This window comes from Chiloscyllium plagiosum, unplaced genomic scaffold (genome assembly GCF_037043375.1).
Source record: "Chiloscyllium plagiosum isolate Xiang-an unplaced genomic scaffold, Cpla_swu_hap1 HiC_scaffold_25, whole genome shotgun sequence".
In the NCBI taxonomy this organism is placed as follows: Eukaryota; Metazoa; Chordata; class Chondrichthyes; order Orectolobiformes; family Hemiscylliidae; genus Chiloscyllium; species Chiloscyllium plagiosum.
Genome location: NW_028270163.1, coordinates 194,796 through 266,884, shown reverse-complemented (window position 1 = coordinate 266,884; position 72,089 = coordinate 194,796). Strand labels below are relative to the sequence as shown.

Sequence of the window (72,089 nt, the reverse complement as noted above, 5' to 3'; positions counted from 1 at the left end):
GATATTTTATACAAACAACATAAATGAATATTTACTAGGCTAAACAAATATCTACAATCTCACAATACCATTTAATAAGCTTGTGGAGACCATGAATTTGGTGAGGTCTCTAGGTTCAGTTTTTGTGATAGTTCTCTTTTCAGGCAAATTTGACAGTGAGGTTGGTGAGGTATACCAGAGTAACCAGGATTAACAAAATAGACAGATGTGACACAAGACGGACCTGGGGATGAATTTGTATGTTGGAGCCCCAGTCCCAGAAATCCTCCCACCAAGTCGTATCTTTAACTTGTCTTATTCGTTCTTTTCTATTGTGGGCCTGCTGCACGACCTTGGTGAAGGTTTTATGGGCTATGGCCAACTGGGTTCGAATTTGGTGTAACTGTGCCAGCAGGAGTTTGAGACCAGTGTCATACTTCTCCAGATATTCCCCCAGAGTTTGCCGGAGTTCTTCACTCGCATTAAATTCCACCTTTTCCATTTTACACATTTATCAACAGTGTTGGGCCTAACCTGGCAAGTATGTGTGATCTAATACAGATGGTGGTGTTAGAACATAGAACAATACAGCACAGAACAGGTCCTTCTGCCCTCGGTGTTGCGCCAGCCTGTGAACTATTCTCAGCTCGTCATCATCCACATGCCTATCTAAGGATTGTTTAAATCTCCCTAATGTGGCTGAGTTGACTACATTAGCAGGTAGGGCATTCCACACCCTTGCCACTCTCTGCGTAAAGAACCTGCCTCTGACATCTGTCTTAAATCTATCACGTAATTTGTAGTTACGTTGGTGACATTACGTTGGGCTGCCCCATACTGATATGTGCTAAGTGAGGTTGGGCATTGTGCAGTTCCTGGATGCAGATGGAGAGGTCACAAGGTTACATATTTGGGCGATTGCTTTACCTGAAACACTGCTCGGGTAATGTCTCCCACCTATCCTCCTCCTCTAACCAAAAAAAAGTTCTGTGCGTCGATTGGTAAGGTGACAAGTGTTTTCTTTTCTTTTGTGTTTAATTTTTCTGCAGTCTATTTGGGAATTTAAAATAGTGGGAATGGAGGTTAGGACAGTTGAATGTTCCTCCTGCAGTATATGGGAGGTAAGGGTTACCTGCTGACCTCATTTGTGGGAAGTGCACATAACTCCAGCTCCTCAAGAACAGTGTTAGGGAACTGGAGCTGGAGCTGAATGAACTTTGGATCATTTGGAGGCAGAGGGGGTTATTGAGAGGAGTTCCAGGGAGATACTTAGTCCACAACCATGTGAAGAAGATAGATGGATTAACGTCAGGGGTGGGAAAGGAAACCGGCAGGCAGTGCAGGGATCTCCTGTGGTGGTTCCCCTCAACAACAAGTATATTGTTTTGGATACTGTTGGGGGGAATGACTTACCAGGGGTAAGCAATGGGGCACAGGTCTCTGGCACAGAGTCTGTCCCTGTTGCTCAGAAGAAAAGGGGTAAGAGGAGCAGAGCTTCAGTCACTGAGGACTCCATAGTTAGGGGGTCAGATAGGCAGTTTTGTGGGAACAAGAGATACTCATAGCTGGTGTGTTGCCTCCCAGGTGCCAGGGTTCATGATGTCTCTGATCGTGATTTTGGGATCCTTGAGGGGGAGGGGGAGCAGCCCGAAGTCGTGGTCCATATAGGCACTAACGACATAGGTAGGGAGAAAGGTGGCATTAGATTAGATTACATTACATTACAATGTGGAAACAGGCCCTTCGGCCCAACAAGTCCACACCGACCTGCCGAAGCGCAACCCACCCATGCCCCTACATTTACCCCTTACCTAACACTACGGGCAATTTAGCATGGCCAATTCACCTGACCTGCACATCTTTGGACTGTGGGAGGAAACCGGAGCACGCAGACACGGGGAGAACGTACAAACTCCATACAGTCAGTCGCCTGAGGTGGGAATTGAACCCAGGTCTCTGGCGCTGTGAGGCAGCAGTGCTAACCACTGTGCCCACGGGGATCGAAGGCAGAAATTCAGGGAGCTAGGGTAGAAGCTTAGAGCTAGAAAAAACAGAGTAGTTATTTCCGGTTTGTTGCCCATGCCATGTGCTAGTGAAGTGAGGAACAGGGAGAGCGCGGAGCTGAACACATGGCTGCAGGGATGGTGCAGGAGGGAAGGTTTTGGATTCTTGGATAATTGGAGTTCTTTCTGGAAAAGGTGGGAACTCTACAAACAGGATGGTCTTCACCTGAACCAGAGGGGTACCAATATCCTGGGGGGGAAATTTGCTAATGCTCTTCAGGGTGGGGGGTTGGGGGTGGGGTGGGTGTGGGGGGTGGTTCAAACTAATGCTGCAGGGGGATGAGAACCTGAATTGTAGTTCCAGTGTACAGGACGTTGACGGTAGTGAGGTCAGGGATAGGTTTACAAGGTCACGAGAGGATACCAGCAGTCAGGGGGTTGGTTTGAAATGTGTGTACTTCAATGCCAGGAGCATCTGGAATAAGGTGGGTGAATTTACAGCATGTGTTGGTACTTGGGATTTCGATGTTGTGGCCATTTCAGAGACATGGATAGAGCAGGGACAGGAATAGTTGTTGCAGGTTCCAGGATTTAGATGTTTCAGTAAAAATAGAGAAGATGGTAAAAGAGGCGGGGTGTGGCATTGTTAATCAAGGGTAGTATTTCAGCAGCTGAGATAATATTTGATGAGTCATCCACTGAGGTAGTTTAGGCTGAGGTTAGAATGATGGGAGTTTTCTATAGGCCTCTGAATTGTTCCAGGGATGTAGAGGAAAGGATAGCATAAATGATTACTTTATGCTATCCTATGGAGCGAGAGTAACAGGGTAGTTGTTATGGGGGACTTTAACTTCCCCAACATTGACTGTGAATACTAGATTGATCAGTTTAGATTGATCAGTTTTTGTTCAATGTGTGCAGAAGGGTTTTCTGACACAGTATGTAGACAGACCAACAAGGGACGACAATAGGTGCAGGTGTAGGCCATTCTGCCCTTCGAACCTGCACCACCATTCAATATGATCATGGCTGATCATCCTTAATCAGTATCCTGTTCCTGCCTTATCTCCATAACCCTTCATTCCACTATCCTCGAGAGCTCTATCCAATTCTTTCTTAAATGAATCCAGAGACTGGGCTCCACTGCCCTCTGGGGCAGAGCATTCCACACAGCAACCACTCTCTGGGTGAAGACGTTTCTCCTCATCTCTGTCCTAAATGGTCTACCCCGTATTTTTAAGCTGTGTCTTCTGCTTTGGGACTCACCCATCAGCGGAAACATGTTTCCTGCCTCCAGAGTGTCCAATCCTTTAATAATCTTATATGTCTCAATCAGATCCCCTCTCAGTCTTTTAAGCTCAAGGGTATACAAGCCCAGTCGCTCCAGTCTTTCAGCGTAAGGTAGTCCCGCCATTCCAGGAATTGACCTCGTGAACCTATGCTGCACTCTCTCAATAGCCAGAATGTCTTTCCTCAAATTTGGAGACCAGAACTGCACACAGTACTCGAGGTGTGGTCTCACCAGGGCCCTGTACAGCTGTAGAAGAACCTCTTTGCTTCTATACTCAATCCCTCTTGTTATGAAGGCCAGCATGTTATCAGCCTTCTTCACTACCTGCTATACCTGCATGCTTACCTGTACAAGAACACCCAGATCTCTTTGTACTGCCCATTTACATAAATTGATGCCATATTGGATTGGATACTGGGGAATAAACCCAGCCAGGTGCTAGATTTGGAGGTAGGTGAGCATTTTGGCAATAGGATGGGGAAGGAAACTGCAGGGGATGGACACACTTGGAATGTGGAGTTTATTCAAGGAGCAGCTACTGCGGGTCCTTTGATAAGTATATATCTGTCAGACAGGGAGGTAGTTGTCGAGAGAGGGAGCCATGGTTTACTAAAGAAGTTGAAGCTCTTGTCAAGAGGAAGAAGAAGGCTTATGTGAGGATGAGGCGTGAAGGCTCATTTAGGGGGCTTGAAAGTTATGTTAGCCAGAAAAGATCTAAAGATAGGGCTAAGAAGAGCCAGGAGGGGACATGAGAAGTTGTTGGAGATAGGATCAAGGAAAACCCTAAGGCCTTCTATTGGTTTATCATGAATAAAAGAATGACTAGCATAAGATTCGGGCCAATCAAAGATAGTAGTGGAATGTTGTGTGTGGAATCTGAGAACATAGGGAAGCACTTAAACGAATACTTTTCGTCAGTATTCACTTTGGAAAAGGGCAATGTTAATGAAAATACGGAGATATAGGCTACTAGATTAGATGGGATTGCAGGTGACAACAAGGAGGTTTTAGCAATTTTGGAAGATGTGAAAGTAGATAAGACTCCTGGGTTGGATGGGATCTGTCCTCGGATTCTCTGGGAAGCCAGAGAGGAGGTTGCACAGCCTTTGGCTTTGATCTTTATGTCATCATTGTTGACAGGAGTAGTGCCAGAAGGCTGGAGGATAGCAAATGTTGTTCCCTTGTTTAAGAAATGGTGTTGAAATAACCCTAGTAATTATAGGCCAGTGAGCCTTACTTCAGTTGTGGGTAAGGTGTTGGAAAAGATTATAAGAGATAGGATTTATAATCGCCTGGAAAGGAACAAATCAATCAGAGATAGTCAACACGGTTCTGTGAAGGGTAGGTCATGCCTTACTAACCTTATTGAGTTCTTTGAGACGGTGACAAAACAGGTGGATGAAGGTAAAGTGGTTGATGTGGTACATATGGATTTCAGTAAGGCGTTTGATAAGATTCCACATGGTAGGCTATTGCACAAAATAAGGAGTTTCAGGATTGAAGGTGATTTAGCGAATTGGATCAGAAATTGGCTAGTTGAAAAAAGATAGGGGGTGGTGGTTGATGGGAAATGTTCATCCTGGAGCTCAGTTATCAGTGGTGTGCTACAAGGGTCACTGCTGTTTGTCATTTTTATAAATGATCTGGATGTGGGAGTAGAAGGATGAGTTAGTAAAATTGCAGATGACACTAAGGTAGGCAGAGTTGTGGATTGTGCCGAAGGATGTTGTGGCTTACAGAGTGACATAGAAAAGATGGGCTGAGTACCCATAATACACCATCCTCATATTTGCCTGCATCAGGTGGGCCAAGCCATAAATACCCTGGTCCATTCGGTGTTTCTTGTGTATTGTTTCTGGTAACGATGATCCCAATGAAGTACATCTTGATTATGTTCCTTGTGCTCATAGTTGTCCTGGGGAGATATCAAGGTTGTTTCTGTTGTTTTCCTTGTCTTATGCTTGAATAATTTTGAATAGGTGTAATGCATTTCTCCCAATCCTCCCCCACTTTTTAAAAAAAGGAATAGGAACCCCATGTAGAACGCTAATACGGGTTTAGAAGCCTGGTAGGCTCCAACCTTCATTTCTAGTGGTAGGGGTGTGTAGTTTTAAATGGCCTAACTGTGGAGTCGTCAGAAAAGACTAAAATGAGGCGTTAATTATGACCAATGAATCAAATGTGAAGATGATGTGGTTATTGTGTTCTACGAAGGAAATGTGAAGTCAAAGATGAGACAGTCATTGTCACCATGGATAAAATCTGATATGGAGACTATATCCAATGAATGATGTTAGGGAAAACTGAAGAACTGTAACCTGGTTATTCCTATCAGCACGTGCAGGAATAAGAGTTGGCCCCACTGGGACGAGATGTGTGAAATGTGTCTGAGTTCAGACCATCAGAAACAGTTGCACCTCGCCTTGGCTGGCTGTCAGGAGCTGTTTCATCACCTGGATTAATGAATGAATGCATTCAGGGTGTGCTTCAGTTCTGCCTTTCAAGCGTATCTGTCTGGATTGTATTGGGTACAGTCCAGACAGTTCTCTATGTAGTGTGCTAAATCATTATGTAACTCAGGCCAACAATCGTTCGGTATTGGTCTTTATTCCCTGGTGCTCAATCCCATCATAGCATAGATATCTGATTTGATTCCTGTCTTGAATCAGAATTACATAAATTCCTGCTTTTAAAACTAATCTGTCCCATATCTCGAGGGAATCTTTCCATTTAGCATTTGGCTGGATAAACTCCTTCCAAAATCTGTGTTAAGCAATTATCACGCTGTTGTGTTTGCCTAAGACCCTTCTGTTTGGCTCACAGTGACTGCATTTGCCTGCTGTGCGTGGCTGCCATAATTCTGCTACATGAGCACCTCCCTTAACTAACTCATCCACTTTGTGGTTACCTTCTGGAGATGTTTTGTGGTGGCTTCTAACTTTAATTATGCCATATTTCCTTCCACTGGCAGCCTGCAGTACGTATTTTAATTAGGGGACTGATGGCAGGGGTTTCCTATCAGCAGAAATAAAACCTCTAGCTTCTCATAATGGTAAAAATCAGTGAGGCTGCTGCACACATACATGTTATCATCCAGGGAACAAATCAGGGTGGCTAGTTCTGCAGCTTGAGCACTTAGATGATTTGGTGATTTTAAAGCAAGTTCAACCAGTGGCTGTTCCTGAGTGTCTGTCATATATATCCCAGCTGAAAATGTGTTGCTGGAAAAGCGCAGCAGGTCAGGCAGCATCCAAGGAACAGGAGAATCGACGTTTCGGGCATAAGCCCTTCTTCAGAGTTGGTGATCCGACTGCCATCCTCTATGGTGGAGGATTCATCTGCACAGATTTTGACTGCATTGTCTGCCTGTCTATCTTTTTCTCTGATTCCTCATCCTCTCTCCTGCTGTTTTGGTATAAAAGGGCCAGTGGAGTGTTGAGTAGCTATGAGGAGAAAGTGAGGTCTGCAGATGCTGGAGATCAGAGTTGAAAATGTGTTGCTGGAAAAGCGCAGCAGGTCAGGCAGCATCCAGGGAACAGGAGAATCGACGTTTTGGGCATAAGTCCTTCTTCAGGAAGGGCTGAAGAAGGGCTTGTGCCCGAAACGTCGATTCTCCTGTTCCCTGGATGCTGCCTGACCTGCTGCGCTTTTCCAGCAACACATTTTCAGCTGTTGAGTAGCTATGATGTGGCAATCATATGGGTCTCTCCCATAATTTAGGTTATTGGCTAGGAAGGTGGGCGCCTTGGTACTGATTAGTCATGATGTCCTGATCAGCAGCAGAGTTCACCGTGCAGCTCGAATATGACTTACCCTCTTTTAGTCAGCTGTCCAGCAGGAGCTGGATTGGGGTGTGCTCAATTAACATAGTCAGTGGGTTTAAATCAATAATGTAACTGAAGTACTGGACTGTCCAAAAGACTGTGAGGAGGTGTCGCACGCACATTGAAACCCTTATTACAGGGGCTGTAGGACCCTGGAGGCATAAACCGCTGGGCCTAGTCTCCTGTGTCGCTCTTGCAATAGAACAGCTGCTATTGTCTGGTCCTTGACTGCAATTTCTAGGGCATATGATAAGTTAGAGTTGGGATCTAGTAAGGCTGTTGCAAAGGTGTATTTTAAATCAGTTACTGCCTTTGTATGTTGTGATGTTCAATTCTAGGCAGCATTCTTTTTCAGCAACTCTGAGAGTGGGGCTGCCTTGATAGCAAGCCCATCTATATGGTTCCTGCAGTATACCACTAGACCTAGGAAAGACAAGAGTGCACTAATACGTTGGGGAAGTGGGAGTCAGGCTGTGGAATCTATTCGCTTTTGGTAGAGCGCATGGGCAGAAGGGTCTATTCGCTTAAGGATAGATTTCCTGTTGGTGTCTTGTGAGTTCTTGGTCAGATCCACTACATCGAGCCGATGTTCTTCTCTGATCACTGCCTCCTGCTGGCTGACTGTCACCTACAGGATGACCAGCAGGCCAGCAAGGGAACGTGGAAGCTGAAAGCAAAATTCTTGACCCCAGAAAACGTTGAGGAGCTCAAAAGGAATTACGCAGACTGGAGAACCGTGAAGTTCCTCTTTGAGTCTCCACCAGATAGTGGGAAACAGTCAAAGGGAACATCAAAAGGATCTTTATCCTCAAAGGTGTGCAGAAGGCAAAAGAGAGATGGGGAAAACTGTCCAAACTCCAGAAAAGTATGCAGAACCTACTCCTGCTGCAGATGAAGGGGTTGATGTCACAGAGGACCTCCAAGAGGTGAAGGGCCAGCAATCCTCGCTCTTTGCCTCAGAGGCCTCCAAGATAATCATCCGGTCCAGGGTCTGCTCTGTGAAACAGGATGAGACATGCTCACGTTTCTTTTTCCAGAAGGTGCACAAGGCCAACTTTGTGCTCAGCAAGCCAGATGGAAGAAGATGGCTCAGTAACGTCATTTCAGAATGACATCATGAGGATCAGCAAATCCTTTTATGCCAGTCTCTATGACATGAAGCCCACTGACTGTGTGGTCTCTCAGTCGTTCCTGTTCTCTATCAAGGAGGCTTTAGATGACAGCACGTGGGACAGGCTGGACCAGCGCTATCTCTGGACAAGCTGACCAAGGCCCTCGAGTCCTTTGAAATGAATAAAACTCTGGAAACGACAGCTAACGGGTCAAGTTTTGTTCTGCTCTTTGGGAGTTTATTGGCCAGGACCTGCTGAAGGTGTAGGACAGTATGCTTCTGATAAGTACCATCAGTGAATCCATGAGGAAAGGTACAAGTGGAAGGGGGAGAGGGAGAATATCAGAAATTGGTGACCAATCTCACTGCTAAATGTGAGATTGGAAAGCTTTCTGATTCCCACCCGTTGGGATTACAAAATCTTACCAAAGATCATTGCCAACCGGGTTAGGTCTGCTCTGAAGTTGGCGATTCACCCCAACCAAGCCTGTGTTGTACCTGGCAGGAAAATCACTGAGAGTCTCGTGCTTCTCAATGGTATGTGCAGGACAGGGGGTGGACACCTTCCTCAACAGCCTGGACCAGGAGAAAGCCTTTGACAGGATATCGCACATGCACATGAGAGAAGTTACTTCCAAAATGGATTTTGGGGAGGGAATCTACAATTGGATCCGATTCCTGTACACCAACATTGTCAGTGCAGTCTCGATCAACGGGCGGGAATCAGAAGCTTTCCAATCAGATGTGGAGTCAGGCAAGGCTGCCCACTCTTTCCTGCTTTGTTTGTGAGCTATATAGAGCCATTTACAGAGTCAATATGGAAGGATGTGAGTCTGAGAGGGGTGACTATTCCTGGCAGAAGGGGCCTACAGGTTAAGGCATCCCGTACATGGATGACATCACCATTTTCTGCTGGGATCCACTGTCATTGCACAGATTCATGTGCATCTGTGACCAGTTTGAATAGGCCTCGAGGGCTAAGGTAAATTGAGGCAAGAGCTAGGCTGTGCCATTTGGAAACTGGGCGGACCAATCTTCTAATCCCTTCACCATCAGGAAAGACCACCTGAAGGTGCTGTATATTTGGTTTGGAGGGCATGTGCCAAGTCCTGGGAGGAGCGTCTCACTAAGGTGAGGCAGAAATTGGGCAGATGAGAATACCGGTCACTCTCCACGTAGGTAAAAACCTGGTCATCTGGTATGAGGTACTCTCAGCGTTGTTGTACGTGGTGCAGGTCTGGCCTATTCCCCGACCTGTGCCGCCACAGTCAGCTGGGCCATCTTTCACTTCTTGTGGAGATTGAAGATGGACCACGTCCCAAGGGACACTATGAAAAAACATAGCCATTGCTACCCTCACCCTGATGACAAGCAGGGGACGAGACTGTCACACACCTCCTTCTGCAATGTGCCTATGCAAAGAAAGTCTGGAGAGGAATGCAGTGGTGTTTGTCAAGATTCGTCCTAAGTAGCTCCATGACATGGGACGCCGGTCTGTTCCCTTTGATGCACACCAGACGAACATCAATTGTGCCTGTAGGACCATCAACTCAGTGAAAGACATTCTTTGGTCTGCCCAAAACTTGTTGGTCTTCCAGTTGAAGGAGTTGTTCCTGATCGAGTGTTGCAAACTGTCACATTCCAAGCTCCAGGACTACGTGCTGAGGGACAAGCTGAAGCTTGGGGCAGCTGCTTCAAAGGCACGGTGGGGAAAGAGCACCCTGTAAGGTCCCTCTTCTGAAGAATAACGGCAGTCCAACCCATAATTGGGCCCCACTGACACTCAGCTGAATGGCAAGAGGTTTACGACAAATAAAGACAATGGTGAATATCAAAGATTTAGTTTGTTTTCTGTAAGAGAGTAGAGATATGAACAGCTCCATTAAGTGGGCGGCACGATGGCACAGCAGTTAGCACTGCTGCCTCACAGCACCAGAGACCCGGGTTCAATTCCCGCCTCAGGCGACTGACTGTGTGGAGTTTGCTCGTTCTCCCCGTGTCTGCGTGGGTTTCCTCCGGGTGCTCCGGTTTCCTCCCACAGTCCAAAGATGTGAAGATAAGGTGAATTGGCCATGCTAAATTGCCCGTAGTGTTAGGTAAGGCGTAAATGTAGGGGTATGGGTGGGTTGCGCTTCAGCGGGTCGGTGTGGACTTGTTGGGCTGAAGGGCCTGTTTCCACACTGTAATGTAATCTAATCTAATTAACTGTACAGGTACCAAAGATTTATTTTTATGAATAAAGTATATTTTTGCAATAAATAAATAAAGCAATAGTCCCTGTGGTTTGCCAGGATAGATAATTAAATCTCGAGTTGTTCAAAGTTGTGAGGGAAACTCTACAGGGCAGTCTCCTGCCTTGCCATAGTCTACCGACACTATTCCACTTTGTGTTGCACACGCACACTGGGGAGGCAAAAACCTGACACAGTCATGCTGATGCCTCGAAAGGTTGGGAATGGGGTGTGTATGGGTTGGTTAGTGTCCACAGCATGGACTGAAGCCTGCGAGTTCGGCCTTCTAACAGGATTTGGTGACTTCCTCTATCATCCCTTGTTCCTGCTGCAGTCGGTGGTACTTGTGGTAGCGAGTGTGGCTGCACATTGTCTCTACATTCTTGCATATAGTATCCTGTGCATCCGCAATGGTAGCACTGGGCTGGCTGCCATGTCTTCCCCTGTGGCTGTGTATGATGGAACTGGGTTTCTTTGATAAGAGCTCCCCCCTCTTCCTTTATTCCTCCACACTGGAGCATTTTGCCTCCTTTCTCTGTTTTACTCTTGTTTAGTTCACGGGCTTCTTTCTCCCACACCCAGGACATTCTCCTCAGAACCCATGCTTCATTTTGGCTTGGTTCTGCAGGATTGAAGTTCACACATGCCTTCTTGCTCTCTTTGGTGGCATGTGAAACTAAAGTCCTAGCCCACTTAGCTGAGTCAGCCTCAGATAACTGAGCAGAAGTGAGTACTGCAGATGCTAGATTAGATCAAGATTAGCGTGGTGCTGGAAAAGCACAGGTCAGGCAGCATCCAAGGAGCAGGAAAAACAATGTTTTGGGCAAAAGTCCTTCCTGATAAACGGCTTTTGCCCAAAACCTCGGATAATTGACCCTTGTTTAAGTCTCCATAGACTCCTGTAAAGTGCACCCATAAACGACTGACAGAGGAAGTCGGATGTTACCCCTTCTTCTGCCACACTTGTTTAACCTGTCAATGGGGTCTCCCTTATTGTTCCCAATTGCTGTTAGGATCACATTTTTCATATCAGCTAGGGTTCCTTCCCTACATTTAGCGGGGCTGGGATTGCAGACTGCACTAACTGGCTCAGACACATTATGATAAGTTTGACTTGCACTCTCTCACCTAACCCAGGTAAAATCATTGTTGTCTGACCCTTTCAAAGTATACAAATGGATGATCCAATGGCTCAGCGTCTGGAACCTCTTTAGCGATTTCTGTTAATTGTTCCGCTGTAAATGGGGTGGTGTATGTTTGCTGAGTCATTGGCATCCCTGATCCATCTTTCAGTGGTAATCGGGTTCATTGTGACAGGAGTGTCCCCAGGGGTGTTGAAGGAATTGACTCTTTTGGGAAGGGTGGGGGCAGACCCCATTCCTCCACGCACATGGTGTACTACTGCGCATCTTCCCTGAACTCATCTCAGTCTATCTCCTGTCCTTCTCCTTCCTTTTTAACGTCCTCATATGTGCATATTATTTCATTGCGAATTGAGAGTTGGGCTTTTAACTTCTCAGTCTCCCACAGGCACTTAGTGTAGTCTACAGCTGCCCGTTTCTTCTCCCTATCTGTCAGGAGCATCACCTTTTCTGCTGCTTGTAAATCTGCATATTTATTTCTTAATTGACTTATTTCATTCTCAGCAGCCTCTTTAGCTGACTCTGCACACTGGGTATCCTGATATGCTTTCTCACACTGGGTTTGGAATTGCCCCATTGAGGTAGATTTGCCTGATTTCTCTGGTCCTGAGCTGTGTTTTTCGATTAGATTAGATTACACTACATTACAGTGTGGAAACAGGCCCTTCGGCCCAACAAGTCCACACCGACCCGCCAAAGCGCAACCCACCCATACCCCTACATTTACTCGTTAACTAACACTACGGGCAATTTAGCATGGCCAATTCACCTGACCCGCACATCTTTGGACTGTGGGAGGAAACCGGAGCACCTGGAGGAAACCCATGCAGACACGGGGAGAACGTGCAAACTCCACACAGTCAGTCGCCTGAGGTGGAAATTGAACCTGGGTCTCAGGCACTGTGAGGCAGCAGTGCTAACCACTGTGCCACCATGCCGCCCACTAACAAAGTTTTAACTTTGTTATTTCTTTCTTTATGACTGTTTTAAATTCTTGCTTTGTCCCTAACAATTGTCCCAGACAGCACATCATTGCTATGACCTTTTCAAGTTTGGAAGCCCACTTGTTTTGAATTTTTCTGAAATCCTCCCAATCTTTTATTTCCTAGGGATCCTGTCCCACTTCATCATTACAACAAAATTCTGCCGGGCCACTTTTGCTTACTGGTGTATTGCCTTAGTTTCTTTCCCCATTTGGAACAATATTCTACTTCAGCGCCTTTCTCTGCCATTCTTGATTAAACTAAGGGGTATATGGAGTGGATCCGACTGAGGATATGGCTTCAAATACACACACACACACTTGCTTGATCAGAAGTTGACTTTATCCTTTAAAGAACATTTCAATGCAGATCTTTCTATCTCCTTTGATTTACTAGAATTCCTGGCCTTTGCATGGGACAGCTGTTCTCTTAACAACCGACTCAAGCAAAATCTCAAGGAATATTAGATTTCACGGGATTCGATCTTGGAGCAACAAAGTCACTTCTTATCGAGGACCCATTTAGGGTGCCAATTTGTTGCACCTGCCACACAATGTGTTTAACTCTCATATCTAGCAAAGAAGCTGGGAGTCAACTCCTAATAATAATAAACCATACTTATTTATTTAATACAATTAATGCTAGAACAACAAAATACACTATAAACTAACAATTTAGTTGAAGATTGTCCCATATAGGAAAGGAAGCTAAGGCAATACATTCATAAGAAAAAGTGGCCCATATGGGCAGAATGTTGATGTAATGATGAAATGGGACCAGGATCCCTCAGACAAAAATATGAGTTTAGGAAAATACAAGGGAAGTGGGCTTCCAAACTTGAAAGAGCATGGGAATGACGTACTGTCTGGGACAATTGTTAGGGGCGGAGCAGGAATTGAAAACATACCAGGCAGATAGGGAGAAGAAACAGGTAGCTGCAGACTACACGAAGTGCCTGCATGAGATTGAGAAATTAAAAGCTCAACTCTCAATGCACAATGGAATAATGAAAGGGTCAGGCAACAACAAGTTTTACATGAGCTAGATGACAGAGAGGAAGTAAAACTCATCATAATGTGCCTGAGCCAGTCAGTGCAGTCTGCAAACCCTGCCCTGTTAAATGTAGGGGCCAGAACCCTAGCTGATATGAAAAAGGTGATCCTAATGGTAATTGGGTACAATAAAGGAGACCCTGTGGGGTGTTAAGACGGACCCGCGGGGTCCCGTCTTTGCGTGTTCTTTCGGAAGGAGAGACTCACACTGGCAACTATGGTTAGACGCAGACAGCAGTTTATTCACAGAATCTTAACTGGTACAACGAATCTACAAGCATGCATTCGTTGGAGAAGGCGTTCTCCCTTCCCGTTCAAAGTTGACACAATTATACTTCGCGCTGCCTGGAGTCCCCGGTCAGTTCGCCTTCCCCATTGGTCCATTCATCTGCGCGCGCTGGGGATCCGTCCTCCTATTGGCCGCATCAAAGTGCCTGTCCAACTCCTGCTGTGCTTGACAATGGCTCAGCCATCCCCGGGAGCGGTTCCGATCCCGTATTCAAAAGTTCATTGTTTCAAGGAATTACTATGCGTCTGACAGGCTAGCCATTTTCAATATCAGTTTAACTAAATTGTCAATTACACTTATCAACTTTAGACTTAAATAGAGCCATTCACACTCACTAGTTACAGGTTCCGATAGAGCAATTCACACTTGTCTAACAGTTACAGATTCCGATCGGTTTCTTTATTAATCCCGAGTTTCGATGGGGCAACTGATACTGGCTGGTATTTACAGGCTCCAAGATTTAATTAACATTATGCATATCCCTTACAAGCTCCAGCAGTCATGCAGTCGCCTGCAGCAGCTCGCTTGGCTGTTGTTAACCATTTCAGGGCTGGAAGTGTCACCCTCCCTAGCCCTACATTAAACACCCCAGTGAAATCTCTCCAACAGGGGGAACTGCCTTTGCCAGTCGTTTGTGGTTGCACCTTTTGGGAGTCCAAAGAGACTTAAACAGGGGTCAGTTATCCGAGGCTGACTAAGTTAAGTGGTCTAGCACTTTAGTTTCACGTGCCACTGAAGACAGCAGGATGGCATGTGTGAATTTCGGTCCCGCAGAGCCAAGCCACAATGAGGCATAGGTTCTGAGAACATGTCCCGGGTGGGGGAGAAAGAAACCCATTAACTAAACGAGAGCAAAACAGAGAAAGGAGGAAAAACGCTTCCCTTCAACTAAGGTCTGGAGTAGAAAAATGCAGGAAAAGGGGATATCACTAATCAAAGGAACTCAGTGCCACAGGGAGAGATAGAAAGGCACATTAGGGGAATACTTGGCAGCCCTTGTGGTGCTATCACTGAGGGCACTCAGGACACTAAGCAGGAGAATGTAGAGCCCATTCATGGCCGCCCTCACACCACAGGAACCACTGACCGCAACAGGACCAAGGGGTGATAGAGGGAGTCATTAATTCCTATTAGAAGGCCCACTCGACAGGCTCTGGTCCATGCCGTGGACATTAGCCAACTCATATACCCCAACTCCCAAACTACGAGGCTTCTGCATGATAGTGTCAGGCTGCTGCCTCCCCAGTGTGTATCGGTGACATGAAGTGGCATAATGTAGGTAGACCACGAGGTATGAGGCTGCCCTGTAGAATTTCTTTGGAATAATGGAAGTGCCCGCACAACTCCAAACACCTTGAGATTTAATGATCTACCCTGGTGGACCACAGGGACTTTTTTTTATTTCAAAAATATACTTTATTCATAAAATACTTTGATGATCTGTACAACTGGACATGCCATACATATGTAAACATTCCATCTGTTTGCATACCGAAACAGAGTAATCATTCCTATTTACAGGTCGGTACGGTTACATTTTTAGCTGAGGCGTCAGCAGGGCCCAAATGACTGCGCGGGCCCCCTGTTCTTCTTTAGGCAGGCAGATGTTACATGGTGGTCTTTCCCAACCGCGCCTTGGCGGCAGCTGCCGCAAGCTTCAGCACGTCCCTCAACACGTAGTCCTGGACCTTGGAATGTGCCAGTCTGCAACACTCAGTCGGGGTCAACTCCTTCAGCTGGAAGATCAACAGGTTTCGGACCGCCCAGAGAGCATCCTTCACTGAGTTGATGATCCTCCAGGCACAGTTGATGTTCGTCTCGGTGTGCGACCCGGGAAATAGGCCGTAGAGCACGGAGTCCCGTGTCATGGCGCTGCTCGGGACAAACCTCGACAAACACCACTGCATTCCTCTCCAGACCTCTTCTGCGTAGGCACATTCCAGAAGGAGGTGTGTGACAGTCTCGTCCCCCCCACAGCCGCTTCGAGGGCAGCGTGCGGTGCGGCTGAGAGTCCGGGCGTGCATAAAGGATCTCACAGGCAGAGCCCTTCTCACCACCAGCCAAGCCATGTCTTGGTGCTTGTTGGAAAGTTCTGGCAATGAGGCATTCTGCCAAATGGCTTTGACAGTCTGCTCAGGGAACCGCTCGATAGGATCCACCCTCTGCTCGTCCTGTAGGTGACAGTCGGCCAGCAGGAGGCAGTGGTCAGAGAAGAACACCGGCTTGACGTCGGTGGATCTGACCGAGAGCGTTCGGGACACAAACAGGTAATCTATCCTTGAGCGGATAGACCCGTCTGCCCGTGACCAGGTGTATCTACGCTGCATACATCGCGTAGCCGATTTGATGCTACGCACATTGTTGCTGGCAATTTTTAACCCCATTTTAACAGTAGCCACCAGCCTGACCACAATAATGCGTGTGAAGTACTTGACAGTACTTCGTATTATTAATGGTTTTTGGTCCATACCCTTAAATCGGTCCTGTCAGTACAAATTTGCAGTTAACTTTCAGGAACAGCAGTATACTTGGACTTATCTACCCCAAGAGTTCCATAACTCACCCTCTATTTTCCATAGACGATTAGCCAAGGGATTAGAAAAGTTTTCCTGGCCTGATGACCTAATCCTACAAACGGAAACAAACAAGGAGCACATTCAGCTCCTAGAAGAATTAGTTGACCTTTTACACATGTTAGGATATAATCTAAATGCGAAGAAGGCGCAAATTTTGCAGCCTAGGATTACATATTTGGGAATGACAGACCAGACAATAGCAGCTGTTCTACTGCAAGAGTAAGCAAGGCCAACACAGTAAGCAAGGCCCAGTGGCTGTATCTCCACAGTTCTACAGCCTCTGGAACAATGGTTTTCCATGTGCAAAAAACACCTCCTCTCAGTCTTTTGGACAGTCCAGTACTTCAATTACATTGTTGATTTAAAATCACTGAGTATAACTGAGCATATGCCAATCCAGCTCCTGTTAGACATCCGACTCAATTTGAGCTGCATGATGGACTCTGCTGCTTCAAGGTCAGGACATCACTGTTAGATGTACCAAGGTGCCCACCTTCCTGGCTAATAACCTAAATTATGGGGGAGACCCACATGACTGCCAAATCATAGCTACTAAACACTTCACTGGCCCTTTTATACTAAAGCAGCAGGAGAAATGATGAAGAATGGGAGAAAAACAAAAGGCAGGCAGACAACGCAATCAAAATCTGTGCAGATGGATCCTCCACCATAAAGGATCGCAGTCGGATCACCAGCTATGGGATACCTGTGACAGACACCCAGGAACAGCCACTGGTTGAACTTGCTTTAAAATTACTTCGTCAACTGAATGCCCAAGCTGCAAAATTAGCAGCTATAGCCTATGTAGTCAGCCATCCCTATCTGTTCCCTTTACCCGCGGATTCTCTGATAATATGTATGTGTGCAACAGTCTCACTGAATTTTTACCATTATGGTTTCATTTCTGCTGACGGGAAACCCCTACCATTGGGCCCTAATTAAAATATGTATTGCAGGCTGCCAGTGGAAGGGAATATGACATAATTAAAGTTCGAAGCAACCACAAAATATCCCCAGAAGGTAACCATAGAGCAGATGAGTTAGCTAAGAGAGGTGCTCATGTAGGAGAATTCTGGCAGCCACGCAGAAGCCAAACAAACATAGCGGACCTCAGGTAAACACAACAGATTGTGAGAGGAGTCTATCCAGAGGCTTATACAAAAAGGAGAAATACCTTACAAGTATGGAATGGATTAGTTTTAAAAATAAGTGTCTATGTAGTTCCGATGCAATACAGGGATCAAATCATATTAATACCATGGCAAGTATAGCTACCAAAGAATAGAGGCCACTACCAAACGATTGAAAGAACTGTGTTGGTGGTCTGAGTTACACAAGGATGTAGCACACTACATAGGGAACTGTGCCCAAAATAATTCAGACAGGTTCGCCTGAAAGGAAGAACTGAGGTATACCTGTCCAGTGGAAGGGCCCTGGACAAATCTACGAATTGATTTAATAGATCCCCTTTCACCATGCAGGAACGGATTCGCTTATATTGTCGTCATCACAGATACTTTCACAAGGTCGAAGCTTTTCCCATTAGGACAAATACAGCCAAAGTAACCGCACAAATCCAAACACAACAGGTATTTATGAGACAGGATCTACCCTGCAGTATCGAGTCAGACCGGGGAACCCATTTCACCAGCCGAGTCATGCAGGATGATAACTATGCTTGGTATCAAGCAGAAATTCCACATTGCAGACCACCCGCAATCTGGTGGGATCATGGAAAGGATGAGCCATATCCCAAAAGGAATGATTAGGAAGGTGGAACAGCAGAACAGTAGAATTTGGAACATGGTACTTCCGTTTGTCCTCATGATAGTACCCTACAACATCTCTCGATTCACAGGGTATACTCAGATGACAGGCCAACCCATAAAAGAAGTCGACTACCTGTTCAGTTCACGACCTCACAGAACCTGCCCTCACCCACGAAAAAGCAGTGCAGCATCTCATCGAAAATCCCAAGGTGACTCAATTAGCAGTAGCCGTCAGGTTAGGGACCAAAAGGAATGTAAGCAAGGCTTACGTCGACAGGAGAGTTAACCCTGGCAAACACATGCTAGGACAGCAGGCGATGCTACAGGTATACATCCCGAATTCCTTTCTCTCCCCTAAATATTCAGGTCGACATACTGTGTTGGATAAGGCGAGCCCCTCAGTATACAAGATTTTACTAGCCACAGGAAAGAGCAGCTGATACATACAAACCAATTACAATCGTATGGCACACAACACAGCCATTCTCACCACCTCGATATATGTATGGTGGATTACAATGCCCTCGATCAAGTGACAAGACACAGCCTTTCAGTCAGCTTGCACCCCTAACAAAAGTTTTACTCTCCCATCACTACCACTGAGTGCAACTTCAACACCCAAGGGACCCCCAGTTAATTTAATTGACTTAATGGAAGACCCCCAAACAAATTAGAAGAAATCACTAGTAACTGACAGCACGGACATGTTACATATTCCCAATAGTCTAGATATGACAAAACTCCCTAATAATCCCCTCACACATAGGGAAATCAAACAACCCTGACTCCTTATAACTCAGACCCCAGACAGCGTACCCACAACATGGACGTGTGATAATACTGAAGGACTTGTATAGATCAGAGAAAACAGACCAACCAAGTGGTAACATCCAATATTCAGAGTATCACCGCTCGAGGCAATGACAGGACGGACATGGGAACGGGGAGGATACAATATTGCTGCGCCCCCAAAGACCAAGGATTCACAACACACTGATGAGTCTCTGTTGGGTGCCTATTTGACGAATGCACTCATTCATGAATCCAAGTGATGAAACAGCTCCTGACAGCCATCCAAAGTAAGGTGCAACTGTTTCTGATGGTTCAAACTCACATGCATTTCACACGTCTCTATAGTCTCAGTGAGGCCAACTCTTATTCCTGTGTGCGCTGATGGGAGCAATCAGGTTAACAATTCTTCAATTTCCCTGGTGTCATTCATGGATAAAATCTCCATATCAGATTTTGCCCATGGTGACAATGACGGTCTCATTTTTGCCTTCACATTTCTTTCGTAGGCCATAACGACCGCTTCATCTTTACACTTCGTTAATTAGTCAAGATGACCGTCTCATTTCAGTCTTTTCTGACCACTCCATGGTCCGGCCATTTAAAGCCACACTAATACCTACCACTAGAAACTGAAGGCCTCTAAACCAGACTTAACATTCCATATGGAGTTCATATTCCTATTCCTTCTTTTAAACAGAAAGTGGGGGAGGGTTCATGCACGTGCATTACCCTATTCAAAACTATTCAGATATTAGACAAGGATAACAACAGAAACAACCTTGATCTCTCCCCAGGACAACCATGACCGCACGGAACATAATCAAGATCTACTTCATTGAGATCATCATCGATACCAGAAACAACACACAAAAACACTGAACAGACCAGGATAAATATTTGTTAGTCTAGCAAATATTATTTAACATCTTGTTTGTAGAAAATATTCTCTGGTTTTATGAAGTGTTTTCAATTTTTAGAACATAGAACATAGAACATAGAACAGTACAGCACAGAACAGGCCCTTCAGCCCACGATGTTGTGCCGACCATTGATCCTCATGTAAGGTAAACCTAATGTACGAACCCTCAAATTTCTGTGACCATATGCAAGTCCAGCAGTCTCTTAAATATCCCCAATGACCTCGCTTCCACAACTGCTGCTGGCAACGCATTCCATGCTCTCACAACTCTCTGCGTAAAGAACCCGTCTCTGACATCCCCTCTATACTTTCCGCCAAACAGCTTAAAACTATGACGCCTCGTGTTAACAATTTCTGCCCTGGGAAAAAGCGTCTGGCTATAAACTCTCATTATTTTGTACACCTCAATTAGGTCCCCTCTCTTCCTTCTTTTTTCCAATGAAAAAAGTCCGAGCTCAGTCAACCTCTCTTCATAAGATAAGCCCTCCATTCCAGGCAGCATCCTGGTAAACCTCCTCTGAACCCTCTCCAATGCATCCACATCTTTCCTATAATATGGGGGACCAGAACTGGACACAATATTCCAAGTGCAATCTAACCAAATTTTTATAGAGCTGCAACAAGATCTCACGGCTCTTAAACTCAATCACCCTGTTAATGAAAGCCAAAACACCATATGCTTTCTTAATAACCCTGTCCACCTGGGTGGCAATTTTAAGGGATCTATGTACCTACACACCAGGATCCCGCTGTTCCTCCACACTGCCAAGAATCCTGTCTTTAATCATGTACTCAACTTTCAAGTTCGACCTTCCAAAATGCATCACTTCGCATTTATCCAGGTTGAACTCCATCTGCCACCTCTCAGCCCACCTCTGCATCCTGTCAATGTCACGCTGCAGCCTACAACAGTCCTCTATACTGTCAACGACACCTCCAACCTTTGTGTCATCTGCAAACTTGCTAACCCATCCTTCAATCTCCTCATCCAAGTCATTAATAAAAATTACAAAGAGGCCCAAGAACAGAGCCCTGTGGAACACCACTCACTACTGACATCCAGGCAGAATACTTCCCTTCCACTACCACTCGCTGTCTTCTGTCGACCAGCCAATTCTGTATCCAGACAGCTAAATTTCCCTGTATCCCATTCCTCCTGACTTCTGAACGAGTCTACCATGGGGAACCTTATCAAATGCCTTGCTGAAGTCCATATACACCACATCCACCGCTCGACCCTCATCAACTTGTCTAGTAACATCCTCAAAGAACTCAATAAGATTTTTGAGGCATGACCTGCCCCTCACAAAGCCGTGCTGACTGCCTTTAATCAAGTCATGCTCTTCCAGATGGTCATAAATCCTATCCCTCAGAATCCTTTCTAACACCTTGCAGACGACAGACATGAGACTGACTGGTCTGTAATTGCCGGGGATTTCCCTATTTCCTTTCTTGAACAGAGGAATTACATTTGCCTCCCTCCAGTCCTCAGGTACGACTCCGGTGGAGAGCGAGGATGCAAAGATCTTTGCAAGTGGTGAAGCAATCACATTTCTCGCTTCCCAAAGCAGCCGAGGACAAATCTGGTCTGGCCCTGGCGACTTGTCAATCTTAATGTTTGTCAAAATTTTCAGCACATCAGCTTCCTTAATCTCTATCCGTTCCAGCATGCTTATCTGCTCCTCAATGGTTTCATTCACTACAAGGTCCTTTTCTTTAGTAAAGACAGAAGCAAAAAACACACTTAGGGCTTCCCCTACCTCCTCAGACTCCACACACAAGTTCCCTATGCTATCCCTTTTCGGCCCTACTCTTTCTTTGATCATTCTCTTATTTCTCACATACATGTAAAATGCCTTTGGATTCTCCCTAATCCTTCCTGCCAAGCTTTTTTCGTGCCCCCTCCTGCCTCTCATCAGACCATTTTTGAGCTCCTTCCTCACCTGCCTGTAATCCTCTAGAGCTGAGCAAGACCCTTGCTTCCTCCACCTTATGTAAGCTGCCTTCTTTCTTTTGACGAGAAGCTCCTCTGCTCTCGTCATCCAAGGTTCCTTTATCTTACCCCTTCTTGCCCGTCTCAGAGGAACACATTTGTGCATCACTCGCAACAACTGTTCCTTAAACAGTCTCTACATGTCTATAGTGCCCTTTCCATGGAACAATTGCTCCCAGTCCATGCTTCCCAACTCACGTCTGATAGCATCATAGTTTCCTTTTAAATATCCTCCCATTGTGCCTGCTTCTCTCCTTCTCCATAGCTATGTAGAATGTGAGGCATCGTGGTCAGTATCACCAAAATGCTCTCCCACCGCAAGATCTGACACCTACCCCGGCTCATTGCCGAGCACCAAATCCAGAATGGCCTCGCCCCTCATCGGCCTGTCAACGTACTGAGTTAGGAAACCCTCCTGAACACATCTTACAAAAACAACTACTTCCAAACCATCTGCTCGAAGGAGGTTCCAATCAATGTTGGGAAAGTTATAGTCACCCATTACAACAACCCTACTACATTCACACTTTTCCAAAATCTGCCGACCTATGCTTCTTCAATCTCCCTGCTGCTACTGGGGGACCTGTAGTAAACCCCTAATGAGGTGACTGCTCCCTTACTGTTCCTAATTTCCACCCATACTGACTCAGTAGGCAGACTCTCCTCGACAATGGTAAGTTCTGTAGCTGTGATACACTCTCTGATTAACAGTGCTACACACCCTCCTCTTTTTCCCCCCTCCCCATTCTTTTTAAATGTTCTAAACCCTGGAACATCCAGCAACCATTCCTGCCCCTGAGAAACCCATGTCTCTGTTATGGCCACAACATTATAGCACCAGGTACTGATCTATGCTCTAAGCTCATCACTTTTATTCCTGATACTTCTTGCATTAAAGCAAACACACTTTGACTGCTCCCTTGGTCCTTCCCAGGAAATTCCTTCCCACTGGCTGCGCTACCTCTTGCTATTGCCTTATCTCCATCAACTCTCACCATCGGTATATAGCTCAGGTTCCTACCCCCCTGCCATACTAGTTTAAACCCTCCTGGTTTTTCATTTTTTGTAGTTTTAAAATGTTTTTTCGTTATGAATTTTTTTTGTATTTGTTTGTTTTCTCCAATGTCTTTGCTTGGTCAGCCGTTAAGTCCGAATTTTGATATTCTATTTAGATATAGTGTGATGACATTTGCTTGATCTTAGTTAGGAGTGATATTACTTGTAAGAGTTTAGCTGTTTAAGTGCATGTTGTGCCTTACTTGAGTCTGAATGATCATGTGGTCACTGCATGGAAATTGGTCTGTGATCATGTGATCCATCATGATTCACATTCTGGAACAAGGGGAGGGACAGTGGCCGGAAGGACCACTCAAAATGATGGAATTATGATGGATTTATGAGAAACAGACAATAAATAAGGCACGCTGGAAAATAGAGACAAGCCTGCACCAAAGTGACTGTGCTAATAAACATGCTGCAGAATCCAGACAGGCTGCAGTTACATACAGACAATATGCAACTGATGCAGACAATACAATATGCACTCAAATTTGGAATTGAATAGAATCAACCTAAATGCCATCTCCAGGACAATTGGAACCTCAAGTTCTTTGCTAGATACAGGGATGTCTCATACCCTTATTTGGAGAGGGCTACCTGACTTATGCGAACCTAACATCTCCAGAAATGGATCCCCAAGGACTACCCTGCCATCGACATGCCTGGTTGTGTCCGATTGATCGGGATGGTTGAGCCCTGATTAATTTATTGGAAGACACTAAAGACCCTCCCAAAATGGCCGGAACAGCTACTAAGTATATAAATCACTGCAACATCACCCTGAGGAGCAGTAACTCAAGACCAAACACTATGAAGAGAAGACATTCCTGGGACCAGATGATCCCAGGGAGATCCCAGGAGAAGATGACCAGACGATCATTGCCACATGGATCAAGGCTACGATCTAGAATGGTGGTATATGATCATTCAAAGTTAAAGCTCAAGATAGTTGTTTAGATTTATAGTATAAATTGTTAGTTTATCATGTATTTTGTTGTTATAGCATTAATTGTGTTAAATAAATAAATATTATTGTTTATTACTATGAAGAGTTGACACTCAGTTTCTTTGCTAGATATATGAGTTGAACACGCTGTGTGGCAGGCACAACACTGGTGAATGGGTCTAAATTAGTTTAAGATGTCTGGTCAGCATGAATGAGCTGGACCAAAGGGTGTGTTTCCATGCTGTATAGTTCTGTGACTACGTTTGCCCAGTTCTCCAATTTCATATAACCTCCCATCTCATCACCCAACTCCCTTCCATTCCTTTCATCGACCCTTCTTTCTAGCCACCAACCCGACTCATTCCTCCCATCGACCAACCATGTCGTACCCTCTGTGTTCACCTAAACCCACCTCACCACCTTGCCCCCCCTACTCCCCTTATCTGCAGCTCCCCTTACACCCATTTGAGTCCTAAAGAAGAGTTACACCTGAAATGTTGACTTCTCCACCTCCTGATGCTGCCCAACTTGCTGTGTTCTTCCAGCCTCCTGCTTTTCTACCTTGGAATTCAGCATCTGCAGTTTTTTTTGTCTCACTCATATACTGAGCTGCTTGTGTTAATTTTGCCTTGACCTTTTGTGGTATTGTACATGTGTGTTGAGACCAAGTGTAGTCTTCAGATGGAATGGTTTACGTGTCAAGTGAGATAATGGGGCCAGGGTGTACAGAAATAATCTCGCCACTGTCTTGTTAATCTATTCTGCTTATGCCTATTTTCATTATAATTCCTGTGCTGACACTTGGTGCCTTAGGATGTCTAGGTGAAAGTGAGGACTGCCGATGCTGGAGATCAAAGTCAAGATTACAGTGGTGCTGGAAAAGCACAGCGGGTCAGGCAGCATCCGAGGGCCATGAAAATCGACGTTTCAGGTAAAAGCCCTTCATCAGGAATCTCTCCCATTACTGACATACCAGGCCTTGTTATCTGATAGTCTATTACACACAACCCATTGTTAGCCACTAACAGTCTCCATTAACAGCGATTCACCTTCCTAGCCAGGTTGTCATCCACACCTTCGTCTGTCCAACTGTTCTTCTCTCTCTTTGGCCTCTGTCTTCACCTATCATTTACTCCTTATCCCCTGCCCCCAGCCTATCATCTGCATATAAACTGACATTTTGCTAGCTACCATCCGTTCTGAGGAAGGATCACTTGACCTGAAACATTAACTCTGATTCCCCTCCTAAGCTTAGCTTTGTTTCAAACAGATGGTCATCCTCAATCTAGTTGAATTCAAGAAAAATAACAAACTATGTCACAGTGGAGTGTAACACTGTTAATCATGGATGACATTTATACAATAGTAGAATGACCTTTTTTCAGGAGATCAGGATGTTGAATCAGTGTGGATGGAGAAGAGGAATGTAGGGGAAATACGTCACTAGTGGAAGTGGTGTACAGAACTCCACCATATGGGACAAAGGTGCAAGAATAAATATTGGGTACTTATAAGGAGATGGCACCAATCATGGGTGCTTTAATCTGCGTACAAGATAGAAAAATCTGACAGACACTGTAGGCAGGATGAGGAGGTCTTATCATTCAAGATAATTTCTTAGAGCACCACATTCTAGAACCAACAAGATAGCATTATATAAAATATATATTTTATATATTTTTTCCAAATTAATCTATTCATGGATGTTATTACATTCCTCCGGAGCAGGTGGAACTTAAACCTAAGTTACCTGGCTCAGAAACTGCCACTGCATTACAAGGTTATTGCGGACTTGATATTGTGTACTGTGATAGAATAATTAGTGACCTCAAAGTTAGGGCAGCCCTAGGTAACATCACATTGATAGTAGATTGATGGGATAAGTAATTGATTGGATTAGATCTTTTTTGTGTGTGCGAGAGAACGGTATAAGCCCTCGCTGTGTTTTGGTCTATCAGGTAGATAGTCAGTTTTGTAATCTGGCTATAACAGCTTGGCTAATTCTAGAGGTCAAGTCTTCATGGCAGATGAATAATTTCTCACCAAACCAAAACAAAACACTTCAATTTTGTTGTGCGTTGAACAATTCTGAAAGTAGAGAAGCTGACCAACCTGGGAAGGAATAAAGCTTGGTATTACAGTCATAATGGTTGAACAGAATGGATCATGAACCTTTCCCAAGGTAGTGAGTAAGAGGTGGAGGGAAAAAATAAAATGCCTGTTAAGATACTGAATATACATTAAAGAAGGAAAATGGAATGGAGAAGTTACAAAACACAACTTTAGCTGGGGCCCACAAGAAACATTTGATAGAATCAAAATTGAAGCCTCTGAAATTAAAGCTTGTGACATTCGCTAAAGAACAGAAAGCTGGGAGAAGCACTGAAGTTTTTCAGATGGGAGGAAGGTGTATCCATAGGGATTAGTATTGATCTTTTTAATTATAGATTAACATCCTGGGCTTGATAACACAGGGATAGTACAGATTGCAGATAGTATAAAGCTCAGAAATGTAACAAACAGTTAGGATAGTAACACTTTAGGAGGGCATAAATAAGCTAACTGATAGACACAGATTAGATGAAATTTGAGGAAGAGAAGTAGTGGGAAGAATGAGGAGTAATTATACAAATTGAATGTTAGAATTTTAAAAGGGCTCAGAAATAACAATGTTCTATTTAGCAAGGTAAAGCTGAGAAAGCTATTTAAAGGTAAACTTGACCCTACAAATATTTGCAGAAACTATAAAAGCAAGGAAGTTATGCTAAACAGTTTCTAAAATACTGGTGAGGTCAAATTGAGTATTGTGGAAAATTCTGGGCTCCATACTGAAGTAAGGAAGGGTACCAACACCTTCGACAGGGTGCAGATGGAATTTAGTAGACTGTAAGCAAGATGAATGACTTCATTTTGTTAAGATAGTCCTTGGCTATGGGGAAAATGGAGGGGAATGGAAAATAAATGGATAAGACTTTCATAGATGAAACTTTATTGCTGGAACAGCACAGCAGGTCAGGCAGCATCCAGGGAACAGGAGATTCGACGTTTCAGGCACAGGCCCTTCTTCAGGAATGAGCAGAGAGTGTTCAGCAGGAGAAGATAAAAGGTAGGGAGGAGGGACTTGGAGGAGGGGCGTTGGAAATGTGATAGGTGGAAAGAGGTCAAGGTGAGGGTGATAGGTTGGAGTAGGATGGAGGCGGAGAGGTCAAGAAGAAGACTGCAGGTCAGGAAGGCGGTGCCAGGCTGGAGGGATTCGGCTGAGACAAGGTGGGGGGAGGGGGGATGAAGAAACTGGTGAAGTCCAAGTTCATCCCCTGTGGTTGGAGGGTTCCCAGTCGGAAGATAAGACGCTCCTCCTCCGACCGTCGCGTTGTTGTGGTTTGGCGGTGGATGAGTCCAATGACCTGCATATCCTCGGTGGAGTGGGAGGGGGAGTTGAAATGCTGTGCTACAGGGTGGTTGGGTTGGTTCGTCCGGGTGGCCCAGAGGTGCTCTCTGAATCGCTCCGCAAGTAGGCGGCCTGTCTCCCCAATATAGAGGAGGCCACACCGGCTGCAGCGGATGCAGTAGATGATGTGGGTGGAGGTGCAGGTGAATCTGTGGCGGATATGGAAGTTTCCTTTGGGGCCTTGGAGAGAAGTGAGGGGGGAGGTGTGGGCGCAAGTGTTGCACCTCCTGCGGTTGCAAGGGAAGGTGCCGGGAGTGGAGGTTGGGTCGGTGGGGGGTGTGGATCTGACAAGGGAGTCGCGGAGGGAGTGGTCTCTACGGAAAGCTGATAGGGAAGGGGAGGGAAATATATCCTTGGTGCTGGGGTCTGTTTGGAGGTGGCGGAAGTGACGGCGGATGATGCGCTGTACATGGAGATTGGTGGGGTGGTAGGTGAGGACCAGTGAGGTTCTGTCCTGGTGGCGGTTGGAGGGGCGGGGCTCAAGGGCGGAGGAGCGGGAAGTGGAGGAGATGTGGTGGAGGGCACCGTCGACCACGTCGGGGGGGAAATTGCGGTCCTTGAAGAAGGAGGCCATCTGTGTTGTACGTATTTTGAACTGGTCCTCCTGGGAGCAGATGCGGCGGAGATGAAGGAATTGGGAGAATGGGATGGTGTTTTTACAGGGGGCAGGATGGGAGGAGGTGTAGTCCAGGTAGCTGTAGTAGTCGGTTGGTTTGTAGTAGATGACCGTGTTGATTCGGTCGCCTGAGATAGAAACAGAAAGGTCTAGGAAGGGGAGGAAGGAGTCCGAGACTGTCCAGGTGAATTTGAGGTCGGGGTGGAAGGTGTTAGTGTAGTGGATGAACTGTTCAATCTCCTCGTGGGAGCACGAGGTAGCGCCGATACAGTCATCAATGTAGCGAAGGAAAAGATGGGGGGTGGGGCCAGTGTAGTTGCGGAAGATGGATTGTTCCACACTGGTCCTCACCTACCACCCCACCAATCTCCATGTACAGCGCATCATCCGCCGTCACTTCCGCCACCTCCAAACAGACCCCAGCACCAAGGATATATTTCCCTCCCCTCCCCTATCAGCTTTCCGTAGAGACCACTCCCTCCGCGACTCCCTTGTCAGATCCACACCCCCCACCGACCCAACCTCCACTCCCGGCACCTTCCCTTGCAACCGCAGGAGGTGCAACACTTGCGCCCACACCTCCCCCCTCACTTCTCTCCAAGGCCCCAAAGGAAACTTCCATATCCGCCACAGATTCACCTGCACCTCCACCCACATCATCTACTGCATCCGCTGCAGCCGGTGTGGCCTCCTCTATATTGGGGAGACAGGCCGCCTACTTGCGGAGCGATTCAGAGAGCACCTCTGGGCCACCCGGACGAACCAACCCAACCACCCTGTAGCACAGCATTTCAACTCCCCCTCCCATTCCACCGAGGATATGCAGGTCATTGGACTCATCCACCGCCAAACCACAACAACGCGACGGTCGGAGGAGGAGCGTCTTATCTTCCAAGTTCATCCCCTCCAACCACAGGGGATGAACTTGGACTTCACCAGTTTCTTCATCCCCCCTCCCCCCACCTTGTCTCAGCCGAATCCCTCCAGCCCGGCACCGCCTTCCTGACCTGCAGTCTTCTTCTTGACCTCTCCGCCTCCATCCTACCTATCACCCTCACCTTGACCTCTTTCCACCTATCACATTTCCAACGCCCCTCCTCCAAGTCCCTCCTCCCTACCTTTTATCTTCTCCTGCTGAACACTCTCTGCTCATTCCTGAAGAAGGGCCTGTGCCCGAAACGTCGAATCTCCTGTTCCCTGGATGCTGCCTGACCTGCTGTGCTGTTCCAGCAATAAAGTTTCAACTTTGATCTCCAGCATCTGCAGACCTCACTTTCTCCTCAAAGACTTTCATAGAGCCAGGCCAGGCACAATGATGCCACTGGCCACCTTCTGCACTGAGATCAGGACCGGAAGATAACAGTTGGCCTTATTCAATAAGTTTCCATTTTCAATATAGTGGATTTTTAAAAGTTGAGAGTTCAGCACTTCTACATACAAAAGATTGTACAGGTTTGGAACTCTTTTCCACAAATGGTAGTGGATGCTGGATCAGTTAATTTTATGTCTGAGAGAGATTAAATTTTTGTTCAGTGAAGGTATTAAGGGAAACGGGTCAAAGGCAGGTACATGGAGTTAGACCACGAAACAACAATGATTTCTTTGAATGTGGAAAAGGTTTGAGTGGCTGAATGGCTATGTTGCTATGAGGGTTAAGATACATTTGGCTCTGAATGCTGCTGAAGATGCTAGGTGCGTTGGGATAGAGTTTACCACACCGTGGCATGGTGGCTCAGCGGTTAGCAGTGCTGCCTCACAGCACCAGGACTGAGTTTGATTCTGCGCTTGAAACTATCTGTGTGGAGTTTACACATCTTCCACATCTCTCTGGGTGCACCAGTTTCCTCCCACAGTTCAAAGTTGTGCAGGTTAGATGGATTGGCCATGCTATATTGCACATAGTGTCTAGAGATGTGCAGGTTAGGTGAATTGACCATGGGAAATGCAAGGGTATAGGGATAGAGTAGGGGGCTGGGTTATGTAGGATGCTCTTCAGAGGGTCAGTGTGGGCTCGATGGGCTAAATGGCTACTCCACACTGCAGGGCTTCTATGATTTCTATACAATGATTGGGGCGGCATGGTGGCTCAGTGGTTAGTACTGCTGCCTCATAGCACAAGGGTCCCAGGTTTGATTCCAGCCTCGGGCGACTGTCTGTGTGGAGTTTGCACATTCTCTCGGTGTCTGCGTGAGTTTCCTCCCACAATCCAAAGATGTGCAAATTAGGTGAATTGGCTGTGCGAAATTGCCCACAGTGTCAGATGCGTTAGTGGGAGGGAAGTGGGTTACTCTTTGGTGGGTTGGTGTGGACTTGTTGGGCCGAACGGCCTGTTTCCACACTGTAGGAAATCTAATCTAATCAATGTTTACAAAAGGTAGCAGGTCAACAGCAGGAATTTAATCAAAGTATTAAACTGGACTGGCAGTGCATTAATGAGTTAAGAAATTCTCCATGCAGTTATCTAAAAGGGGTAAGAACAGTAATTCTACTGGGGAAGGGAGAAAGAATTGAGATTGAATCAACCAAGGAACATTGTACCAAATATATTGGATCAGAATGAAGAGTTAAAGAGTTGAAACACAATAATGACCTTGTAAAATGACAGAAGCAGGTCCTGGCCCTGTATGGTTTTATGGCTTGTTGCAAGGTATTTTTCAATTTCAGATCATGATTTGAACAGTAGAACAGTGAAAAAAATTAGTAAAGCCTCAAACATAGGATTGGAAATGATGAATTGTGGAGTCTTCTAGGCCTTGTATGAAATGTAAATGAATGTTTGCAATGTTTCTCAATCATGTTCTGATGTAGGATTTTGCCACTATTGTGGCAACAATTTCAGCACAGCTATTGTGAACCTGCAGACTCTCAGAATAAATGAAAAAGTACTATGTTATTTGAACATGGTGGGTGGCAACGTAGCTCAGTGGTTGGCTTGCAGTGCCAGCTGTCTGGATTTGGTTGTCAGTCTGTGTGGAGATTGTGTCTGTATGCCTGTCTTTATTGGTTAGTGCACTGAGTATAGGAGTTGGGAGGTCATGTTGGGGCTGTACAAGACATTGGTTAGGCCACTTCTAGAATATTGCATTCAATTTTGGTCTCCCTGCTATAGAAATGATGTTCTGAAACTTGAAAGGGTTTAGAAAAGATTTACAAAGATGTTGCTAGATTTGGAGATTTGAGCTGTACGGAAAGACTAAATAGGCTGGGACTATTTTTCTGGAGCACTGGAGGCTGAGGGGTGACCTTTAAAGAAGTTTATAAAATCATGAAGGGCACGATTAGAATGAATATCCAAGGTCTTTGCTGCATATTTGTGAAGTCCAAAATTAGAAGGCATAGGTTTAAGGTTAAAGATTTAAAATGGACCGAAAGGGCAACTTTTATGCACAGAAGGTGGTGCATGTATGGAACAAGCTGCCAGAGGAAGTGGAGGATGGTACAACAACATTTAAGAGGCATCTGTATGGTCATATAAATAAAAAAGGTTTAGCTGGCAAATGGGACTAGATTAATTTAGGAAATCTAGTTGGTATAGAGAAGTTGGAACAAAGGGTCTGCTTCTGTGCTGCACGTCTCCATGACTCTATGAACTTAATTCATATAACATGTACTAAGGGAGGACATCTTGGAGGGCTTATCCAGCCACCAATATAGATGGAACTCAGGAATAGAATTTGATAGAATTGTATTGCAGGTCTCCCAACAGCCAATGGGGGAAGAGAGGAATAGATGTGTTGACAGATCATGGAATAATGTAAAAAAAAGTGTTGTGGTGGTGGGGCAGTTTAACTTCCCCTCATTGACTGGCACTTGCCTTGTACCAGGTACTCAGATGGGAAGATTGAATTTGGTGGCTGCATCCAGGGTAGTGTTTTGAAACAATCTGTCTGGGAAAGGCACCAAACTAGGTATGGTACTGGGGAATGAACCCGGTCACGTGATCAAAGTTTCAGTGGGGGAAGCATTCCATGAACAGTGACCATAAATCTGCAAGTTTTAAATTACGTATGGATTAGGTCAAAAATAGTCCGCAGGTGAAAGTATTAAAATTGGGAAAGGCTAGCCACAACAGGAACTGGGGAATGTAGATTAAGGGCACCTGTTTAAGGGTAAATCCACATTTGTCATGTGGAAATCTTTTAAGGGCCAGTTAGTGTTCAGAATCGGTGAAAATCGATAAGGCAAGATCCAAGAACCTTGGATGACTCAAGAAATTGTAAGCTTAGTCAAAAACCATAAGAAGGCACATGTAAGGTTTAGGAATCTGAAGACAGAGCCCTCAAAATGTACAAAATTTGCAAGAAAGAACTCAAACAAAAAATAAGGAGGGGTAAAAGGGGCCATGAAATGCCTTTGGAAACAGCATTAAGGAAAATCCCAAGGTGTTTTATACACACATAAGGTGCAAAATGGTAGTTAGGGAAATGGTACATACCCTCAGAATCATAGAGATGTACAGCATGGAAACAGACACTTCGGTCCAACCCGTCCAGATATCCCAACCAAATCTAGTCCCACCTGCCAGCACCCGGCCCATATCTCTCCAAACCCTTCCTATTCATATACCCATCCAAATGCCTCTTCAATGTTGCAATCGTACCAGCCTCCACCACTTCCTCTGGCAGCTCATTCCATACACATACTACCCACTGCGTGAAAAAGTTGCTCCATAGGTCTCTTTTATATCTTTCCCCTCTCACCCTAAACCTATGCCCTCTAGTTCTGGACTCCCCGACCCAAAGGAAAAGACTTTGCCTATTTATCCTATCCATGCCCCTCATAATTCTGTAAACCTCTATAAGGGTAAGGTCACCCCTCAGCCTCTGATGCTCCAGGGAAAACAGCCCCAACCTGTTCAGCCTCTCCCTATAGCTCAAATCCTCCAACCCTGGCAACATCCTTGTAAATCCTTTCTGAACCCTTTCAGGTTTCACAACATCTTTCCGATAGGAAGAAGACCAGAACTCTATGCAATATTCCAACAGTGGCCTAATCAATGTCCTGTACAGCCGCAACATGACCTCCCAACTCCTGTACTCAATACTCTAACCAATAAAGGAAAGCATATCAAACGCATTCTTCACTATCTATCGACCTGCAACTCCACTTTCAAGGAGCTATGAACCTGCACTCCAAGGTCTCTATGTTCAGCAACACTCCCTAGGACCTTACCATTAACATAGAACATAGAACATAGAAGAATACAGCGCAGTACAGGCCCTTGGGCCCTCGATGTTGCGCCGATCCAAGCCCACCTAAACTATACTAACCCACTATCCTCCATATACCTATCCAATGCCCTCTTAAATGCCCATAAAGAGGGAGAGTCCACCACTGTTACTGGCAGGGCATTCCATGAACTAACGACTCGCTGAGTGAAGAACCTACCCCTAACATCAGTCCTATATCTACCCCCCCTTAATTTAAAGCTATGCCCCCTTGTAATACCCGACTCAATACGCGGGAAAAGGTTCATACTGTCGACCCTATCTAACCCCCTAATCATCTTGTACACCTCAATCAAGTCACCCCTAAACCTTCTTTTCTCTAGTGAAAACAGCCCCAAGTGCCTCAGTCTTTCCTCATACGATTTTCCTTCCATACCAGGCAACATCCTGGTAAACCTCCTCTGCACCCGTTCCAATGCCTCCACATCCTTCCTATAGTATGGCGACCAAAACTGCACACAATATTCCAGATGCGGCCGTACCAGAGTCTTATACAACTGCATCATGACCTCAGGACTCCGGAACTCAATTCCTCTACCAATAAAAGCCAGTACGCCATATGCCTTCCTCACCGCACTATTTACCTGGGTGGCAACTTTCAGAGATCTGTGTACATGGACACCAAGATCCCTCTGCTCATCCACACTACCAAGTATCCGACCATTAGCCCAGTACCCCATCTTTTTGTTATTCTTCCCAAAGTGAATCACCTCGCACTTAGCTACATTGAATTCCATCTGCCACCTTTCTGCCCAGCTCTGCAGCTTCTCTATATCCTGCTGTAACCTGCCACATGCTTCCTCACTGTCAACAACTCCTCCGACTTTCGTGTCATCCGCAAACTTGCTCACCCAACCTTCTAACCCCTCTTCCAGGTCATTTATAAAAATGACAAACAGCAATGGTCCCAAAACAGATCCTTGCGGAACACCGCTAGTGACGGCACTCCATGAAGAAACTTTGCCATCAACTACTACCCTCTGTCTTCTTCCATCCAGCCAATTCCTAATCCAAACCTCCAACTCACCCTCAATGCCATATCTCCGTATTTTCTGCAGTAGCCTACCATGGGGAACCTTATCAAACGCCTTACTAAAATCCATATATACCACATCTACCGCTTTCCCCTCATCAACCTCCTTCGTCACCTTTTCAAAGAATTCAATAAGGTTTGTGAGGCACGACTTGCCCTTCACAAAACCATGCTGACTATCCTTGATCACATTATTCCTATCTAGATGTGCATAAATCCTATCCCTTACAATTCTCTCTAAGACTTTGCCCACAACAGAAGTGAGACTCACCGGCCTATAGTTACTAGGGCTATCCCTACTCCCCTTTTTGAACAAGGGAACCACATTTGCTATCCTCCAGTCTTCTGGGACTACTCCTGTAGACAAAGAGGACATAAAAATCAAGGCCAATGGCTCTGCAATCTCCTCCCTTGCTTCCCAGAGAATCCTAGGATAAATGCCATCAGGCCCAGGGGACTTATCTATTTTCACCTTTTCCAGGATTTCCAACACCTCTTCTCTACATACCTCAAAGCCATCCATTCTACTTATTTGTGCCTCAGTATTCTCATCGACAACAATGCCCTGTTCCTGAGTGAATACTGAAGAAAAGTATTCATTCAGTGTCTCCCCAATCTCTTCCGCCTCCACACGCAACTTCCCCCTACTATCCTTGACTGGACCTATTCCTACCCTAGTCATTCTTTTATTCCTAACATACCTATAGAAAGCCTTAGGGTTTTCCCTAATCCTATCTACTAAGGACCTTTCATGTCCCCTCCTTGCTGCTTTTAGCTCTCTCTTCAGGACCTTCCTGGCTACCCTATAACTCTCAATCGCCCCAATTGAACCTTCACGTCTCATCTTGAGATAGGCCGCCCTCTTCCATTTAACAAGGGATTCCAATTCCTTATTAAACCACGGCTCCCTCGCACGACCCTTTCCTACCTGCCTGACAGGCACATAATTATCAAGGACACTCAATAGTTGCCCCTTGAACAAGTTCCACATATCATTTACACTCTTGCCTTGGAGTCTACTTTTCCAAGCCACACATCCTAAGTCATGCCTCACCGCATCATAATTTCCCTTACCCCAGCTATAATTCTTGCCCTGTAGTACACACTTATCCCTCTCCATCACGAGTGTAAAAATCACCGAATTATGGTCACTATCCCCAAAGTGCTCACCTACCTCTAATTCTAACACCTGGCCTGGTTCGTTACCCAGAACCAAATCCAGTATGGCCTCACCTCTTGTTGGCCTGTCTACATATTGTGTCAGGAAACTCTCCTGCACACATTGAACAAACACTGACCCATCTAACGAACTTGAGCTATAGCTTTCCCAATCAATATCAGGAAAGTTAAAGTCCCCCATAACAACCACCCTATTACTGTCACTCATCTCCTGAATCACCTTCCCAATCCTTTCTTCAATGATTCTAGGACTATTAGGAGGCCTGTAAAAGACTCCTAACAGGGTGACCTCACCTTTCCTATTCCTAACCTCAGCCCAAACTACCTCAGATGGCAAGTCCTCATCCATCGTCCTTTCCACCGCTGTAATACTATCTTTGACAAGCAATGCCACACCTCCCCCTCTTTTACCCCCACCTCTAAACCTACTAAAACATTTAAATCCCGGAACCTGCAACAGCCAATCCTGTCCCTGTTCTAGCCATGTCTCCGTAATAGCCACAACATCGAAGTCCCAGGTACCAACCAACCAATTAAGTGTATAAGTCCTGCTAAGATTTGCTTCCCCAAGATGCAGCACCTCGCATTTATCTGAATTAAACTCCATCTGCCACTTCTCAGCCCATTGGCCCATCTGGTCAAGATCCTGTGTAATCTGAGGTAACCTCTTTGCTGTCCAAAGGAGGAAATTTATCTATGCAGCCAGAGGATGTGGGTATTGTCTTTCACAAATACCTTGCAATGATATTTGTAAAGGAGAAGGGCATGGTGGATAGTGAGTCATGGGAGATATATGTTGATATTCTAGGGCATATCTGTATTAAAAAGAGATATTTAAAAGCATTATGTTAGACAAGACCCCAGGACCTGATGGGATCTATCCCAGAATGCTGAGGGAGGAAGATGAAAAAATTTCTGGGACCTTGTATATAATTTTTGTGCCCTCTTTCGTCGCAGGAGAGATCCGGTCCTGGAGGATGGAAAATAGTCACATTGTTCCTTTGTGCAAGAGGAGCAACAGGCATAAGAAGGGAAATTACAGGCTGGTGAGCCATTCGTCAATGGTAGATAATAATTGGAGAAGATTCTTAAGGTTGGTATTTACACACATTTGGAAAATTATGGGCTTATTAAAGAATGGCAACATGATTTTATTCGGGTACGTCATGTCTCAAACTTGACTGAGCTTTATTTTGAGGAAGTGAGAATGATGATTGAGGAGAGCAGGGCAGAAGATGTTGTCTACATGGACTTTAGTAATGTCTTTGACAAGGTCCCTCATGGTAGGTGAATACAAAAAGTATTCAGGATCTGTGATGAGCTGGAAAAACGGATACAGAACTGGCTTACTCACAGAAGACAAAGCAGTGGTGGAATGGTGCTCTTCAGATTGCAAATGTGTGACTAATGCTGTTCTGCAGGGATTAGTGCTGGAACCTGTATTGTCATATTTATATAAACAAAATATAGAGTATATATAAAAATAAATCATTTAAAATCATTTAGACAAAAATGTGGGTGTAAGTTATGCAAACAACACAAAGATTTGGGAAGCTACAGATAGTGAGGATTGCAAGAGAATACAACAGGCTAGAGACTTGGGCGGAGAAATGGCAGCTGGAGTTTAATTCAAATGCGAGATGATATATTTTGGGAGATCTAATGCAGGAGGAATGTCTACAGAAAATGGTAGAACCCTATATAGCATCAACATACAGAAAGAATTCACCACTAAGGTACACAGGAAAGCCACACACACAGACCAAGTCCTGAACTATGAAAGCAACCATCCCAATACACACAAACGAAGTTGCATCAAGGCCACTATTCAAAAGGGCCACAACACACTGCAGCACACCAGAACTGCAAAAAGAGGAAGAGGAACACCTATACAAGGTATTCGCAAAAAACAGATATCCGCGCAATTTCATCAACAGATGCCTAAGGGAAAGACAACAGAACGAGGACATGCCGCAACCCAAAGGTCTAGCCACACTACCATACATCAAGAACATCTCTGAAATGACAGCCAGACTACTGCGACCACTAGGACTTATAACAGCACACAAACCAACAGCCACTCTCAGACAACAACTCACCAAAACGAAGGACCCGATACCCAGCATGAGCAAAACTAATGTAGTGTACAAAATCCCATGCAAGGACTGCACAACACACTATATAGGACAAACAGGAAGACAGCTAACGATCCGCATCCACGAACATCAACTAGCCACGAAACGACACGAGCAGCTATCCTTAGTAGCCACACACGCAGATGACAAGCAACATGAATTTGACTGGGACAACACTACCATTATAGGGCAAGCGAAACAAAGAACAGCCAGGGAATTCCTAGAAGCATGGCACTCATCCACAAACTCCATCAACAAACACATAGAACTGGACCCAATATACCGGCCACTACAGCGGATAGCTGAAACTGACAACCGGAAGCGGCAGGGACAGGCTACTATAAGTGCCGGAGGAAACACCACAGAAGCGCTTCACAGGAGGCTCCCAAGCACTGAGGATGTCACCTAGACAGGGGACGAAACGTTTGCAACAAAAACTTCCAGCTCGGCGAACAGAACCACAGCATACAGAAAGATCTAGGCATACAGGTCCACAGTTCCCTGGAAGTGGCAATACAAGTGGATAAAGTGGTCGAGGTGGCATAGAGTATAAAAACTTTAGTTATGCTACATTTGGAATATTGTGGTCAAAACAACACCAGAAGGATTGTGGACTTTAGAGAGGGTATGCAAACAGTTTGTCAGGATGTTGCCTGGTTTGGATGATAACTGTGAGGAAAAGTTGGACACACTTACGTTTGTTTTCACTTAAATAACAAAGGAAGGAACACAACCTCTGAAGTTTACAAAATCATGGATAGTTAGAGTCTTATTTCCCCAGGTAGAAATTTCAAAACGGAGATGTAGGTTTAAGGTAAGTCGGTAAGTTTAAAGGAGACATGAGAGGCAGGAACTTTTGTCCCCCCACACAAATGATTTGGATGAGAATTTCGGAAGCATTTTTTAAGCCTGTGGATGACACCAAAATTGGTGGTGTGGTGGACTGTGAAGAAGGTTATCTAAGATTACAGAGATTTTGATCAATTGGATCAATGGACTGAGGAGAGGCAGATGGAGTTTAATTTAGATAAATGTGAGGTATTGCATTTTGGTAAAACAAACAAGAGCAGGACTTAAAATCAATGGTAAGACCCTGGGTAGTAGAGTAGAACAGACAGACTAAGGGGCTCATGTGTACAAATTTTTGAAATTTGCATCACTTGTAGTAAGGATGACTAAGAAGATGTTTCCCACGCTTGCCTTCATTGCTCAGAACTTAGATGGGCAGTTGTTGCAAGGATAGAGTGGCAGTCAAGGGTTTCTTTATCAAGGAGGGACTAAAGGTAGCAGATTTGAAGGGGAAAGGGATGCATGAGAGAGTGTATCATTAAGAATATCAGTGTATGTGGGGACTTGTGAGAGTAATAGTTTATTTGGAGCAGGAGTTGCATTTCTTGGACAAAATAACATATGACATTTATATCTAGTGGTGAATGCGGAACAATTTTCTCCAGTTCAATACTGGGAAGACAGAGAGCACTGATGTCATTCCCTCACACCCACTTCTACTTCTCTTCTTGACAACTGTCTTGGAAAAAGACATTCAAGCAGCTGGGAGAAACTAAAACTAGTAGTAGTCACAGGGTTCTGCACATTAGAACATTAGAGAGTTTGGCCAAGTGAATTAGTGGAAACAAAGTAGCAAAGGCAGAGGATTGGATTATCTGAATCTTTGTGACAAACATGTTTCACTGTTGGAGTGACAATGGAAGAGAGAGAGGAGACGGAGAGCAATTCACAAGGAACCTGTGATATAGATAATCAGAAAGGTTCAACCCATTGTGTGGTTAACACACAGCTAATTTATTTTAATTTATTCAGAATATTAACACTCGACTAAACTGTAGTTCATTAATATCAGCAGACACAAACACCAAGAACATAGTTTTGTCCTGGATGATAATTCACAGTAAAATCCAATCAATATATTTTTTTGTGCACTTGTTGGTGTCTGACCAAGTGGGCTGACTGAGTAAATCCCTTCCCACACTCGGGGCAGGTGAATGGTCGTGCTCCTGTGTGAACTCGCTGGTGTGTCTGCAGATTGTATAACTGAGTGAATCCTTTTCCACACTCTGAGCAGGTGAATGGCTTTTCCCCAGTGTGAAGTCGCTGGTGTACAGTGAGGTTATATGATTTCTTGAACCCGATCCCACAATGTGAGCATCTGAATGGTCTCTCATCAGTGTGAGCACGTTGATGCGACATCAGTTCTCCAGAGCTTTTAAAGCACTTTCCACAGTCCAGACATTTAAAAGGTCGCGCATCACTGTGAACACGTTGATGTGTTATCAGATTCCCTGAACATTTAAAGCACTTACCACAGTCAGAACACTTAAAAGGTCTGTCATCACTGTGAACTCGCTGGTGTGTCAACAAGTTATATAACTGAGAGAATGTCTTCCCACACTCACAGCAGGTGAATGGTTTCTCCCCAGTGTGAACTCGCTGGTGGACAGTGAGGTCAGATGAGTACTTGAACTGAGTGTCACAGTGAGAGCATCTGAACGGTCTTTCGTCAGTGTGAACACGTTGATGGGACATCAGTTCTCCAGCACTTTTAAAACACTTCCCACAGTCTGGGCATTTAAAAGGTCTCTCCCCGGTGTGAACTCGCTGGTGTTGCAGCAAGTTGGACAACTGATTGAATCCTTTCCCACACACAGAGCATGAAAAAGGCCTCTCCCCAGTGTGACTCCGCCGATGCCTTTCCAGGTCAGAGGGGGATGTAAATGCCTTGCCACAATCTCTACATTTCCACGGTTTTTCCCCAGTGTGACTGAGCTTATGTCTCGACAGACCAGATGAATGGTTGAAGCCTCGCCCACACACAGAGCATCTGTATGGTTTCTTCCCATGTATGGTTTTTCCTTCCATGTTCAAATTCAATGTATTCAGGTCCTGATGTGACACCTGTTTCCTCCTTTCAATACAGGCTAGTTCATTAAAGTAAAACAAAAAAAACTGGAGTGAGACACAATCCAAAAATGAGGCAGTTAGTAAAACTAAGAAGAATAAATCTGGTAATTTGAGGGATGAGGAAAAAAAGTGATCATGGAAACTGCTGGATTGTCATGAAAACCCAACTAATTCACTAATGACTTTCAGAGGAGGAAAATCCCTGCAGTCTGGACCTACAGAAGACTCGGGACACCATGATAGGAGTGAAACAGAATGAGAGGGTGGCGTTAAAAACAGCATGTCTCATAGGGTGAATCCACCTCTGAAAATATTGCCTAAAATTGCATTTACCTCAGCTAAACCAGTTTTGAAATGCTGTTACTGTTACTAGACTTCACAATACTGATACCTTCGTTTCTGAGCTCCCATAGTCTCCCATCTATAAAAACAAAGATAATCCAAAATTTTCCCTTATGCACACTTTGTGTCATTGCAGAACGGTGGCTCAGTGGTAAGCACTGTTGCCTCACAGCACCAGGGACCCGGGTTAGATTCCAGCCTCAGGCGACTGTGTAGTTTTTGCACATTCTCCCCCGAGCTGCTCTAGTTTCCTCTCTCAGTCCTAAGACATGCAGGCTAGGTGAATTGGCCATGCTAAATTGCCCATAGTGTACAGGGACGTGTGGGTTAGGTGCATTAGTCAGGGGAAATGTAGAGTCATTGAGCCGTACAGCACAAAAAGAGATTCTTCGATCCAACTCGTCCATGCCAAACAGATATCCCAATCTAATCTAGACCCACCTGTCAGCACCTGGCCTATATCCCTCCAAACCCTTCCTATTCATATACCCATCTAGATGACTCTTAAACGTTGTAATTGTATTAGCATCCACCACTTCCTCTGGCAGCTCATTCCATACACATACCACCCTCTGCGTGGAAGTGTTGCCCCTTAGGTCCCTTTTATATCTTCCCTCTCTCATCCTAAACCTATGCGCTCTAGTTCTGGATTCCCCAACCCAGGGAAGAGACTTTGTCTATTTAACCTATCCATGCTCCTCTTGATTTTATAAACCTCTATAAAGGTCACCCCTCAGCATCCAACACTCAAAGGAAAACAGCCCTAGCCTATTCAACCTCTCCTTATGGATCCAAATCGGTAGTTCTCCCTGTATAGGGAGTGAGCCTGGGTGGGATACTCTTCAGAGGACTTGTTGGGCCAAATGGCCTTCTTCCACACTGTAGGGATTTTAGTTCTATTCTATCATCCTATCACTAACACCACTCTGTCCAGTGGCCCAGTGGCATACAAAAGTTCCAGATTCAGCAAACTCATTTTATAAATCCACATCTTCATTTTCAACTTCAACATTTCAAAATATTGGAAATGTCTGGCAGCATCTGTGAAATCAGAGTTAACGTTTCGGGTTTCCTCAAAAGTGTGAGAGATAGAACAAACCTTAATCCTTTCATGGTGAAAGACGGATAATGTCAAATCCTGATTGAGTGACTGCCTCAGATGATGCTTGTTTTTTTTAAATTTAATTTTGCAAATCTATCTAAATTATACCCTGTAAAAGAAGTTTACAAAAACAAAACCTCACTGTCAATACAAGGTAGAAATTAAAAAGAAAACAGTTGGTTGGTGTGAGTTTGCTATCTTAAATCTTTGGCCTTCTAATCCCCTATCACAGTTAAAGACCGGCGTGCGTCCAACTGCGCATGCTCCATGAGGCACGCCTCTCACGTACAATAACAATGGCGGCGGTCACCTTCAGCTGTCACTGCGTAAGGCCTGCAGACATTTTCCGTGTGCTGCAAACGTGACACGAATTCGAGTCTGAGAATCTATGTCGGGTGTTTATGTCCACTCGATCACCATTTCCCTCCTCTGTTTTTGACCAATTCCTTTATCCCCCCTTATTCAGCCACACATAGGCTCAACCCTAAGAGCATGGTCACGTGATGCTACGGCTAGACCCATCCCTTGGTTACACCTATTGGTTGGAGGGTCACCAGCCTTCTCTTCCAATTGGGCCAGACAACAGTCAATCACGGAGCCCCCGAGGCGTGATTGATGTTCCTGCAGCCTGGTGACTTGAAGGTGCTGGTGTGAGGCAAGTTAAAAATCCCGCAACACCTATTATAGTCCAACAGGTTTATTTGGAAGCAATAGCTTACGAAGCACTGCTCCTTCATCAGGTGGTTGTACAGGTTATTATCATGCTCACAGAATGTATAGCCAAAGGAGTCCACTGTCATGGAAATGTGATACAGTAAACATTTTTAAATTAAAACTTTCGTCTTTTATAGTGGGATATGCTGGTTTCTGTTCTTTGATATGTAAGTCACAGAACTTCTTTTAAATTACATTCTCAAGATAGCTCAGCTTTTTAAACAATAGGTGTGAAGTCTGTCTGTGTCCCACTGCTATGTCAGACTGACAAACCCTCTGTATAGCTCTACATGGATTTATGCAGTTTCAGAGCAAAATAAAATGTAATTATGCAAAAACAAATTCACCCCATAAGCTTATATGTGTGCACATGTCGGAGTGATAGATTGAGTGTGCATGTGAATGTGGGTGTGTGGGTGTGAGTACACATGATGTGTGTAAGCTTTGTTAAGTGTGTGTGTGATGTGGTATGTGTGAGAGGGTGCATGTGAGTGAGAGGGTCTGCATGGGTGTGTGAGTGTATCGTGCAATGGGATCACCTGTAGTGTGACATGAACCCAAGGTCGGTTGAGACCATTCCCATGGGTACAGAACTTTGCTATTAGCTTCTGCTCAGCCACTTTGCTTTGTTGGTTGTCCCGAAGTCCGCCTTGGATTTCACACCTATTGTTTAAAAAGCTGAGTTTTCTTGAGAATGTAGTTGGAGGATGGTCACCGCAAGATCCGAGGCCGCTGAAGTGTTACCCGACTGGCATCTCGTTGTGCTTTTCCTGACCAAAGTACGGCAATTATTATCTTTACCGTTCTCAGGGGAGTGATTTGCAATTTAACTGTCTAAAATAAAAAATTAGAGCTTTTACTGGCCCAGTGCAAGGGTTATTTAATGTCTCGGGGCAGGAATTAGCACCTTATTTGTCCTCAAAAAGAAATAAATCCTTTGTTTCCGCAAATCTTTTTAGTATCCACTGAAGAGTAACTGGCGCATTTACTGTCCACAGGACGGGGATTAAATTTTTTACTGTCCCAAGGTTGGGATAACCACCTTTATAGTCCACAGACAAAGGTTAGCAAGTTTCCTTTCCATAGGACCAGGTTTAGCAGAATTACTGTCCCCTGACATGAATCAGCATCATTCTGCCCCCAGTGCTGGGATTGGTTTGTTGTTTCTGCAGGAAAATGATTAGCATCTCCACTGTCCACTTCACAGGATTTAACACTTCTATCTCTGGGACTGTCTTTGGAGATGAAGAGAGAAGGTAGCGATAATTAATCCAGTGCAGATCCATGGAGGTGGCGGTGGAGGCGAATTTGGGCTCAGTACGAGACCTGGCAATATCAGCAGTGACTGTATCAGCAAGGTGGGTCTGATGTGGATTCGTCATGGTGGAGTGAAGTTTGAGTCTGTGGAGTACCTGGCAGCCTCAGTGGCATCTGCATTGACAAGTTTCAGGGAAGACTCATAGTGGCAAGGGTGTCAGTCAAGGGTCGTCACCAGAGGAAGAGACAGAGCGCCGTGGGGAAAAAGGAGGGCAGCACCGCCCAAGCAGGAAAAGACGATCCCTCTGAGGGGATGGGTAAAGGCCTCCCCCCACGCGGTGAGAACCGAGAGGTACCCACCGGCCCACAGCTCCAGGTAACTGGGAGCAGCGGTCCTGTGACAGCCCCGCTGTCAGATGGAGAACTAGACGATGCGGATCCTGGGCCCGACCCGAAGACACCAGTGCGGGGAAATGGCCCCAGCGTGGAGCCGGACAGCTACCTCAGCCCTGGGAGGGTCCAGCAGTTTGCCGTCACCACGGGGATGCACATAGCTACCCCAGAGGGGCAAGACCAGCAGCAAATGGACACTGTTAACCTCGTAAACTGTGAAAATGGGATTAAAAATTGCCAGCAACAATGTGCGTAGCATCAAATCGGCTACGCGATATGTTTCTACGATGGCCTTCCTGGCCAACGTTAAAGCTGACGTCCTGTTTCTGCAAGAGTGTGGGATACCACACCTCAGCATCAAGCTGTGCGTGAATCCGCGGTACGCAAACACCAAGTGTCACTACGTACTGAGGTTCTACCTGTCCCCGGTGTTGCGAAGGATGGGCCTGGCCTCGCTGCCATGGAACGCTCCGAGTAGTTGGACCGTTCCGTATCACCTGTCCTTTGTGGAGAAGTTTATGAAAAAAAAACACCTTTGACCACAAGTCCATCAGGAAGTGGTCAGCACGCAGTGTCCTTGAGACCCTTCGGGAAAAGGAAAGGGCGGATCCTATCGAGCGGTTCCCTGAGCAGACTGTCAAAGCCAGTTGGCAGAATGCCTCATCGCCAGAACTTTCCAACAAGCACCAAGCACCAGGGCTCTGCCTGTGAGATCATTTATGCACGCCCGGACTCTCAGCCACACCACACGATGCCCTCGAAGCAGCTGCGGCGGGGGGGGGGGGGGAAACGAGACTGTTACACACCTCCTTCTGGAATGTGCCTATGCAGAAGAAGTCTGGAGAGGAATGCAGTGGTGTTTGTCGAGGTTCGTCCCGAGCAGCGCCATGACGCGGGACTCCGTGCTGTACGGCCTGTTCCCCGGGACGCACACCGAGATGAACATCAACTGTGCCTGGAGGATCATCAACTCGGTGAAGGACGCTCTCTGGGCGGTCCGAAACCTGTTGATCTTCCAGCTGAAGGAGTTGACCCCAACTGAGTGTTGCAGATTGGCATATTCCAAGGTCCAGGACTACGTGTTAAGGGACGCGCTGAAGCTTGGGGCAACTGCTGCCAAGGCGCGGTTGGGAAAGACCACCATGTAACATCTGCCTGCCTAAAGAAGAACAGGGGGCCCACGCAGTGGCCTCTGCTGATGCCTCAGCTAAAAATGTAATCGTACAGACCTGTAAATAGGAATGATTACTCTGTTTCGGTATGCAAAGAAATGGAATGTTTACATATGTATGGCATGTCCAACTGTACAGACCATCAAAGTATTTTATGATTAAAGTATATTTTTGAAATAAAAAAAGGGTGTCAGTCAATGCAAGAGGGCGCCACAGAGTAGCAACTTTCATTCTGGCTGTGGTGTGACAAAGGGGACTACAGGTTTGATCACCAAGCCCATTATGGAGCACATAACATGAAGAACTGTAAAGTTGGACCTTGCGTGGAAAAATATGAAAGAAATGAGAACTCAGGAGAGGTTATTAAAGTCTCCAGCACAGACACAAATAGGACAGTGTTTGGAAAGGGTTAGCAATCACTGGACAAACAAATACCAATGAGAAGAGGGATGGTTAATACAGGATTGAAGGTGTTATATCTGAATGCCCACAGTACAAAGAAGGCAAATGAGCTTGTGGTGCAGATCGAAATTGGCAGGTATGATGTTGTAGGCATTACAGAGACATGGCTGCAAGGGAATCAGGATTGGGAGCTGAATACCCAAGAATATACATCCTATTGAAAAGATAGGCTGGTGGGCAGAGGAGGTGGGGTTGCCTTATTAGTAAGAAATAAAATTAAACGAATAGTAAAAAACAAAGTGTGGTCAGATGGTGTAGAATTGAGGAACTGCAAAGGTTAAAAAAAAAACACAGTTGGAGTTATTATACAGGCCTCATAACAGTAGTCAGGAGCTGGGATTTACCAAGAGATAGAAGAGATGTGTAGGAAAGGCGAAGTTACAGGGATCATGTGGGATTTCAATATTTGGGTGGACTGGGAAAATCAGGTTGATTGTGGATTGCAAGAAAAAGAATTTGTGGAATGTCTACAAGATGGCTTTTTGGAGCTGCTTGTGGTGGAGCCCACTAGAGAACAGGCAATACTGGATTTAGTGTTGTGCAATGGGACAACCTTGATAAGGAAACCTGAGGAGGCAGTGATCACAATATGATTAATTTGGAGATGCCACTGTTGGACTGGGGTGTACAAAGTTACAAATCACACAACACTAGGCTATAGTCCAGCAGGATTAATTGGAAGCACTAGCCTTTGGAGCGCCGTTCCTTCATCAGATGGTTGATGAAGGATGACCACCTGATGAAGGAGCGTCACTCCGAAGGTTAGTGCCTCCAATTAAACCTGTTGGACTATAACCTGGTGTTGTATGATTTGTAACATAATATGATTGAATTTACTCTGCAATTTGAGAGGGAGAAGGTAGAATCAGAGGTAACGGTATTACAGTTGAATAAAGGCACCTACCGAGGCATGAGGGAGGAGCATCTTTTCTGTCCTCAGGATAGGAATTAGCCCCTTTATTTGCACCAGACAATGATGAGCATCTTTACTGTCCCCAAGACAGAGATTAGCACCTTTTCTGCCCGTAACGGTAGGAATATCTTTACGAATTGGATTTATATTTTTACTTAGGATTACTTAGAATCCCTGCAGTATGGAAACAGGCCATTAGACTCAACAAATCCACACTGACCCTCCAAAGAGTATCCCATCCAGACTCATTCCCCTACCCTTTAACCCTACATTTCCCATGAGTAATGCACCTAATCTATACATCCCTGAACGCTATGGGCAATTTAGCATGGTTAATTCACCAAATCTGCACATCTTTGGACTGTGGGAGGAAACCAGACCACCCGGAGGAAACCAACACAGAAACGGGGAGAATGTGCTAACTCCACGCAGACAGTCACCCAAAGCTGGAATGGAACCTGGGTTCCTGGTGCGATGAGGTAGCAGTGCTAACCAGTGGGTATGTGAGTATGTAAGAGTGTGTGTGAGAGAGTGTATCGTGCAGCGGGGTCACCTGTAATGTGACATGAACCCAAGGTCCTGGTTGAGGCCATTCCCATGGGAACCAAACTTGGTTGAGAAAGTGAGGACTGCAGATGCTGGAGATCAGAGCTGAAAAATGTGTTGCTGGAAAAGCGCAGCAGGTCAGGCAGCATCCAGGGAACAGGAGAATCGACGTTTCGGGCATAAGCCCTTCTTCAGGAATGAGGAAAGTTTGTCCAGCAGGCTAAGATAAAAGGTAGGGAGGAGGGACTTGGGGGAGGGGCGTCGGAAATGTGATAGGTGGAAAGAGGTCAAGATGAGGGTGATAGGTCAGACTGGGGTGGGGGCGGAGAGGTCAGGAAGAAGATTGCAGGTTAGGAAGGCGGTGCTGAATTCAATGGATTTGACTGAGACAAGGTGGGGGGAGGGGAAATGAGGAAACTGGTGAAATCCGAGTTCATCCCTTGTGGTTGGAGGGTTATCAGCTTGGTTATCAGCTTCTGCTCAGCCACTCTGCGTTGTTGCTTGTCCCAAAGTCCTCCTTGGATGATGGTCACCCGAACATCCAAGGCCAAATATCCTGGATCGCTGAAGTGTTCCTCGACTGGGAGGGAACACCCCTGCCTGGTGATTGTTGCATGGTATCCATTCATCCGTTGTTGTTGCGTCTGCTGGGTCTCACCAATGTACCATGCCTGCAGCGTATGAGACTCACCGTATATATGGTGGGAAGTGTTCCCACGTGTAATAGAACATAGAAAAGTACAGCTCAGAACAGGCCATTTGGCCCACGATGTTGTGCCAAGAATTATTCCTAATCTAAAATAAAATAACCTAACCTACACACCCCTCAATCCACTGCTGTCCATGTGCATGTCCAGCAGTTGCTTAAATGTCTCTAATGACTCTGCTTCCACCACCACCGCTGGCAATGCATTCCATGCATTCTCAACTTTCTGCATAAAGAACCTACCTCTGACGTCTCCTCTATACCTTCCTCCTATCACCTTAAAACTATGACCCCTTGTGCCAGTCAATCCTGCCCTGGGAAAAAGTCTCTGGCTATTGATTCTGTCCAAGCCTCTCATTGTCTTGTATACCTCGATCAGGTCACCTCTCTTCCTCCTTCTCTCCAGAGAGAAAAGTCCGAGCTTAGTCAACCTCTCTTCGTAAGACAAGCCTTCCAGTCCAGGCAGCATCCTGGTAGACCTTCATTGCACCCTCTTCAAAGCCTCTGTATCTTTCCTATAATAGGGCGACCAGAACTGGACACAATATTCCAACTGTAGTCTAACCAGGGTTTTGTAGAGCTGCAGTAAGACCTCGCGGCTCTTAAACTCGATACCCCTGTTAATGAAACCAAAACACCATATGCTTTACTAACAACCCTATCCACTTGGGTGGCAACTTGGAGGGATCTATGCACTTGACCATCAAGATCCCTCTGTTCCTCCACACTGCGTCATCACGGTGGCACAGTGGTTAGCACTGCTGCCTCACAGCGCCAGAGACCCGGGTTCAATTCCCGCCTCAGGCGACTGACTGTGCGGAGTTTGCACGTTCTCTCCGTGTCTGCGTGGGTTTCCTCCGGGTGCTCCCACAGTCCAAAGCTGTGCAGGTCAGGTGAATTGGCCATGCTAAATTGCCCTTAGTGTTAGGTAAGGGGTAAATGTAGGGGTATGGGTGGGTTACGCTTCAGCGGGTCGGTGTGGACTTGTTGGACCGAAGGGCCTGTTTCCACACTGTAATCTAATCTAATCTAATCTAATCTAATCTAATGAACATAGAACTGCCAAGAATCCTGTCTTTAATCCTATATTCAGCATTCAAGTTCAACTTTCCAAAATCACCTTGCATTTATCCAGTTTGAACTCCATCTGCTATTTCTCAGCCCAGCTCTGCATCCTGTCAATGTTGTGCTGCAGCCTTTAACAGCCCTCGATACTATCAATGGCACCCCCAACCTTTGTGCTATCTGCAAATTTACTAACCCACCCCTCAACCTCTTCATCCAAGTAACTTATAAAAAGTACAAAGAGCAGAGGCCCAAGAACAGGGTCCTGTGGGATACCACTCACCACTGACCTCCAACAGAATACTTTCCATCTACAACCACTCTCTGCCTTCTGTCAGCCAGCAATTCTGAATCCAGATCTCCCTGTATCCCATACCTCCTGACTTTATGAATGAGCCTACCATGGGGAACCTTATCAAATACACCGCATCTACTGCTCGACCTTTGTCGACCTGGTTCCTTGCCTCCTCAAAGAACTCAATAAGATTTGTGAGGCCTGACCTACCCCTCACAAAGCCATGCTGACTGCCTTTACTCATGTTATGCTTTTCCAAATAGTCATAAATCCTATCCCTCAGAATTCTTTCCAAAATCTTGCTGACCATAGATGTACAACTGAGTGGTCTGTAATTGCCAGGGATTTCCCTATTACGCTTCTTGAAAAGAGGAACAACATACACCTCCCGTGGAGAGTGAGGGAGCAAAGATCTTCACCAACAGTTTAGCAACCTCCTTTCTCGCTTCCCGGAGCAACCTAGGATAAATCTGATCTGGCCCTGGGGACTTATCAATCTTAATGTTTGCCAAAATTTCCAGCACATCGGCTTCATCAATCTTGATCAGTTAAAGCCTATTTCCTCAAAGTTCTCATTCACAACAAAGTCCCTTTCCCTTGTGAAAACCAAAACAAAATATTCATTTAGGCCTTCCCCTGACTGCTCAGACTCCAGGCACAAGTTCCCTATGTTATCCCTGATCAGCCCTACTTCTCCCGGATCATTTTCTTATTCCGCACAAATGAATAAAATGCCTTTGGGTTCTGCCTAATCCTTTCAGCCAAGTCTTTTTTGTGCCCCTTCCTGGCTCTCCTCAGTCCATTCTGAGCTCCTGTAATGCTCTAAAGCTGTGCCTGATCCTTGCTTCCTCCATCTTATGTCAGCTACCTTCTTCCTTTTGATGAAAAGCTCCTCTGTTCTCATCATCCAAGGATCCTTAATCTTGCCTGTCTCAGAGGAACAAATTTATGCATTACTCACAACAACTACTCCTCAAACAGTCTCCACATGTCTGTTTCTGTGGAACAATTGCTCCAAATCTGTACCTTCCAAATCTGTCTGATACCGTCATAATTTCCTTTCCCCCAATTAAATATCCTCCCATGGTAACTGCTTCTTTCCCTCTCCATGGCTATGGGAAATGTGAGGCAGTTATGGTCACTGTCACCAAAGTGTTCTCTCACTGTGAGATCTGACACCTGTCTTGGCTCTTTGCCGAGCATCAAATCCAAAATGGCCTCTCCCCTCGTCGGCCTGTCTACATATTGAGTAAAGAAACCCTCCTGAACATACCTGACAAAAACAGTTCCATCCAAACCATCTGGACTAATGAGGTTCCAGTCAATACTGGGAAAGTTGAAGGCACCCATAACAACAACTCCGCTACATCTGCATTTTTCTAAAATCTGCCGGCCCATGAGTTCTTCAGTCTCATAGTGTTGGTGTTATCCGTGTCGATATTCTGACATGTCTTGCAACGGCTGTCGTGACAGGGTTGCTCGGTGTTGTTGTCTTGAAGGCTGGGCAGTTTGCTGTGATCAATGATCTGTTTTAGTTTGGTGGTTGTTTAAAGGTGAGGAGTGGAGGCATGGGGAAGGTCCTGGCGAGGTTCTCATCCTTATCGATAATGTGTTGAAGGCTGCGGAGAACATCTTGTAGTCATTTGGCTCCCGGGAAGTACTGGACAACAAAGGGTACCCTGACTGTTGCAGCACGTGTCTGTCTCCTGAGGGGGTCATTAAGGTCAGGACTGGCAGTCGATGAGTTGAGCATTGTACCCCATTTTTATGAGGGCATCCTTGAGTACTTTCAAGTGTCTGTCACATTCTTCCTCATCTGAATATGTGGAGGGCTTGTCTGTATGATATGGCTCCTCACCATGGGTCCAGAGGAAGAAAATGTCATTGATATATCTGTTGTATAGTGTTGGTTGCAGGAGCTGTGCAGAAAAGAAGCCTTGTTCAAACCTCTGCATGAAAATGTTGGCATATTGGGGTGTAAATCTGGTCCCTGTGGCTGTTTATGTATCTGTCTCATTCTTGGACATATGCATTTCCATCAAGGATGGGCATCTCACCACCTCACTGTACCGCAAACCCATGCATAATACATGGTGCTACACTTAGAACATAGAACATAGAACAATACAGCACAGAACAGGCCCTTCGGCCCACGATGTTGTGCCGAACTTCTAACCTAGATTAAGTACCCATCCATGTACCTATCCAAATGCCGCTTAAAGGTCGCCAATGATTCCGACTCCACCACTCCCACGGGCAGCGCATTCCATGCCCCCACCACTCTCTGGGTAAAGAACCCACCCCTGACATCTCCCCTATACCTTCCACCCTTCACCTTAAATTTATGTCCCCTTGCAACACTCTGTTGTACCCGGGGAAAAAGTTTCTGACTGTCTACTCTATCTATTCCTCTGATCATCTTATAAACCTCTATCAGGTCACCCCTCATCCTTCGCCGTTCCAACGAGAAAAGGCCAAGAACTCTCAACCTATCCTCGTACGACTTCCTCTCCATTCCAGGCAACATCCTGGTAAATCTTCTCTGCACCCTCTCCAAAGCTTCCACATCTTTCCTATAGTGAGGCGACCAGAACTGCACACAGTACTCCAACTGTGGCCTAACCAAAGTCCTGTACAGCTGCAACATCACTTCACGACTCTTGAATTCAATCCCTCTGCTAATGAACGATAATACTCCATAGGCCTTCTTACAAACTCTATCCACCTGAGTGGCAACCTTCAAAGATCTATGTACATAGACCCCAAGATCCCTCTGTTCCTCCACCTGACTAAGAACCCTACCATTAACCCTGTATTCCGCATTCTTATTTGTTCTTCCAAAATGAACAACCTCACACTTGGCAGGGTTGAACTCCATCTGCCACTCCTCAGCCCAGCTCTGCATCATATCTAAGTCCCTCTGCAGCCGACAACAGCCCTCCTCACTGTCCACAACTCCACCTATCTTCGTATCATCTGCAAATTTACTGACCCACCCTTCGACTCCCTCATCTAAGTCATTAATAAAAATTACAAACAGCAGAGGACCCAGAACTGATCCCTGCGGAACTCCACTTGTAACTGGGCTCCAGGCTGAATATTTACCATCTACCACCACTCTCTGCCTTCGACCGGTTAGCCAGTTTTCTATCCAATTGGCCAAATTTCCCTCTATCCCATGCCTCCTGACTTTCCGCATAAGCCTACCATGGGGAACCTTATCAAATGCCTTACTAAAATCCATGTACACGACATCCACTGCTCTTCCCTCATCCACATGCTTGGTCACCTCCTCGAAGAATTCAATAAGACTTGTAAGGCAAGACCTACCCTTCACAAATCCGTGCTGGCTGTCCCTAATCAAGCAGTGTCTTTCCAGATACTCATAAATCCTATCCCTCAGTACCCTTTCCATTACTTTGCCTACCACAGAAGTAAGACTAACAGGCCTGTAATTCCCGGGGTTATCCCTATTCCCTTTTTTGAACAGGGGCACAACATTCGCTACTCTCCAGTCCCCTGGTACCACCCCCGTTGCCAGTGAAGACGAGAAGATCATTGCCAACGGTACTGCAATTTCCTCTCTTGCTTCCCACATAATCCTAGGATATATCCCGTCAGGCCCGGGGGACTTGTCTATCCTCAAGTTGTTCAAAATGTCCAACACATCTTCCTTTCTAACAGGTATCTCTTCTAGCTTACCAGTCCATTTCACACTCTCCTCTTCTACAATACGGTCCCTCTCGTTCGTAAATACTGAAGAGAAGTACTTGTTCAAGACCTCTCCTATCTCTTCCGACTCAATACACAGTCTCCCACTACTGTCCTTGATCGGACCTACCCTCGTTCTCGTCATTCTCAGGTTTCTCACATACGCATAAAATGCCTTGGGGTTATCCTTGATCCTATCCGCCAACGATTTTTCATGCCCTCTCTTAGCTCTCCTAATCCCTTTCTTCAGGTCCCTTCTGGCTATCCTGTATCCCTCCACTGCTCTTTGAATCCTGTTTCCTCAACCTTATTTAAGCCTCCTTCTTCCTCTTTACCAGACATTCAACCTCTCTCGTCAACCAAGGCTCCCTCACACGACCATTTCTTTCCTGCCTGATAGGTACATACATATCATGGACACGTCGTATCTGCTCTTTGAAAAAGTTCCACATTTCCACCACATCCTTCCCTGACAGCCTATGCTCCCAACGTATGCTCCTCAAATCCTGCCTTACAGCATCGTAATTTCCCTTCCCCCAATTATAAAATCTACCTTGTTGTGCGCACCTATCTCTCTCCATAACCAAGGTGAAAGTCACAGAATTGTGGTCACCATCACCAAAATGTTCACCCACTAACAAGCCCACCACTTGTCCCGGTTCATTACCGAGTACCAAATCCAATATGGCCTCCCCTCTGGTTGGACAATCTACATACTGCGTTAGAAAAGCTTCCTGGACACACTGCACAAACACCACCCCATCCAATCTACTTGATCTAAAGAGCTTCCAATCAATATTTGGGAAGTTGAAGTCGCCCATGACTACGACCCTGTGGCTTCTGCACCTTTCCAAAATCTGTTTCCCAATCTGTTTCTCCACATCTCTGCTGCTATTGGGGGGCCTATAGTAAACACCCAACAAGGTGACTGCACCTTTCCTATTTCTGACTTCAGCCCATACTACCTCCAGAGGCAGATCCCCCTCAAACTTCCTTTCTGCAGCCGTTATACCATTTCTAATTAGCAATGCCACCCCCCCTCCTTTTTTCCCACCCTCCCTAATCTTACTGAAACACCTGTAACCAGGAACCTCCAACAGCCATTCCTGTCCCACATCTATCCACGTTTCCGTGATGGCCACAACATCGTAGTCCCAGGTACCGATCCACGCCTTAAGTTCACCCACCTTATTTCTGATACTCCTTGCGTTGATGTATACGCACTTGAGCCCATCTCTGTGTCCGCTAGTAGTCCCTGTCAGTGCTACCTTCTCCACAGCCCCCCTACAGTCTTGGGCATCCTGACAAACAGCTAACCTACTTGCTGGACTACAAGTCCGGATCCCATCCCCCTGCCAAATTAGTTTAAACCCCCCCGAAGAGTGCTAGCAAACCTACCCCCCAGGATATTGGTGCCCTTCTGGTTCAGGTGCAACCCGTCCTGTTTGTACAGGTCCCACCTTCCCCAGAATGCAGTCCAATTGTCCAAATATCTGAAGCCCTCCCTCCTACACCAGCCTTGCAGCCACGTGTTCAACTGCACTCTCTCCCTATTCTTTGCCTCACTGTCACGTGGCACCGGCAACAACCCAGAGATGACGACTCTGTCTGTCCTAGCTTTTAGCTTCCAGCCTAACTCCTTGAGCTCTTGAATGACCTCCCCACCCCTCTTCCTACCTATGTCGTTGGTGCCAATGTGCACCACGACTTCTGGCTGCACACCCTCCCCCTTAAGGATTCTGAAGACACGGTCTGAGACGTCTCGGACCCTAGCACCCGGGAGGCAACAAACCATCCGTGAGTCTCGCCCATGTCCACAGAACCGCCTGTCCGTCCCTCTAACTAGAGAGTCCCCTATAACTAGCGCTCTCCTCCTCTCCCCCTTTCCCTTCTGAGTCTCAGAGCCACAGACCCCTTCACTGCAGCTTACACCTGCAACGCTGTCCCCCCCAACAGTTTCCAAAGCTGTATATTTATTTTTTAGGGGAACGATCACAGGGGAACCCTGCACTGCCTGCTTCTTCCCCTTCCCACCTCTAACTGTTACCCAGCTACCTCTGTTCTCCGGCGTAACTATGTCCCTGTAGCTTCTATCAATCACCCTCTCAGCCTCTCGAATAATCCTCAGTTCATCCAACTCCAGTTCCCACTCAAATACTAATCACTTACCTTCCCGCCCAGCTATGCGCTCCAACCTCACTTCCGCTGCTCCCACTCAAATGACCGTTGGTGATTAAAGGGTGAGTATTTATACTCACAGTTCTCCTTCCCGGCTGCCCCTCTGCTTGCCGTCACTTCCTCTGCTGCTCCCGCTCTTTTTGTGAAGAGAGAATAAAAAACACCGCTGCCCGCTACAGGTAAGTAGCTTCCACCCAAAACATATTAAACCAGTCATCCTGGGGATCCAAGATGGCAGCAATCTAAGAAGATTGCGTTTGCAGAGCTCCACACTGAAGCGCAAGTGGGGTGAAGTTTTAAGCTGCCCTAACCAGACCACCACAATAGCTTGAGACTCTGGATAGGATGTAGAGTCCCAGGAAACTGTCAGAGAGCAACTTACCTTGGTTTTCACCATCTAGGGATGCTGGTGAAGGGTGGAGGTATGTCCAAGGTTGGGCGTGTGACCCAGCCTGCAGGATCCTCCGACCCAATTTCCTACCAGGCCCTGGTAAAGGAGCTCACAAAATCTTGTAAGATGTTGGGCAGCAGTTAGAGGAGAAGCAGGCCCCGATCTCTATCATGCAGAAGCATAAACAGCAGCTGGAAGACCTCGAGAAAAGGACAGATGAGGTAGAATTGAAAATGTGTTGCTGGAAAAGCGCAACAGGTCAGGCAGCATCCAAGGAACAGGAGAATCGACGTTTTGGGCATAAGCCCTTCTTCAGGCTTATGCCCGAAACGTCGATTCTCCTGTTCCTTGGATGCTGCCTGACCTGCTGCACTTTTCCAGCAACACATTTTCAGCTCTGATCTCCAGCATCTGCAGTCCTCACTTTCTCCTCAAAGATGAGGTAGAATGCAGAGTTACAGTGATGGAAGCTGATATCGATTCTTCCAAGGATAGGATCCAGGCCCTAGAGACACAGGTCTGTATCAGGTTAATGACCTCGAGAACAGGGGCAGGTGAAAAAGTATTTGGATCGTCAGTCTGCCAGAGGGTAAGATCTTATCACCTTAGATGGATCTGCACATCGGAGAAGGCAAGATACTTTGTGGACAAATTAACTTAATCTGAACAATTTAGTGTGTAAAAATAGTAGTATTGTTTGGGTATGTCTCAACTTTTCTTTAAAAAATAAGAGGAAGTCTGGTTGGGGTTTTCTTTTCTTTTTTTGGCAATAATCTAGTCTAAACTATGCTTGGGAATGGTTGGGATGTTTACTTTCAAATTTTAGGTAAAGTTACAGCAAAGCACTTACTTTGTTTTCAAACTTTCTTTGTTCACATTGTTATTTTATGGTGGTTTTTTTTCGATTAGATTCCCTATAGTGTGGAAACAGATGCTTTGGCCCAACAAGTGCACACCTACCCTCCGAAGAGTAACCCACCCAGACTCATTTCCCTCTGACTAATGCACCTAATACCATGAGCAATTTAGTACGGTCAATTCACCTGGCCTGCGTATCTTTGGACTGTGGGAGGAAACCGGAGCAAACCCACGCAGACACTGGGAGAATGTGCAAATTCCACACTGACAGACACCCGAGGCTGGAATCAAATCTGGGTCTCTGGCGCTGTGAGGCAGCAGTGCTAACAACTGAGTCACCTGCCACCCTTAGTTCTGTTTCCTAATTCGCTTGACCTCTCAGTTGATCAGCAAGGTGAATATTAAAAGGATCCCTTCCACGTATGGAGTCAGCTATTACGAGGGGGCATAGCTTTAAATTAAGGGGTGGTAGGTATAGGACAGATGTTAGGGGTAGATTCTTTACTCAGTGAGTCGTGAGTTCATGGAATGCCCTGCCAGTAGCAGTGGTGGACTCTCCCTCTTTATGGGCATTTAAAAGGGCATTGGATAGGCATATGGAGGATAGTGGGCTAGTGTAGGATAGGTGGGCTTGGATCGGCGCAACATCGAGGGCCAAAGGGCCTGTACTGCGCTGTATATTTCTATGTTCTATGTTGGGTGCTTTTCTGCTAGACCAAATTAATTTAAATTTTAAAAGGAGCGAACTGAAACAGGCATTGTTGAATTGTCAAGAGTGTGAGTCTATAAGAAACAGAAAATAGGCAAAGGAGTAAGGCATTTGGTCTTTTGAGCATGCTCAGTGAAGAAGGCACGTATATGTTGGCCTTCATAGCAAGATGATGAGTACAGGAGCAGGGATGTCTTGCTGCAACTATACAGGATCTTGGTGAAACCACATCTGGACTATTGTGTGCAGTTTTGGTCTTCTTATTTTAGGAAGGATGATCTGACTATGGCGAGAATGAAGTGAAGATTTAACAGATGGACACCTAGGGTGGCAGGACTGACATATGAAGAGAGACTGGATCAGTTAGGAGTATTTTCACTGGAGAGAACTTGTGGTAACCTATAAAATTCCAACTTTTCTACTTACAGTGTGGAAACAGGCCCTTCAGCTCAACAAGTCCACACCGGGCGGCACGGTGGCACAGTGGTTAGCACTGCTGCCTCACAGTGCCAGAGACCCGGGTTCAATTCCCGCCTCAGGCGACTGACTGTGTGGAGTTTGCATGTTCTCCCTGTGTCTGCGTGGGTTTCCTCCGGGTGCTCCGGTTTCCTCCCACAGTCCAAAGATGTGCAGGTCAGGTGAATTGGCCATGCTAAATTGCCCATAGTGTTAGGTAAGGGGTAAATGTGGGGGTATGGGTGGGTTGCACTTCGGCGGATCGGTGTGGACTTGTTGGGCCGAAGGGCCTGTTTCCACACTGTAAGTAATATAATCTAATCTAATCCTTCTGACCGACCCTCCGAAGAGCAACCCATCCAGACCCACATTTACCCCTTCATCTAACACTATGGGCAATTGAGCATGGCCAATTCACCTGGCCTGCACATGTTTGGACTGTGGGAGGAAACCAGAGCACCCGGACATGGGGAGAATGTGCAAACTCCATTCAGACTGAGGCGGGAAATGAACCCGGGTCTCTGGCGCTGTGAGGCAGCAGTGCTAACCACTGTGCCACCATGCTGCCCAGTTGTGTTTGTGGTGTGGCTCTAGCTAGGAGAGAGAAAATGATTGGGATGGCTAGATGCCTACTTACAGGCAGTTTATGACCAGTTCAGGTATTTAAATGCCCTGGCTGCAGTATTGACAGCAAGATGGGAAGTTGGTTTCAGGATGTGTAGTTCCCCTTTTGGGCAGAGGCTGAGTTCCCCTATTCAGCGCCATTGGCGCTTTATATGTTGGGTGGTTCTTTTGGTTTTTTGGTTGTATATAATCTTTGTTAGCTTTGTAGGTTTGTTATTTGCAGTGATTTTAGTTTATGCAGTTTTTATGCTCGATGGATCTTGCAACACTAAGGCTCAGTGATTTGTAATTCGAGTTCCTCCTCTCTAGAACCTGAATGTTACTGAAGAAGGTTATGGCTAATGACTTGATTAAATGGTGTACCTGGAAGATCAAGGGGAGTCACTCACCAATTAAGAGGAAAAAGGTACTCTCGAGTCTCAGAAAGGAAAAGGTGGATATTGCTTTATTAAAGGAGACACACTTGGATAACAGGGAGCATTTGAAACTACAACAAAATGGTTTTGATCAGGTTTACTTTTCATCTCAATTCACAGGGAACGTAGCACGAACAGCCAAGGTTTTGGTAATGAGACTGGCTCTAATGCAACAAGGGGTATGTCAGGTTCCAAGAGATCAATTGTGTTAGGGGATTCTCTAGTCTGAGGTACAGACAGACGTTTCTGTGGCCAGTAGTGAAAAATCAGAATGGTGTGTTGCATCCCTGGTGCCAGGATCAAGGATGTCTCAGAGAGGGTGCAGAATGTTCTCATGGGGGAGAGGGGCCAGCAAGAGGTCATTGTCCACATTGGAACCAATGACATAGGAAGAGAAAAGGTTGAGATTCTGAAGGGAGATTGCAGAGAGATAAGCAGGAATTTAAAAAGGAGGTCCTCGAGAATAGTAATATCTGGAATACTCCCGGTGCTACGAGCTAGTGAGGGCAGGAATAGGAGGATAGAGCAGATGGTTACATGGCTGAGGAGCTGGTGTATGGATTCACATTTTTGGGTCATTGGAATCTCTTTTGGGGTGGAAGTGACCTGTACAAGAAGGATGGATTGCACCTAAATTGGAAGGGGACTACTATACTGGCAGGGAGATTTGCTAGAGCTGCTCGGGAGGGTTTAAACTACTAAGGTTGGGGAGAGGGGAGGGGTGGGACCCAGGGAGATAGTGAGGAAAGAGATCAATCTGAGACTGGTACAGTTGCGAACAGAAGCGAGTCAAACAGGGCAGGCAGGGACAAGTTAGGATTAATAAATTAAATTGCATTTATTTCAATGCAAGGGGCCTAATAGGGAAGGTAGATGAACTCAGGGCATGGTTAGGAACATGGGACTGGAATATCATAGCAATCACAGAAACATGGCTCAAGGATGTGCAGGATTGGCAGCTTAATGTTCCAGGATACAAATGCTACAGGAAGGATAGAAAGGGAGGCAAGAGAGGAGGGGGAGTGGCATTTTTGATAAGGGATAGCATTACAGCTGTGCTGAGGGAGGATATTCCTGGAACTATATCTAGGGAAGTTATTTGGGTGGAACTGAGAAATAAGAAAGGGATGATCACCTTATTGGGATTATGTTATAGACTCCCTAACAGTCAGAGAGAAATTGAGAAACAAATTTGTCGGGAGATCTCAGCTATATGTAAGAAAAATAGGGTGGTTATGGTAGGGAATTTTAACTTTCCAAACATAGACTGGGACTGCCATAGTGTTAAGGGTTTAGATGGAGAGGAATTTGTTAAATGTGTACAAGAAAGTTTTCTAATTCAGTATGTGGATGTACCTACTAGAGAAGGTGCAAAACTTGACCTACTCTTGGGAAATAAGACAGGGCAGGTGACTGAGGTGTCAGTGTGGGAGCACTTTGGGACCAGCGACCATAATTCTATTAGATTTAAAATAGTGATGGAAAAGGATAGACCAGATCTAAAAGTTGAAGTTCTAAATTGGAGAAAGGCCAATTTTGATGGTATTGGGTGCTGATGTTAGCAGGTAAAGGGACGGTTGGAAAATGGGAAGCCTTCAGAAATGAGATAACAAGAATCCAGAGAAAGTATATTCCTGTCAGGGTGAAAGGAAAGGCTGGTAGGTATAGGGAATACTGGATAACTAAAAAAATTGAGGGTTTGATTAAGAAAAAGAAGGAAGCATATGTGAGGTATAGACAGGGTAGATCGAGTGAATCCTTAGGTAAAAACAATGACTGCAGATGCTGGAAACCAGATTCTGGATCAGTGGTGCTGGAAGAGCACAGCAATTCAGGCAGCATCCGAGGACAGGCAAAATCGACGTTTCGGGCAAAAGCCCTTCATCAGGAATAAAGGCAGAGAGCCTGAAGCGTGGAGAGATAAGCTAGAGGAGGGTGGGGGTGGGGAGAGAGTAGCATAGAGTACAATAGGTCAGTGGGGAAGGAGATGAAGATGATAGGTCAGGGAGGAGAGGGTGGAGTGAATAGGTGGAAAAGGAGCTGGGCAGGTCGGACAAGTCCGGACAAGTCAGGGGATCGATTTGCTGGAGGTTAGAAACTAGGATGAGGTGGGGGAAGGGGAAATGAGGAAACTGTTGAAATCCACATTGATGCCCTGGGGTTGAAGTGTTCCGAGGCGGAAGATGAGGCGTTCTTCCTCCAGGCGTCTGGTGGTGAGGGAGCGGCGGTGGAGGAGGCCCAGCACCTCCATATCCTCGGCAGAGTGGGAGGGGGAGTTGAAATGTTGGGCCACGGGGCGATTTGGTTGATTGGTGCGGGTGTCCCGGAGATGTTCCCTAAAGCGCTCTGCTAGGAGGCGCCCAGTCTCCCCAATGTAGAGGAGACCGCATCGGGAGCAACGGATACAATAAATGATATTAGTGGATGTGCAGGTAAAACTTTGATGGATGTGGAAGGCTCCTTTAGGGCCTTGGATGGAGGTGAGGGAGGAGGTGTGGGCACAGGTTTTACAGTTCCTGCGGTGGCAGGGGAAAGTGCCAGGATGGGAGGGTGGGTCGTAGGGGGGCGTGGACCTGACCAGGTAGTCACGGAGGGAACGGTCTTTGCGGAAGGCGGAGAGGGGTGGGGAGGGAAATATATTCCTGGTGGTGGGGTCTGTTTGGAGGTGGCGGAAATGTCGGCGGATGATTTGGTTTATGCGAAGGTTGGTAGGGTGGAAGGTGAGCACCAGGGGCGTTCTGTCCTTGTTGCGGTTGGAGGGGTTGGGTCTGAGGGCGGAGGTGCGGGATGTGGACGAGATGCGTTGGAGGGCATCTTTAACCACGTGGGAAGGGAAATTGCGGTCTCTAAAGAAGGAGGCCATCTGGTGTGTTCTATGGTGGAACTGCTCCTCCTGGGAGCAGATACGGCAGAGGCGGAGGAATTGGGAATACGGGATGGCATTTTTGCAAGAGGTAGGGTGGGAAGAGGTGTAATCCAGGTAGCTGTGGGAGTCGGTGGGTTTGTAGAAAATGTCAGTGTCAAGTCGGTCGTCACTGATGGAGATGGAGAGGTCCAGGAAGGGGAGGGATGTGTCACAGATGGTCCAGGTAAATTTAAGGTCAGGGTGGAATATGTTGGTGAAGTTGATGAATTGCTCAACCTCCTCGCGGGAGCACGAGGTGGCGCCAATGCAGTCATCAATGTAGCGGAGGAAGAGGTGGGGAGTGGTGCCGGTGTAATTACGGAAGATCAACTGTTCTACGTCGCCAACAAAGAGACAGGCATAGCTGGGGCCCATACGTGTGAATCCTTAGAAGAGTATAAAGACAGTAGGAGTATACTTAAGAGGGAAATCAGGAGGGCAAAAAGGGGACATGAAATAGCTTTGGAAAATAGAATGAAGGAGAGTCGAAAGGGTTTTTACAAATATATTAAGGACAAAAGGGTAACTAGGGAGAGAATAGAGCTCCTCAAAGATCAGCAAGGTGGCCTTTGTGTGGAGCCGCAGGAGATGGGGCAGATACTAAATGAGTTTTGCATCAGTATTTACTGTGGAAAAGGATATGGAAGATATAGACTGTAGGGAAATAGATGGTGACACCTTGCAAAAAGTCCATATTACAGAGGAGGAATTGCTGGATGTCTTGAAATGCATAAAGGTGGATAAATCCCCAGGACCTGATCAGGTGTACCCTAGAACTCTATGGGAAGCCAGAGATGTGATTGCTTGGCCTCTTGCTGAGATATTTGTATCATCGATAGTCACAGGTGAGGTGACAAAAGACTGGAGTTTGGCTAATGTGGTGCCACTGTTTAAGAAGGGTGGTAAGGACAAGCTAGTGAACTATAGGCCAATGAGCCTGATGTCGGTGGTGGGCATGTTATTGGAGGGAATCCTGAGGGACAGGATGTACATGTATTTGGAAAGGCAAGGACTGATTATGGATAGTCAACATGGCTTTGTGCGTGGGAAATCATGTCTCACAAACTTGATTGAGGTTTTTGAAGAAGTAACAAAGAGAATTGGTGATGGCAGAGCGGTAAACGTGATCTATATGGACTTCAGTAAGGCTTTCGAAAAGGTTCCTCATGGGAGACTGGTTAACAAGGTTAGATCTCACGGAATACAAGGACAGCTAGCCATTTGGATACAGAACTGGCTCAAAGATAGAAGGTGGTGGAGGGTTGTTTTTCAGACTGGAGGCCTGTGACCAGTGCAGTGGCGCAAGGATCGGTGATGGGTCCTTTACAAAACGGTGACGTTTTGTCATGTACATAAATGATTTGGATGCGAGAATAAGAGGTACAGTTAGTAAGTTTGCAGATGACACCAAAATTGGAGGTGTAGTGGACAGCGAAGAAGGTTAGAGCTGAAAATGTGTTGCTGGAAAAGCGCAGCAGGTCAGGCAGCATCCGAGGAACAGGAGAATCGACGTTTCGGGCATAAGCCCTTCTTCAGGAATGAGGAAAGTGTGTCCAGCAGGCTAAGATAAAAGGTAGGGAGGAGGGACTTGGCGGAGGGGCGTTGGAAATGCAATAGGTGGAAGGAGGTCAAGGTGAGGGTGATAGGCCGGAGTGGGGTGGGGGCGGAGAGGTCAGGAAGAAGATTGCAGTTTAGGAAGGTGATGCTGAGTTCGAGGAATTTGACTGAGACAAGGTGGGGGGAGAGGAAATGAGGAAACTGTAGAAATCTGAGTTCATCCCTTGTGGTTGGAGGGTTCCTAGGCAGAAGATGAGGCGCTCTTCCTCCAACCGTCGTGTTGCTATGGTCTGGCGATGGAGGAGTCCAAGGGCCTGCATGTCCTTGGTGGAGTGGGAGGGGGAGTTGAAGTGTTGAGCCACAGGTTAGTTGGGTTGGTTGGTCCGGGTGTCCCAGAGGTGTTCACTGAAACATTCCGCAAGTAGGCGGCCTGTCTCCCCAATATAGAGGAGGCCACATCGGGTGCAGCGGATGCAATAAATGATGTGTGTGGAGGTGCAGGTGAATTTGTGGTGGATATGGAAGTATCCCTTGGGGCCTTGGAGGGAAGTAAGGGGAAGGTTACCTCAGATTACAGCAGGATCTTGACCAGTAGGCCAATGGGCTGAGAAGTGGCAGATTGAGTTAATTCAGATAAATGCGAGGTGCTGCATTTTGGGAAAGCAAATCTTTGCAGGACTTATATACTTAATGGCAAGGTCCTAGAGAGTGTTGCTGAACAAAGAGACCTTGGAGTACAGGTTCATATCTCCTTGAAAGTGGAGTCGCAGGTAGATAGGATAGTGAAGAAGGTGTTTGGTATGCTTTCTTTTATTGGTCAGAGTATTGAGTACAGGAGTTGGGAGGTCATGTTGCGGCTGTATAGGACATTGGTTAGGCGACTATTGGAATATTGCATGCAATTCTGGTCTCCTTCCTATCGGAGAGATGTTGTGAAACTTGAAAGGATTCAGAAAAGATATACAAGGATGTTGCCAGGATTGGAGGATTTGAGCTATAGGGAGAGGCTGAACATGCTGGGGCTGTTTTCCCTGGAGCCTCGGAGGCTGAGGGGTAATTATGAGGGGCATGGATAGGATAAATAGGCAAAGTCTTTTCCCTGGAGTTGGGGAGACCAGAACTAGAGGGGAGAGGGGTTTAGGATGAGAGAGGAAAGATATGAAAGGGACCTAATGCAGCGGGTGGTATATGTATGGAATGAGCTGCCAGAGGAAGTGGTGGAGGCTGGTACAATTGCAACATTTAAGAGGCATTTGGATGGGTATATGAATAGGGAGAGTTTAGAGGGATATAGGCCGGGTGCTGGCAGGTGGGACTAGATTGGGTTGGGATATCTGGTCGGCATGGACGGGTTGGACCGAAGGGTCTGTTTCCATGCAGTACATTTCTATGAGTATCTTTTAATAACAGAAGTAGGGGACTGTCTATATTGGTTAGGAGGAATCTCCCATTTAAGTTACTAGAGTGTGTTAAAGACACACAAGGGAGGTTTGTAATTGTCAAAGCCCTGATAAACGGGAAGAATATGGCATTTTAAATGTTTACTGCCATCTAGCCCATCCCCTCAAATTTCTGGTTGATTTTTTGTCTTAATTGATCAATCTCGGGTCCTTGCATATCATTACAGGGGGATATTTTAATTGTCTTATGGATCCCACAGTGGACAGGTTGCCCAAAGGCCCCCCAGATACCCACTGTACAAACTAAACAATTAATGGATCTGTGTGTGGAGTTAGGGTGGTGGACTTCTGGAGGCGTCTCCACCCCACAGGCAGGGATTTTCTGTTTTTTTCCAATCCACACTGATGTCACACCAGGATTGATTTGTTTTTCTGACCCCCGTGGAACCCTGGACTTGGTCGCATCTTGTACGATTGGTAATATTACCAACTCCAATCACACTCCAGTGTACCTGTTGGTTAAGATTAAGGACGCTATAGTGGGCTTGAGGACCTCTTTATCCTTAAGGATTATAAGTTTGTGGAGTACTTCTCTAAGGAATTTAGGGTGTTCTAAGACATTAATTCAGGCTTAGTTAGTAGTCCATCCATCCTTTTGGAAACTGTCAAAGCCTATGCTAGGGACTTAGTTATCTCCTGCTCTGCCAGTAAGAGGCGGCAGAAGGGCAAGCAGCATGGTTGAAGGCAGCCGAGAAGGCTTACTTTCGTGGGCCCTCGTTGGCCAAGCTATCGAGGATTATGCTGCTGCGGTCTGCATTGAACTCCGCACTCATGCTGACAGCAAAGAAGGAGCTTACTTTTGCAAAACAAAGTTTATATGAGCAAAGTGACAAACCAGGCAAGTACCTAATGTATCTCACCAGGAAAAGGTGTGCCCCTCAACCATTGAGTCGATTAGGGAAGGGTCTGGGAATGTAACATGTGATTCCAAAAAGATTAATGCAGCATTCCACAGATTTTACTCTGAATTATACCAATCTGAGGGTTGTGAGGAGGGGCAGGCCAAGATGGAGTCCTTTTTCAAGGATCTGGAGCTCCTGGGTGTGACGTCCGAACAAGAATCTTTTCTCAATGCCCCCTTATCAGAGCAAGAGGTGCAGGAGACTGTGAAGCAGCTTCAGAGTGGAGAGGTGCCAGGGCCTGATGGACTTCCCAGTGAATTCTATGAGGAATTTATAAGCATATTTTCAGGTTCGAAGCTCAACATGTTCAATGACTCGTACAGTCATGATCGTCTCCTGCCATCTCTGAGAAAGGCCAATTTTTAGCTTATTCTTACAAAAGGGAAGGTCCCGGAGGACTGTGCTTCATACAGGCCCATTTCACTCTTAAATGTTGACTTTAAAATCCTCTCTAAGACTCTTGCGTTAAAGCTGGAGGCTGTGTTGTTAAAGAGGGCTTCATAAAGGGCGGTAGATCCTCTAATAATGTAAGGAGACTGCTTAATGTAATTCAAGCATGTCAACAACAGCCAATACAGGGATTGGTGATTTCTCTAGATGCAGAGAAGGCATTTGATCGGGTTGAGTGGCCGTACCTTTTTTATACTCTTGAGCGGTTTGGCTTGGGCGAAGCTTTTATAAGATGAGTAAAGGCTCTCGACAGTGACCCTCTCGCTACAGTCATCTCCAATGCGATACGATCAAGCAATATTAACATTTTTAGGGGCAGCCGACAGAGCTGTCCCCTTTCGCCATTGTTTTTTACATTCATGATTGAACCGTTGGCGGAGGCCATTCGTAGGGATGCCAATTTATCAGCTCCAGAAGTGGGGTCAAAATTACAGAAGATTTGATTGTACGCCAATGATGTCTTCATTTTTTTGTGAAATCCACCTATTTCGATGCCTTGCCTGATATAATACATCAGCACATTTGGCACCTTTTCGGGGTACAAGATTAATTTTGCAAAATCAGAGGTTATACCTATGGGTGGTCTTACGAAGGAGCTGGGTCTTGAGGGCAAATCTCAATTCACATTTAAGTGGTCGCAGGGGGATTTTATGTATTTGGCATATTCGTCATTCCAGTTCTTGATTGATTGTTTATTCGACAAAATCAAACAAGAACTTCAAAGATGGGAAGCGCTTCCAGTCTCATGGTTAAGTCGGATAGGTCTTATTAAGATGAATATTTAACCCGTCTGTTGTACCCTATATGGATGCTCCCTCTGATTTTCGATAAGGAAACATTCAGGAATCTGTACGGCTGTTTCAGCTCTTTTATTTGGCATCGAAAGCAACTTCTTATTAAGCTGCAGTTGCCTCACAGACGGAGGGGGAGTGGATCTTCTGGACATTAAAAACTATAAACTAAGCTCTCTTTTATTTTATGTGAGTGACTGGGCTTGTGGGGACCCTTTTTCAATATGGTTAGACATTGAAACTTCTTAGTAGTTTGCTGGTTTTGGACAAAATGAGGACAGTTAAGGAACATTGCCCTAACCCAATAGTTATCAAAACTGTTAAAGCATGGAGGGCAATTTGGCAGAAAGAAGGCAATATTGGTAAAATATCTTTTCTTACGCCTGTAGTGGGTATGTCTGGTTTTCGAACGGGGATGATGGATTCCGAATTCAAACACTAGGCAGCTAGGGGTGTGTCTTGCATGGGTGATTTATTTGAGGGAGACACAATGATATCCTTTCATGAGTTAGTGTGGAAATACGAGCTATCTAGATGCGACCTTTTTCGTTTTTTTCAACTTAGAGATTTTATTTTAAAAAAACTACACTTTTGACTGTTCCCTACAAATCCAACAGAGAAAGGAGGTTGCTTAGTGCTAAGAGTACACTTTCTGTCAGCACTTTATATCATCAATTGGGGGGGCGGCCTTTCAGGTGAGTTTGCTTGACTTTGCAGTGCGTGGGAGAGAGAGCTAGGCATTGAAATCTCCTCAGAGGCATAGGAAGATATTTGGGAAACATAAGAAAGATATCAATTTGGAATGGGACCCATGCTGTACAGTTGAAGATTCTCCACAGGGTCCACTTAGCTCTGGATTGTTTATCAAAACTTAAACCAGGGGTATCTTCAACATGTCCCAAGTTTAAAGTTAGTACGGGCACTCTTACCCATTGTCCCTAGTCCTGTGGTAGGCTTCAAACTTACTGGAGCACTGTGGCAGGTGCAATGGAGGGGATTTTGGGTGTCAGGGTAGAGAAGGACCCGATCTCTCTTCTTGGCCTGCCCAGTGTATTCCCTCTAGATGTGCAAAGGAAAGAATGTTTCAACATCCTCACTTCCTGTGCAAGAGGGAATATCCTGTTAGGTTGGGCGTTTGAAAATCCCCAGGGCCCATTGGGTTGGTGGAAGATTGTTATGGAGCATATCCCCTCGGATTTTCTCACAAGTACGGTACACCACAAAACTGAGAATTTCTATAAGACATGGCGGCTCTTTTTGGAATACCTGGACACAGATTTGTCTGCCATACTAATAAGTCCTCTTATATAGCTATAATGATTGTTCTTTACGTGTCCAATATTCAGAGAGGGGGAACTGCCAACGTATGAATAGGTGAAAACTAATGCTCTTGATATTCGAGAGTGAGTGTTTTGTTTTGCTGAGCTGTATTATTATTTATTAGTTGTTAGTTATTATTTATTTAGTTAAGTAGTTAGTTGGAGTTTTAAAAAATTTCTTTGTATATTTATACATTTGTACATGAGGGTGAGTTTGGTTTTTAAATTGTTTTGTGTTATTTCTTTGTATTGTTTTGAATTATATTGTTTTCTATTTGTTGTAATCTATTTTTCAACCATTTTTCTTACACACACACACATGCAAACACACACACTTAAGTTTATGGGGTGAATTTGTTTTGCGGAATTACATTGTATTTTGCTCAAAAACTGCATGAATCCATGTAAAACTCTAAAACTATGCAGAGGGCTTGTCAATCTGACTCAACATTGTGACACAGGCAGAATTCACACCTATTGTTCAAAAAGCTGAGCTATCTTGAGAGTGTAATTTAAAAGAAGTTCCTGAATTTACATTTCAAAGAACAAAAACCAGTCTAAAAGATTTGGAGGTGTCAGTGTTGGACTGGGGTGTACAGTGTACAGTGAATGTGTGTATTTCTATTCTAAAAATCACACTGCACCAGGTTATAATCCACAGGTTTATTTGGAAGCACTAGCTTTCGGAGTGCCACTTCTTCATCAGGTGGTTGTGGAGTATAAGATCATGATCACTACATTTATAGCCAAGGGAGTTCAGTGTCGTGGAGATGTAATGCATTAAACAATTTTAGATTAAATCTTTCATCTTTTTTCACAACCACCTGATGAAGGAGTGGTGGTCCAAAAGCTAATGCTTCCAAATAAACCTGGTGTTGTGTGATTTTTTACTATCTTTACTGTTCTGTGACAGAGATCCTTTACTTTTTAGATTAGATGATTAGATTGCTTACATTGTGGAAACAGGTCCTTCGGCCCAACAAGTCCACACCGACCCTCTGAAGAGCAGCCCACCCAGACCCATTCCCCTACATTTACCCCTTCTCCAATTCACCTAACCTGCACATCTTTGGATTGTGGGAGGAAGCCAGAGCACCCGAGGAAACACATACAGAAGTTCCCTGAGGCGGGAATTGAACCCGGGTCCCTGGCACTGTGAGGCGGCAGTACTAACCACTGAGCCACCGTGTACTTTCCCCAGGCTAGCATCAGCACACTGTTTCCAGAGCAGAGATTAGTGCCTTCAGTGTGCCAGAGCATGTATACTTTCCCCATGCTAGTGTTCACACCTTTACTGTCAACAGGGCAGTGTTTTGCCTTTTCACTGTCCACAGGGCAGGAATTGGCACCTTTTCTGTGTCAAGACCAGCCACAGAAACTTTATTATCTTCAGAGCAAGCATTATTACCCTTACTGTTGGCAAGGATTTTTAAAAAATTCCCTACAGTGTGGAAACAGGCCCTTCAGCCCAACCAGTCCACACCGACCCTCCGAAGAGCAACCCACCGAGACCCATTCCCCTACATTTACCCCTAACTAATGCACCTAACACTATGGGCAATTTAGCATCGCCAATTCACTTAACCTACACATCTTTGAACAGTGGGAAGAAACCACAGCACCCGGAGGAAACTCACGCAGACACGGGGAGGAAGTGTAAACTCCTCACAGACAGGCACCCGAGACTGAAATCGAACCTGGGACCCTGGTGCTGTGAGGCAGCAGTGCTAACCACTGAGCTGTCGTGCCATGGACACAGATTAATATAACTAACCCCAGTAAAGAGATTTGCTCTTTTATTTACCCAAATAACAGGGATTTGCACCTTTATCAGCCCAGAACAGTGATTAATAAGAGCTTTCCAGTCCCCCTGATAAGAATTAGCACCTTTACTGTCCCCAGGGCGGGGATAGTTTTTGTCCAATGTGTACAGGAGATTTTCCTGACACAGTATGTCGAAGGGCCGACAAGAGGGGAGACCACACTGGGTCTGATGCTTGGTAATGAATCAGTGTTTGATTTAGTTATAGATGAGCACTTTGGAGAGAGTGACCATAATTCAGTTACGTTTAGTTTAGCATTGGAAAGGGATAGGTACATGCCACAGGTCATGAGTTATTGATGGGGCAAGGGCAATTATAATGCAATTAGGCAAGAATTAGGATGCATAGAATGGGGTAGCAAAATGCAGGGGATGCAGACAATGGAAATGTCTGGAGCTGGTTTAGGGAACAGATATTGCATGTCCTTGATAGGTATGTCCCTGTCAGGCAGGGAGGAAGTGATAAGGTAAGGGAACCATGGTTTACAACAGAAATTGCATTTCTTGTTACGAAGAAGAAGGAGGCTTATGTATTGATGAGACAAGATGGTTCAGATGAGGCGATGGAGAGTTACAGATCAGCTAGGAAGGATTTAAAGAGAGAGTTAAGAAGAGCAAAGAGAGGACACGAGCAATCTTTAGCAAATAGAATAAAGGAGAATCCTAAAGCTTTCGAGAGGTATGTGAGGAATAAAAGGATGATTAGGGTAGGAATAGGCCAATCAAAGACAGAAGTGGAAAGTTGAGTGTGGATCCTGTGGAGATCGGAGAGGTGCGAAACGAACATTTCTCATCGGTTTTCACTCAGGAAAAGGAGAATATTGTAGAGGAGAAGAATGAGGTATAAAATTTTAAACTAGAAAAGATCGAGGTTAGTTACGAACAGATGTTATCAATTCTAGAAGGAGTGTAAGTAGACATGTCCCCTGGGCCGGATGGGATTTATCTGAGGATTCTCTGGGAAGCTAGGGAGGAGATAGCAGAGCATTTGGCTTTGATATTTGACTTGTCATTGTCAACAGGTTTGGTACCAGAGGACTGGAGGATTGTAAATGTTGTGCCCTTGTTCAAGAAGGGCAGTAGAGATAGACCAGTGAGCCTTACCTCTGCTGTAGGAAAGGCTTTGGAAAGGTTTATAAGAAATAAGATTTATAATCATCTAGCAAACAACAATTTGATTTCAGATAGTCAAGGCAGGTCGTGTCTCACAAACCTCATTGAGTTTTTTGAGAAGGTGACCAAGCATGTAGATGAGGGTAGGGCAGTTGACATGGTAAACTTGGACTTCAGGAAAGCCTTTCATAAGGTCCCACATGGTAGACTGTTGGAGAAAATGCAGAGGCATGGAATTGAGGGTGATTTAGCAGTTTGGATTAGAAAGTGGCTTTCTGAAAGAAGTGGTGGTTGATGGAAAATATTCAGCCTGGAGTCCAGTTACTAGTGGTGTGCCACAAGGATCTGTTTTGGGACCACTGCGGTTTGTCATTTTTATAAATGACTTAGACATAGGCATAGGTGGATGGTGCAGATGACACTAAAGTCAGTGGAGTAGTGGAAAGTGTGGAACAATGTTACAGGTTGCAGGGGGATTTGGATAAACTGCAGAATTGGGCTGAGAGGTGGCAAATGGAGTTCAATGCAGCTAAATGTGAGGTGATGCACTTTGGGAAGAATAACAAGAAGGCAGAGTACTGGGTCAATGGAAAGATTCTTGGTAGTGTGGATGTGCAGAGGGATCTTGGAATCCATGTACATAGATCCCTGAAAGTTGCCACCCAGGTGGATAGCACTGTTAAGAAGGCATACAGTGTGTTAGGCTACATTGGTAGAGGGATTGAGTTCCGGAGCCACAATATCATGCTGCAACTATACAAAATGCTGGTGCGGCCACGCTTGGAATATTGTGTACAGTTCTGGTCGCCATATTTCGGGAAGGATGTGGAAGCATTGGAAAAGGTGCAGAGGAGATTTATCAGGATGTTGCCTGGTCTGGAGGGAATGTCTAATGAGGAAAGGCTGAGAGACTTGGGTCTGTTCTCATTGGAAAGAAGAAGGC

The 72,089-nt window shown here is 45.7% G+C and overlaps 1 protein-coding gene across 1 annotated transcript; it reads right to left on the bottom strand.

The window, feature by feature from the left end:
* Positions 1–39,383: 39,383 nt before the first annotated feature.
* LOC122561941 (uncharacterized) lies at positions 39,384–42,231 on the bottom strand. The gene is made up of 2 exons (XM_043714267.2): positions 41,959–42,231; positions 39,384–40,534 (listed from the first exon to the last, which is right to left on the bottom strand). Exon 2 carries the CDS (start codon positions 40,473–40,475, stop codon positions 39,519–39,521), a length of 957 nt encoding a protein of 318 aa, XP_043570202.1. The 5' UTR covers positions 40,476–40,534; positions 41,959–42,231; the 3' UTR covers positions 39,384–39,518.
* Positions 42,232–72,089: the final 29,858 nt, after the last annotated feature.

Coding starts and splice junctions, on each gene's coding strand:
- LOC122561941 (XM_043714267.2), bottom strand. CDS start 40,475: ATGGAAGGAAAAACCATACATGGGAAGAAACCATACAGATGCTCTGTG.